Raw genomic sequence first — 72,089 nt, forward strand, 5'->3', positions numbered from 1 at the left:
CAGGAACCGGTCTGGACCCATATGGGTCCAGACTGGTTCTTTGGACCGGGTCCTCGGGTCCACATTTTGCCACCTCTAATAGAAACATATGCACAACACAGGCGAATGAGAGAGAAGCAAGAGAAGGGGAAAGAAAAGACAGGAGGAGGGGAAGAGAAGGAGATCATATTCGAAGCACATGGTAAACAGAACTAAGACAACCCTGTCCATAACAGCTCCGCCTGAACCTGTCACCAAAACGGGCCTATCAAGACCAACTCATGCACGCTTCTCATACACACAAGTCTTTTATCTCCCCAATCGCGGCACATCCAGCCGATCTTTTCATCCCATTGCAGCTTCAATAGGGCCCGCGTCAGCCGCAGACCGAGCCGACAAAAGAACTAATGACGTCGACACATGTCCCAGACACCCTGATTGGTCTCGTCAGCAGGCGGAGCGCGCTCAATGAGCTTCCGTCGCAGCTGACCAGACTAGGCAGCTGACTAGAGTAGGCATCCATTGACAGAGCGGCTTTCAACGGTCTGATGCAGCGGCGCTTTGCGTAGAAGGACGCTGATTGGTCAGCAGGTCTGGACTAATGACGTCAGCAGTAGGAATGAGCGTCGGTGATTGGTTTAGTCACTCTGAAAGCACGCCGATGCATCGTTATGGATGAGAGAGAGAGAGAGAGAGAGAGAGAGAGAGAGAGAGAGAGAGAGAGAGAGAGAGAGAGAGAGAGAGAGAGAGAGAGAGAGAGAGAGAGAGAGAGACAGAGAGGGATAGGGAGAGAGAGAGAGAGAGAGAGAGGGATAGGGAAAAAGGTAGAGAAAGAGAGAGAGAAAAAAAAATAGATAGAAAATCTGAAACCCAGAGACAGACAGAAATCTGAGACCTACGAAAGGGGTACTTGAGACCTACGATGTAGTTGTGTCTCGCCAAGTATGCCCAGAAGTGTTACTCTGCGATGAAGTCAACCACATTCCATAGATCTCCCCCTCACCCAAGCAGCACCCAGGTGCCCAATCGCCCCTCCCCAGTGAAATTCAAACAACGCTCCAACAGTGTCCCGGCGACGGCATGCAACTCCAGCAGCTAATTCCCCTAATGTGTCGGCGGGCCGGGATCAGCGCAGTTAAATTACTTTGCTCCAACTTCGTGTATGAGCCAGGCCTTTCTCCCGTCGAGGGAACCTTCTGGAATATACCGCACGGGAAATGCCAATACATTCTGACCAAACGGCTATGGCTTTCGGTAGAATTAGAAAACGAAACTACAGTCTGAACGAAGTCGGCTAATTCCAACAAAGTTTCCTTCGATGGCCTCGCTTGTCTCGTTCCTAGGTCCATGGATAAAATTCGGCGGCACAACTTTCCCATAGAGCACACGCAGTCGCACATCCCTGCCAAACGATCCCAGTTTGGAGTCGTGCTAAGACATACCCACCGACCGCTGGGTGGCTCGTGCTGTCTCCTGGGGCACCGTGAGTGCGAGCTTATTGAATTCCATCACCGGCAGACGCCAACAGAGGCGCGCTCCGGCATGTCAATATCCAGCATTTCGCAGCACTTGGGGGAGGGGACGGGAGAGGGAGCGGTGGGCTGAAGCTCATCGGTGTACGAGGTCTAGCTCAAGCTGGGTCAAAGTTTATTGTGTAGTATAAGCAAAGGATACATAGGCATAGAATACATACCTAAGCATGGGTACACACTAGGCGTACAACTGGATGCGCGCGTCAGGCGAACCAAACTCAACTCATCCGGATCCAATAACCAGTTCATCCTAGATCTACCCAGATCCATCGATCGATCTACCCCACATCCATCCGGGACCCACTCGAGCGTAATCACAGAGCACACCTTACTCATTCCATCTGAGAGATGTCTCCGGTGAGTCGGCAGGGTTCAGATCGATTCAGATAGCTCCTAGAGCGCGCTCCGATGGATTTAATCCTCCAGCTCGGACTCCAGCGCCGCTGATGGTCCGGACAGGCTATTCCTGAGCCCTCAGACGCCGGGATATATCGGATGAAAACGCCCCTATCGTGTAGACGATGTTTCAGTGTTGAGAACCAACAGCGATACAATTTTCTGGCTGGCGTGACATCGAAAAGAAGGCCGACGAAATGATCCGCGATACTCCATAAGAAAATAAGCGATAAAAACTTCCTAAAGTGATCCCATAAAGCGTAAAACATCGTTCTTGTTTCAAAACTTGAAATCCCTCCATCATCTACCCCAAAGATCCACAGCAACTGGCACACAACAAGTACCTCAAAATCACAACCCCTAGCCTCCCACCAACCACATCATCAACTTGACCATGCCCATCTCTCCCCAGCCCACCTCAGCCTAGCTTCGTGACACCACCACTTGTCGCCACAAGTGTGCAGACCCCTCGCCGGCCACAGGTGTGTTAAAAGAGGGCGAGGGCACAGATGGTCCCACTGAGCCTGGCGACGGCAGGCAGACAATAGTGCCGGAACAGACGGTCAAATGGGGTCAGACGGGGTCAGAGGAGGTCACCCGGTCATAGCTATGAAGGTCACAGTGGTAGCAGACTCGCAGCTGTATCACCAGCTGCGTGGACGAACAGACGGGCACCGCGTGGACAGGAGCAGCCCGGCTGATAAAGGCACCAGGAGGGGACGTGGTTGACGACAAGCTGCGCCGTGATAGGGGGATGTTTTATCATCTTTATCAGGATGAGTTTGACCAGTTACTCTGTGGTTTGTCTTCAAGCAACAAAAGACCCCCTAATTGATTCACCCTTTAAAAAACAGCGTAAACTCGCTACCGCATCAATTCCTAGTTCTACTGAAATAAATGCCGTTGACCAAGCCCTGGAATTTTGCAGAAATGACTGTCATAACATGCTTCAAAGGAAAAGAGTTGCTAAGGCAGCAGAAAAAAGTACGACGGATTTTTAAGCTACTTTGTGACACGACCTTTACGCATCCTAAGTAACGCACGCCTTAGCAGCTCTAAAACGAGTCAGCCCCACCCAAACCTCCCCCTTCTGCCACCTCCCGCCGCGACTCTCAGACATGTCGCGACCTCTGACTTTTACCAGCGTCCGCCTCAATAATGCAGGTCACCAGACTCGGGCGGAGGCCGGCGCCTGAGACGCACCATTTGCCTTTCCCAGAGGCGCGCCTCGGATACTAAAACTGCCCAGCCAATGTGCGACCGGGGAGAGATGTGGGCATTAGGGGACAGCATCGTCTCGGCCCCGAAATTTGGAACAATATGAATGTTATTAAATTTTATTTACGCCTAGCACGCCAGTGGGAACAACGTCTTGCAAGTTTGTCGATTTTTCTAACTAACACTGTTACAACTTGACAATAATTGCTTGGCGAGCTCACGTCATTTACCAGCCATTTTTTCGGTCCTGCCGTCTTTATTATCGTGTAGCGCCGTTCTTCGGCGTAAGTCTCACCCCTTCTTTACTCCGTCTCCTTCCTCCCAGCTCTCTCTTCTCCCTTACACACACTGGATCCCTATCCCTCCTCTGTAACACACTGGACAAACTAACATGCCTCCCCTGCAACACTCACCACAGGCCCAGATGTCCACAGGTTTGCCGTACGGCTCCTTCTTCAGTACCTCCGGGGATAGGTAGCCGGGAGTACCGGCGAAACCTGCAAACAGAACATACAGAGGTCACCAACAGATGGCGCGCGACGCGCGGTGACGCAGGACTCGAATTCGAGTAGATGGCGCCAGCGTCTATTGGCGACAGAACCAGTGTGAGGTATACCGCTAGAAACAATGATGGAAGCATCACCGCTTTGATCTTGTGTTTGGCACAAATGACAAGTATTGAAAACATGGGTCAACGAATTACAAGAATACCATCAACTAAAAAAAAATCAGCTGAGTGTGCGGTTCCAATGCGATGTAAAATACACGACTTATTCCTTCAGCCTTCATCTACAAAACAAAACCGAACCTGCTAGGATATAAACTCAATAATTATGCTCATGTGCGCATTCCCTGCACACTGCACGCGAATCAAGCGCCATTACACAAATTACTTCCGGTAACAGACATAAACCAAACTCCATTACAAAATACTCGTCATCCTTAGACCAACACATTAATCCTAGCATTAATGCCCCACTTCCCTCTTCTTCGGGTCCAGATACCAGTAATACCTTCCAATACCTTCCAGCTTCATTTCATCCCATCCGTGACTATTTCAAAGGCACACGACGCCGGCACCACACCTAACGACGACACCGGCCATAATTCCGGCCTACTACGAACTGGAACCGGTTCCGCATCGCGGCTGGGCCTCCGGGCACGGAAAGGTCACGCACGCTGACCTCGGCCTGACGAGAAGGGATGGGGAAGGCTCGGGGTACGCCAGAGGTGCAAGTGCAGGTTGAAAGGTGAAATTCCGGGGAATGCAGGAACGCTTGGAAGGGAGTGCGAGAAGTTCAGTTCAGGAAGCGAGGTGTAGCAGCTGGGGCATTCCACGTCAAATCGAACAAAAATCGGCTGTTTTGCACCTTACCATCAGCGATTTCATTATAAATTTGTGAGCGAGTTCCTGTGTGGCCCCGGACATTACATTGATGTTTTTTGCACATTCTGACCACAGGTCTTCTAAATATAGGGCATCAAATTTTTACAAAATGTTGCATCTTTATATTTTTGAACGACCATAACTTTGGTTGTACTTGTTTGATTTGAATGAAATAAACCTTACTGTTTAGGTAATTTCTTAAGCATTTGTTTAGAATTGCACCTACTTAAATATATGACCTTGAAATTTGCTTAACTCTGTTCTTAAGTACAAATATCGAAATAGCAAAAAACACGTCACCTTCGATTTGGCTCATTTTCATATATTTTATTGCCTACCATATTCTTAACAACCTGTGAAAAAATTAGAGTGGGCCATTCATAAGTTTTGAAGAAAATTGCACATATGCAAACGTATGTTCGCACGCGCAGTGGAGGAGGAAGAGCGAATTTCGCCCACCCCTCCTGTTTTTCGCCAATATCTCATAAGATTAATGCGAAATTAATTATGGCTACCTGTCAAGAATTGAATTGGACATCTCATCGTGCAAGCAATAAGAAAATCGGTTCACAACTGTTCTAGTAATAGCGGTGTAAACTGAACATCCTGTCGCCGCAGCGACGCGGCGACTCGGCAGCCGGCGCCGACCGCTACGCGCCGCCTGAATTGTAGACTGTGCCGGGACGGAACGGAACGGTTCCGTCTTTACATCGCGCTCCCTACCGCTGATTACGTTCGATTCGCGTCCAATTTTGTGAGAAGACTAAGAAATGTACAGGCAATCTTATGGTGAAAGAAGTTTGAAAATCGGTTGGTAAACAATTGAAACATGAACGTGTAAACACAAAATTGTGATTGCTGCGTTTCCCGCATCGGCCGAGCCCGCCTTGCAGCCGGCGACATGTTACTCTTAGCAGGCCTTTAACTGCCATATTTATTATTGGATTAACTAGAAATTCCCCATACATACTAAAAAATGTATGTTCTTTCGTATAGTGAAGATCAAAAGACGTGAAGATATCGTTACGTGATAATGTTTTCGTTGAATTTACTTCATGATGCATTTCCACACGGCTCAAAATTCACCGCAAAATACCATTTGCCTGAGACACTTTTACTTTGGAAGTGGAACTTGAATGCTTGACTACGATGACTATGCATTTCCATGCTCGCAGAGTTTGGGATATCACTAATCAGCAATCATTCATTTCAGAAAGTGTACACAAGCAAGCATGTCTTGACTCTGTCTTTCAAGGTCACGCGCGGTTGCGTGATGTTGATGCATGAAAACGGCGTTTGCCGCGAAAGTTATGAATGGCCCACTCCAATTTTTTCACAGATGGTTAGGAACATTGTGACGGACATAATATGTAAAAATTAGCCAAATCGAAGGTGACGTGTTTTTTGCTATTTAAATTTTTCTGTTTTAATTCAAGGTCAAAAGCATTTCAAGGTCACTTCAATTTAATTTTATAATTAAAAATCAAAGCCTTATCAATTGCCTATAAGACTCTGTTAATATCATTTTGATACCAGAAAAGGAACCAGAGTTATAGCCATTTAAAAAATTGATGTGTGGCATTTTTCGCTATATTCGATGACCTATATCTCAGCGATACGTTATCAAATTTCGAAAATATTATACGTAACTCAGTTTTGAACCATGCCCAGTCTGCCTACAAATTTTCAGAAAAATCGAATGGGATGACGGATTTCGGTGTTTGATTTGACGTGGAATGCCCCAGCTAGCAACTGATGCTGATGATAAACCCTGGGGTGTCCAATGTTCATTATGATAATGAACTACATATGTCGTCATGAAGAAGTCTAAGATACTTTTCCTTGAGGTTTTTTCCATGAAGAAGTCTACATATTAGGCATGTCTTTCAAGTACTCAACTTTGAACACCAAAATCACACGAATGGTGATCAAAGCAAAAGAGGTTCCCGGTAACTCCCCCCCCCCCCCCCGGAGTAGAGTTATACCTAGCTTCATTGGCGCCAAACTTCAATCAATCAATTTCAATTCCATCTCGATCGGCATCAACCCATCGCCCAGACCCACGCTTACCCTAAATTCCGCACACCCATCCGGAACGCGATCGATACAGCCAAGCCCCGGGGCAAAGTCCCATCGGAAACGAACATCGCGGCAACTGCGTTCGGCTCGGCAGCTCTATCGCGGCTGCTCTATTTTGGCAGACGTCATTAGATCGTCCCACACACCTCGCGGAGGTCGTCGGACCACGACAGATCGCCTTTAATCTACCGGCAAAGACGTGGGGAGCGCCCCATTGGTGTCCCAGCGAACGGCGCGAACGGCGAGTGAATAGTTGGAGACGCATTCCAAAACGTCTGCGTAAGGAATGTCATTAGGGGTGGCATCCCAAGGCAGGGGTAAGTCCGCTTCGTGATGAGAAAATGGCCTCCGAAGGATGGAGAGTTTGATGGATGATGGGTGGGTCAAGAGAAAGGCCCTGAGGCAATAAAGACGATAACGGGCTTAAATGGATGTGCGTGGAAAACGTGACGTCTCCTTTTAAAGGAAAGCTGCACTTATCATGTGCTCCTATCGAAAGCATCATTAATAAAAGTGCGTGAAACCGATAGCCATTGGAACGGCCATCGGCCATCACCAATGCATTGGTGGGCTCAAAGTGTCGTCGTAATCCAAATTGATATCTGCCGCGAAGCTCACTAAGCGGAGCATTGAACTTTCAAAGCAGCGCCTTCGATCACCAGTTGACTGCAAAGATCCCAAACTACTGGCAAAAGAAATACTTTCAAATGCATGTAAGTTATTGAAAACTCAGACTAAAAAAAGAAACGAGCAACTCTGAGCCCACAGGCATTTGTACTAGCTTACCCGTCTACCCATCATCTCAATTTGCAGATTTACGGTTTCATGACAGCAACGCCCAACAGCCTACCTTTTCGCAATCCATTCCATAGCCCAGCCCAGGCCCAGACCAAGGCCCAGACCCGTCAGCTTCCCCCGTAGATCAGTTAGTCTACGCAAGACTAGCTAGTCTACACCCTAGACTGTGAAGTCTAAACAAGACTATCCGTTCTATCCCAGGCTAGGCCCAGGCCAGACCCAGACCCGTCAGCTTCCCCGTAGATTGGTTAGTCTACGCGACTAGCTCTAGACTGTGAAGTCTAAACAAGACTATCCGTTCTATCCCAGGCTAGCCAGAACTCCCCTGAAACCAAACACCCCGCCGACCAGTCACCGAACAATCTGGTACCTTCATCATCCAGTACCCACGGGCCCATGCAGCAAGGGGTTGACGACCCCCCGGTGACAGGTGCCCAGTCATCCAATCTGACTCAGCCAGTGCCAGGTCAGGGCACGAGTCCCCTGGGAACTGATGACCCTGTCTGGTGTTCTGCGCTCGGTAGTTACTACCCTGTGGTGGGGGCAGCGCATGAGACATTCTCGGTACCTATCTATGTTAAACCGCATGTGCCATTTTCTGATTTACTTTATTGTTTGTGCCAGTCTACTGTTGGTGTCAGCTTTAGTATCTTTGAGGATTATACGCTGTTCTAGCAGCTATATCACGCTGATCATATTGCTCTACCTATGGGAGAGCAAATAAGGATACGACTTTGAAATAAATGAAAAAAGTTGAAATAAATATGAATCTCAAATCAGGAACAGAATACAGGAAGCAATAAAACAGCACAGAATATAGGAACAGAATCAGCTTGGGCTAGGAAAAGCGGGATTTGAATTACGAACGAAGCCCAAGTACAGACAGCACTTGGATGGGAAGTCGGGGCTTGAGTCACCTAGTCTGAGTTTGAGCCAAAGATAGAGTCGTAGCCGGATCATGAACCCGAGTCGCTACCAGAATCCACCCTCTGACGTGGATTCCACATCTGAGCCGTCCTGGCCGAGCCGCGGGCGATTTAGCTCGTATCAGTCCGGCCCGGAGCCGATTACACGTCCGGAAACGCTCAGAACACGTCCCACTAATGAATTGGTCTCTCCCTCCCCCCTCCCCGCCGCCTCAGCTCAGCGACAGTGGATACGGGTGTAGACTCTCCTAACCAGGCGGCTGAGAAATAGAGGACGTACTATTGTGTCACTACTGAGAGATGGTACTGTGCTGACAGGCTAAGTGAGAAATGGATCGGTCCTTTTGTGCTACTATCGAGGTGAAGTTTGCTCCATTGTCACGGCTGGAGTAGTTTTAAATTGTCGTGCTAACGGTTGTAGCTAAAGGTCAAACCATTCTGAGGGCTTGCTGATAAGTCTATTCTACATCTAGCTGAAATAAACTTATCAGACATTTCCTACAACACTACTGTATCTCGAAGTAGTTGACAAAAATCATTCATTACAAGGCTAGACGACTGCTTTACAGCCCAAAATAATTTCATCGTGGCCATGAAAAGAAGATTGCAATTTTTACAGATGACCATACCACAGGCGAACGACGCCATAACCCCAAAAACTGTGTCTGGCCTCTGATGGAGAAACGTAACACCACCGCCGTCGGCTTGGGTCGTTCAACGACACATATTTCACCAATCAGCCGCGGGCATCTTGGGGCGCGGCTCCAATCAGCTCCGCCCAAATCGGCCTCTCGTCCAATCAGCGGCCGCCACGTAAGCTGATCGTCTCATCAGCATTCCCGCCCTCCCGCGCTCTCCGAAACCGTCACTGGCGCGTTTTCTGGGCGCCAATCAGGCCCGAAAGGCGCGCGTATCTCACCGCTACGGTCCATCGATTTTGAACGGAGGCCGATGGTGAGGCGCCCCAGGTCGTATCGCCGCCACCAAACAAATTCCGAACACCGATAGAAGATGAATTGACAGGTTATGATACTGCAAGCCACGCTTGCTTTGGAATGCAGCGCCGCCATTTTTATCAGTTAGTGAGGATACTATAAAATAATGCGATAAACGTACTGAGCTGGTTGAACAACACTATTAGCTACGCATAAAAGTAACTGTGTATTCCCGAGCCTATATCACGAGAACAGCATGTACCGCGCGTGTCTAGCCTCTAACCCGACTGTACCGCTGGGTATCGCTGTGTACCACGCCTGTACTACTGCAACACCACACGTAACCCGCTTGTACCCCGACCCTTGTACTCACCAAACCAGGCCTGCTGGTCTCCCTGCACCTCGATGGCCAGACCAAAGTCCGCCAGCTTCACGGCGGCGCCCTTGGCTTTGCTGGCCAGCAGCAGGTTCTCCGGCTGAGAAAAAAAGACAAAGATGGTCGTAATACGAGGATAATACGGGGGTAATTCGAGGGTAGCAGGATAATTATAAGTAAATACGAGGGCTGCACAAGGGTATAACGAGAGTAACACAAGGGTAGCAGAAGTTGGAGAAGAGACAAAAACATGTGGGTAGTACAAGGGTGGCATCAGCATACTGAGACGACAATACGAGGGTATTACGAAGGGTGGGATATAAGGATGCAATGGATGAGGATAAGCACCCGATAAAACGAGGGTAACACTAGGATGGTATGAGGTTAAGACAACCCAAGAGGAAGCCAGGTGTTATAAATATAATCACAAGACAATACGAGCGTAATGCGAGGGTGGTATGCGGGTATGAAAAAAAAACTGAAAATGTCGATGGGATGCTAGAGGTGGAGCAGAATGATAAGGGTAAATTAAAACAAAACCGATCTGATCCCATCTAGTAAAATAATGCAAAATAAGACCCAACGAGATCCTCATCAAACTCCCATTCGTTGAACTCTTAAGCAATCCATTAGAAACACCAGTCAGATCTCTCCAACCCGTCCCTCCACTTGGCCTCCTCTCCTCCCAAACCCCTCCCCTTCAATGTCGATTCCGTCTGATCCGGGCCGCATTGATCCACTACCTGCCCCCCTCCACCCCCCCCCCGCCATCGGGGGGTCGGTGTCCACCCCCGTCGGCCGGCCAGGTCGCCTGTCTTCCGCGGCCAAATGGACGGTGGCCAAGGCGCTCCAATATTAAAATTGCCGCTCAGTCTGCCTAGCCACGGCTCGCCGCCATCGGAGAATATGTAGAGTCGTGAACGACTCGAGTCGTACGGGAGGAGCGACTAGAGTCACTCGGGAGAACCGATTCGAGCCGTAAGGAAGTAACATCTCGAGTCGTACAAGAGTTACGAGTCTAGGCACTCAAAATAGCGACTCGAGTCATTCGGAGCCGAGTCGCAAAGGTCAGGAAGCTCGGTACCCGCGAGATGGCGTGTGCCGTTCGACCTGCGAATCTTTCTCGTTCGACTCGCCGGCAGTGGGTCGGTCGTTTCGTACGAGTCGTAAGAGGATGAGTTCTGGGGTGGACCGTCGCCTTCTCGACGAGACGAGGGGTCCGTGCCCTGGCTCTCTCGCTCTCGCGCTAGCTCCAGCTTGGGTTAAAGTTGCATAGAGTGAGCGATGGAGATGGAAGTTGGCGCCGCAGGTAGAGGTTAAAGGAATATGGACTGAGGAGAGGAAGAGAGAGAGAGAGAGAGAGAGAGAGAGAGAGAGAGAGAGAGAGAGAGAGAGAGAGAGAGAGAGAGAGAGAGAGAGAGAGAGAGGGAGGGAAAGGAAAGGGAAGAGGAAGTATACTTTAGTCACTGAAAACCGATGGAAGTGCTTTAGTTACCACAAAAGAACCACCGTTTCTGAGGGATTTCAGAATATATGTATGAGTTTAATGTAAAACAGCTCCGGCATAGGCTATCAGTCGAGCTTGTCAAAACAGGCTAAAATTTATTGACGCGTCTTAACTAAAAACATATTTAGCAAAAGGTCAGGAAGCAAACAGTTCAGACAGGGTTCTGGAAAAATTCCAACAGTAGCACAAATTAAGCCATTACTTGCATGCCGTTTACTGCCAAGTAGGTACCCGAAGCACATTCAATACTGCGTCCAATTCACAAAATGTCGCCAGACCACAATTCATCCTTGCCACCTACAATCCTTACAATTCTCGGGCGCACCCCCCCCCCCCCCCGTCTCTCTGATGACCTCACGCGTAGGTGTGACGGATGACAGCTACTCCGACAGGTGACAGGTCAACAACACAGTCGTGACGGGCCGTCACTGGTCGTCCCAGTCACACGTCACACGGCAGCGCCTCGCGCATTTCAGCGTCCTACCGTGAGCAAACGCCCGTACACGTATCGTGATGGTCGTGACGGTCGTGGTCGTGACGGTTTGATGGTCGCGACTAGGCGAAACTCCATCAGACAAGAGATGATTGCTTAATTAGAAGGGTGTAAAAAAGTGGGCAGAGTCGGACGGTGGGGTTCTGGGAGTGGGAAATGTGGAGATAATTTCGCCTAGAGGAGTGAATTTCCCTCAGGTAATATCAAATGTCCAATTTGGCCATAGCGGTACCATTAGAGAGTATTTACAGAGTTTACAGTGACCGCTCCTTAAAGAAAACAAAACTAATAAATAGGTACACTCGGGGGCAGTTGATGTTCCACCACTCCCTACCCATCGGGCTCCCATGGTTCAGCACTGGCTGCTGCCAGTGGCAGCACTGGCACTGACAGGCAGTGCTGAGCAATGCTGAGGGCAGGCAACACTGGCAGCAGCCAGTGCTGAGCCATGGGATCGCCCGATGGGTAGGGTGTGGTGGAAAATCAATCTGCCCCCGAGTGTACATATGTAAACGAAACAAAACAAAACGCTAAAAAAATCAGCATCAAATTAGTTAAAAATTACGTGGTAATGTAATGAAAAACGTAAAAATTATAACCAGTATTGAGTCACTGGGGGTTTTTTGGGCGCCCGGACTACAGTGGTCATCGGCAAGACTGAATCACTAAGGGGGAGGGACCCAAAGGACCGATATATAGCGCTGGTGGTCCGACTACAGGCGTGGTGTAGCGCAGCCGATCCAGGAAAGCTCGTGACTCAGAGCAAGCAAGCGTGTTCGATGTTCAGTGGCGTGTGTGTTTCCAGGCTATGGCGGCACTAAACCCGAAGTTCGCGTGGATAACGGCACCGACGCGACGGATAAAGGTCCACGAAGACCAGGAAGGAAGTAATATTTGCACAGCGGACAAGTCGATATGAGGTGCACGTGTCCTGGGAAAATCGATGTGGGGAACCATCGGAGCACCAAATCGACGGGGCCCCAGGGGGAGGGGGAGCGGCAGGAGCAAGGCCATATATAGGGAGGAGCATGCCATAAAAATACAGGATTGGCGTTAGGGCAAAGGTGAAGACCAAACGAGTAAGTAATGCTGGTTTAGGGATGGTTGGATGTTTGATTAATACATATCCAATGTTATGTGTGGAAATGAATCTTAGCTTGTCACCAGACATGTGCTTGGATCCGGAAAAATGGATCTGAGATCCGATCCCATGGATCCCGATCCGAGATCCACTCAGATCATAGATCCAACCCCTCAATTTTGTCGAGAGATCTACTGGGATCATAGATCTGACCCTTCAATTTTGTCGCTAGATCCACTCGGATCATAGATCTGGCTCCCCAATTTTGTCGTGAGATCCATTGGGATCATAGCTCATAGGTGCTCAAAATGTTAACAACTTTCTTTCATAAGAAGTTATGAATACCAAAGTATGGTTAGAAACAAACAATCTTATACAAAGGACATATTAGTAAAGGCATCCAGTTACATTATACAGAATACAAAATAAAGGAGGCTCATGACGGTCACAACTTGAGAGAATTGAGTGACATGAAGATTGTTCACAGTTCACATAGGTACCTACCAACAGAAAAGTTTGCATTAAAAATTAACATAGAGGTAAGTCAAAGTAATGACTAATGAACAATACATAACTTGGTACCTACCACATCACAATTCATGTTAGAATCTACATAATGATATTGATAAGACAATCTTGCATTAGACAACCATGAGGCTTTCCAGTTTCCACTTTCCAGCTACCACAATTGATTGATAAACAATAAAAGATGATACTGACACATGTGGCTTGGTTAGGTAAAGGTATTTCAATCTATTGAAAGAAATATTTGATAAAATAAACTGAGATATAAACAAAAGTATAAAAACATTCAACAGCCTGCGGAAGCGATGGGAACCGAAATATCAATTGTAATGGCCTTGGATATTTACCGTAGAATGATTATTCAGTATCTAAATAGAACTCGTGACGTCATTTCAAATAACAAATGAGCTAGGCGTTCTACCTTCGAGTATAATGACAATAAATAAAAAATCAAACTGGAAATTCAAAAGCCTGGAGTTTTTTTAAAGAATGTTCATTTTTTCTGCCTCACATAATTTTACGATACGATTGTTTGTGAATATCATCTTTGTAGCGTTGAATTTAATGACGTAAACATCAGCTGAAACGGTATTATATGACCCAGAGCGGTGTGCGCCTTGCATCTTTGTTTTATTCATTTTTCAAAAGAATAACAATATCTTACGTCATTAGTTTAAAGGGCCTATTACGGGAATCTTTTGGAATCATTACGGTTTTGGTCAAATCAAGATTTTTCATTGGTCAAACGATAATGACGTAATAAAACCATATTACCAAAACATACCAAAACGTGAGCTGTGAATTTCGTTTGTCTTTTTTTGGGAGGCTCTCTCATAACAAAAGCACAGCATGGCACTACACGTGGCACGATGCCAAAAGTAGGTAATCTGAAGAAGTTGATGCCATTTTTGAACTTGTAATTTTATTAGGAAAGTATTAGAGATTGGTTGCTATTCTTACTAAATCGAAATTGTGTTGCACATACTAATAGCTCATACGAACATTCTGGATTGGGATTTCATACCTGGCAGAAGTGGATTGCTGGATTATTTTAACAAAACTGACCTATTTGGCTTCCAGGTTTGATTCCCTAACATCTGTCCATAGGCGGCAGAACAGGGGGGGGGGGGGGTGGCACCAGGGTACAGTGCCCCCCATAGATTTTGGCATTTTAACATTGGCCCTACTGGCGTTGCATGGAAAGAATGGGACCAAAATGAAAATCTGCAGTGCCCTGCTGCCACTGCATCTGTCTGTACTGCTTGTTCATTGAATTTAAGTGCATTTTATTCTTGTTGATAAGATTGTCATCAGTGCTGTCATGAAAAAGTTACAATTGGTGACAAAAAGTAGCAATATGCATGTTCTTGGTTTATTTTAAATGTAGTACAAATGTTGTTTATTTAAATTCAAATTTAATGATGATACCTAATGATTACAAGTGGTCTTAACCAATAACCATGTCCACAAGTGATAATTCTCAATTGTATTGCACTGTAAGGTGTACAATTATGTATGATAAGGGTTTCATTGGCTACATGTTGTCGTGAGATCCATACAGATCATAGGTCCTCCACAAATTTTTGCCCGCTGGATCCACAGAGATCATAGATCCGACCCCTAAATTTTGTCGAGAGATCCATTCGGATCATAGATCCAACCCCTGAATTTTGTCGAGAGATCCACCCGGATCATAGATCAAACCCCTCTATTTTGTCGAGAGATCCACTGAGATCATAGATCCAGCTCTCGGATCCAAGCACATGTCTGCTTGTCACACACCTTGAAAGGAGGTGTCAACGCCGTTTATGTGATAAGCCTGCTGAAAGTCTAATCGTCAGAACGCTTCCTGCCTACCTTGAAGTCCTGGTGCACGATATTGTTCATATGATAAGCAGTAAGCACTGAATACAGTCTAGTGTCAATCACCAGAATGTCGCCTACCTTGAGATCCCGGTGCACGATGCTGTTGAGGTGGCAATGGTTGACCGACTCGAGAATCTGCTGGATACAGTGAGACGCGTCCGCTTCACTGTAAAACTCCCGGGCGACGATATCTTCAAACAGTTCCCCGCCAGTCACGCTGCGAAACACGGGACAGAGGTCATCAATGGTTTTTTTAGGTCATCGGGGGCTTCCCATTAATAGCCAAAGACGGTCTTCGTCTATCAATGATGGCTGATGATCCGAGGGAGGGGCAGCAAGTCATCAGCACGCGCGCAACAGGGTTATTCGGGGTCCTCTTCCAACACCGATGGCTTTTCGTGAGATAGAGGAAAACTCGACAGGCATTCCTTCTCAGTAAGTAAGTGATTTAGGCGAAGAATGGGAGTGGTTATGGCATAAGAAGTCGTTGAATGGGCAGCTTGAATTAATTTTGATCATATAGTTGCTGAAAGGATTCGTCTGCGGACATGTTATGACAGGTAGGGATTATAGAACAGGAACGATCATCTCAAACCCTGAAATAGAATGAACTCCGGAGTCTTGAGTCGACAAAATGTTACATTTTTAGTCACGTTCGCGCAGTGAGCACGAGTGCAAAATGCCACGACCACCACAGGAGACTAGAAAAGAGCTTATCTTACGAAAATTGCAGTATCGTCTCTGTCTGAGGGTGATGAACGCCTTTGGAGGCATGGGACGAGTTAACGTCAGCGTGCGCACTTTGTCACTGACCCACGAAGGTCAACGGTCAGTGCAGGGAGTCAGTGGTCACTGTTCGTTCAGTATTAAAAGGCCAGTGAATAGGGTCTAGTCACTGCAGCACAGGACCAATACATAATGCGCGGGATCACAGGGACACCATGTATAGTCATGAGGTCACTGCGGAGGTTCGGTTCAAGTTTCAACAAACAACTAACAGGGTAATCGATTCGCAGTTCGCCCTATAGGTGCTAAAAGTACCAGGAAAGTCAACATCTGTCTGTGTTAATGTTTTCGTAACGTTCAGTCTTACACCCTATCACCAAGTCAGCAGATGAGGATAGCAACCACTTCAGCAAACAGCACAGTGCAGGTTTGTGTCAAGATTATCTCGCATACTTGTCTGATACCCATGCAATGCATTATAAAATAGAACGAACGCAACGTTCAAAGGAGGTCTCATCAGCGTACCACCTATGCTCTACCTTCCGGGCCTTCCACTAAGTAGCAGGAAAGTAATTTCGCCCTTTTCAAGATGCATTAGCCACTTCCACAGGTCTCCTCAAGCTTCTATTGACACTAAATCCCATCATCGTAATGTAAAGGCTCACGCAGAATGAGAGACTCCCATAAAAGAAAAATTCGTCGCCTCGTCGTGTGCTCCTTTGAACCTACTTGAAAGAGGCAATTTCTCAGCAGTGCGTTGGGCGTATAACACAGTCGCCAGTAGCGAAATCGAATTACCGTTGCAGAGCCCAGAGGGTACGATGTGGTCGGAAAGAAAACTATAGCAAAAATGGTGTTACTAGGTAGTTATTGCTGTTTGCGACTGAATATGGTGACACGTAGTAAATTATTTTAGTTTAATCTTACTGTCTTTCAACCTGACTTTGTGTTTGACAAGTGTCGCCCTCAAACAAAGTCTGGTTATACCTACTTGAGATATAGGATATCAATGCAAGTGCAATGTCGTGCATCAACCGTGACTGTAACTGAATGCATGTAATGTACGATTAAAAATATGAGGTGAATGTATATAGCGGCTATTTAGTCAACATGATCATGAATCTTTCAAATGAACACCAGAGACATACAAATCAGAGGATCACGGCACAAGGCAAGCAACTTTGCCCGATGACGAGATACTTACAGATCAAAGACCAGGTAATGAAAGCTCTCTTCTTGGATACTGTCGTGAAGTCGTACTGAAACACAGAAAAAAAAAATATCAGTCAGGCGACCCCACGGAAAGAAAGAGGCACGGAGAAACAATGCAGACATAGGCGACGTCTCTAAACAATAAGAGCTTCTAATCCATGATCAGAAAAAATGGACTTCCATCTTATTTTCTCGCCTCGTGCTTAACCGTTATCATTTTTTCAGCTATTTTGTCGATTGGGCAGATAAAAACAATTATCCGAAGAAAATAAAGGGCAAAACCCGTTCATTCTTTTTAAGTTGCATTAACTCTACCACTTCAAAGGTTGATGACATGAAAAATCTTATGGTCATCTTGTACATTGCAGCTGTCAAGATGTTGCCTATATGACAGCTCGCTATAGAAGGTGGCCCGAAATAAAATATGCCAGTCCAATGCCACCAGCCCTTTATTCGACTCCCCCCCCCCCCCCACACACACACACAGATAGCATAGCACAACACGCAGTCACCTGAAACATTCTCCGTTTCTAGATTCCCTACTCGCACTGCCAACTCAGTTTTCCGCTATTCGCCAGCTGATTCACAAACATCTGTCTGGAGTTCTCAAATAAGATTTTCTCAGATTGGCGGCTGAAGAGAATGTGCGGACGGGCGGACGGAAGGGAGGTGTGTGTGGGGGGAGGGGAAGGATGGAAGGGGAGGCTCGGAGTTAATCAAAGTTTGTGCAGTCACTGATTGTGTGTAGAGTTCGTTCTGTCAACAGGGCGAATTAACTTCGGGAAATATAGACGTGAGAAAGGTGGCAGTTCCAGTTTGCTTTGGTAAACTTAGCACGCAATAGGATGCCCGGCACCGCTGGCGCATCCATTGCAGTGAAAGAAAAAAAGATGAAGCTTCACGGTTACTATACCATCAAAGGATTTCTCAGACAACGAATATATAAATCAGTACAGCAGCTTTGTAACAGTACGCAGAAAAATGTAGCAAAACTTTCAATCATTTTCATTGAAACAGCATTTTATCTGTCAAGCAGCAGTGTGTGAATGATAAAAAAGGACTGTTTTTAGTAAGTGTTCACTGTTCATCATGCTTTCAAGTTTGAGGCTCACTCTGCAAAAATTGTTTTTAATTACGTCCGTAACAGCTCCGCCAGTGATTCTAATACTGAGGGATCATACGCGACACTCGAGGCACCTCATTACACCAAAAACTTGGCGTACACAGTGCTGAAAGCAGCGGCAGGCTATCAGCACGGCCCCAACTCACTCCAGCAATCGATTTACTAATTAAACGACCACCTGGACAAGTAAACAAGCAATAAATCAAAGCGAATGACCCACAGACCGACATAAAAACATCCAGACATCAACAGCTCTGACCGCGCCATCCAACAGCACTCTGGCAGGCGAGCTTGGACCCACAAAAATAACACATTCCATGATGAGGGAACATATCAACCGCCGGGTTAAGACATCAACAGAATGGACTGATCCTATTTTTAGTGCATATTTTTGACCAGCAGTGAGCTTGACTGAACCGAGAGCTAGCTAACGCAGTCCGTTCAGCTCACGCCCAGTTCTCACTTCGTCGTCCTGACTTCAACGGTGACGGAAATCAAAGGACCGTGGGCCCGGGCGTAGGGAATAGTGTTGACCGTAGAGAAGGGGAGGGGGGGCGGTGTGCGGCCAAACTACCTCGATATATAGCTCATACGGGCGGACATTAGAGGCGCCTATCACGGCCGGGCCGCCGTTTGGTGTGTAATGATTTCCGTTATAGGCTGGCTGACTCGTGCCAAGCGAGCTGAGCGTCCTCCGCTGCTGGTAAATGAGCCCGACTGAGGCTAGGTCGGTGTGAAGCAGCAACAAGCGACGAATGAGGCAGCGGACAATAGTCAAACTCAGGGGGCGTCGAAGTCTAGTTCCTACCAAACTGGCACTCCCATGCCTACGTCACCACGAGGACGCCCGAGGGCATTTACATGTTGAAGATAGGGAAATTGCCATAGTTTAGAGCCGCCTGGAGGGCAACCTTGAGACAGATGATAATGTAAATGTGTGCTAATATGATCATCAACATGTTATTTATCCAAATCCAGGGCCAATTAATCGATATCTTGTCACGTTTTCCAGTGGTGATGCGCTAACTTTCGTGGTTCTTGCAGCCAATAAGGGTGTTTCATAGTGCGATTCAGCCGCATTATCGACTTTAATGCCATAAACCGCCACGGAACATATGATTTGCAGCTCCCTGGCGTGATAGCTGCCAGTAGGGCTCCGGAGTCGGAGTCATGAAGTCGGTCGGAGTTGACAGTTCTGACCTGAGTCGTCGAGTCGGAGTCAGAGTCGATTTTAAAAGCTTGAGTCTGAGTCAGTCACCGAAATTCGATCCCCTGCGCAGACCTTTCAGGGTTCCGTAGTCGGAGTTGTAGTTGGTCCGAGTCGACAGTTCTGACCAGAGTCAGAGTCAGAGTCGATTTTGAAAGCCAGAGTCGGAGTCGGAGTCACCAAAAATCCATTGCCTCCGCAGACCTGCTAGGGCTGTGGAGTCGGAGTCGGTCAGAGCCGACATTTGAAATCAAAGTCAGAGTTGATTTTTGAAAGTCTGAGTCAGAGTCGGAGTCATCAAGAAACCCATGGACGATCCGCAGTGCCATGCAGTAAGGGCGCTGCCAATCGATGCCCTGAATTGCCTATGATTTATGAATTAAATGAATAGATGGCAATTAATTAGGTACCCTCTATTATTCATCCCTTGCCACTTGGAGTACTTACTTTCCGTAGAAAAAGACGCATTATTTGTTTGTTTATTTATTGACAAATATTTTTTGAACAGTTAGGGATACAGACACAAAACACAATGATAGCACCTCGCTGGTGCAAATCATTGCTAGATAGATGTTGAAATGTGTTGCCATTGAAGAAACTACTGATTTTCCAGGCGGCTCTCGTCTTCAAGTAACTACTGGTCTTGTAAGATCTCTTGACACTGCTCACCGTCTGGCGTCTAGTTCCAAGGTTTTCTGAAAGCTAATCAAACGTTACCATGGCTGCTCTTGATGGCATAGGTAGCGCTTGCTGGTTCTTGGTTCTTAATTGGTGGTTCTTGCGTCTGATCCTGTTACTTCATGTTCCATCACATCACATTAAATTTCTAATGGAACAGACATTTTATTTCACTATCAGTCGACTTGCATTTACCCATGTGGCCTGCTGGCCCTTCTATTTCCACGATAGAATCTACCAATTATTGAAAAAGCCTCTGAGTAAAAAAGCAAGAAAAGTATGTGAAGTTAAATAATTTGCGACGGTCCTAGAAAACCTGAAAAAAAAATATCAAAAAGCCTGTCTATCTCACTTCCCTCACTTCATAACAAAAAACACGCAGCAAAACATGCGAAAGAGTCCTTAGCAACGCCTTAGCAACGCACTTGTCTGAAGTGCGCAATATGTGTCACATCTGGAAAATTCAGTGGCTACTTGATTATTCAACTAGAGTTGGACTATAATAGCTAGGCTTTTATATAGAAAATAAGTGTTTGCTTATGGAATTTATAGCAACTGGTTACTTAACTTCGAAATAATGATTTATAACAGAAAAAGCTTGTTTGCGACATATTTGTAAAGAAACAACGGAAATAGCTTTGACTCGTACGCTATTCTAGTACATTTTTGGTAGAAAACTTCGTCCAACCTTATGTTTTAGGGCCTTGGTCAAACTGACAGCATCGTACCACGGATAATAAAAGTGATTCCGAAATTTGATAAGTGCATCTTCAACGTCCCTAGCTATCGATGATGAAACATTTACCACGCAAGGGGTGCTTAGAAATGACCCGTTTGAGATTGTGCCCGGGGACTCAGTCTACCGCCGGCTTTCAAATGTGTTTATCAAAGGTATTCTGGGGACAGTACCTAGATAGAGCATAATTGTCAAAATCAAGTGCTGCTCGAATGGAATTAATCGAATGAAATTAATAATAGCGTGACACGACAAGGCACTGTGACACACATAAAGGCATCCACCAAAAAGATATGGTGTCACTCACAAAGATATCGACCAAAAAAGGTCCAGTCCGGTATTCCCAAGCGAACAACACACGTCCGCAACAAGGCGGTTCTTACAGCACAAAAGTCATGTGGAAATAGTCCGTATAAATTTGAGGCGACGTTTTCGCCAGCCCGTAATAGCACTGTCGTAGACGGTAGGCCTAAATCATTTCGGGTGTCAGTGACAGCCGTTTCCTTATCACACCGCTGGGACTCACAGTGTCACCTCCAAGCGAATGTGTCAGGAAAATGGTGAAAATTGTTCGGCTATTTTACAGGAGCGAAAATGTATGGGTTCTTTGGGTAGATTGATAGCGTGCTACAACACGATACAATTTAAGAACAAATACAAGTTATAGCACACTAAATAAATTCGTCATTCTTCATTCATAAAAACGTAACAGTTATATGTAGCGACTGTTGCAAAAGTTTTTGCTTCGTAGATAAGGAGCACTCGCAAGCTCTACCCTCCATTCTACCCTAAGCTCTATTTCGACACCATATTTTGTATTTGCTCAACCCTACATCCCCCTGAGTTAACCCACTCACTATCCTTCCTTCTCCGCCCCCCCCCCCCCATCCATCCCCACCCAGTCCCCAATTCTCCCCTAGCTGGCACCTCACCCCTGACCGAGTATTGATCCCCGTCTACCGATCGACCTCCGTCCTACCACTCAGAGCACCACTACACATGGAGGGTTCCGAGAGAGAGAGAGAGAGAGAGAGAGAGAGAGAGAGAGAGAGAGAGAGAGAGAGAGAGAGAGAGAGAGAGAGAGAGAGAGAGAGAGAGAGAGAGAGAGAGAGAGAGAGAGAGAGAGAGCTGACTAGGGTGTGCCGTGGGGAAGGGCTGAGATCAATCCAGCCCCACTTCATCATGATTTGTCCAGTGAGGCTGAGTGGGTTGCTATCCTACAGTTCCGTGTCGTCCCCACATGGAGCGAGCAACAGACATCAGTCGATATTCCCGGGTATACAAAGCACCGAGCGGGGCTCATGCGGAGGGCGCAGGGCAAATAGACACGCACACACATACATCGATCGCACTATATACGGTGTAGATGATGACGTTTGGGCTTCTCCATTCAACGAAAAGACAAATGCATACAAATGCATTCGATGATTAGAAGTACCACGGTGAAAGCAAACGGCTCCGTGAAATAAAACTAATTTTGTTCGGAGCAGTAAGTCATATAATAAAACCGATCATGCTAAATAAATATAATTGACTCTCGTTGCCTTATGGGCGTGGCGTTTGTTTATTACTGCAACCAAGAGGGTATCACTCTTCTCTTACTGCCAATATAGTGCTGCTATATTCAATCCAACTCAAAGAAACCAGTCAAGTTTAAAACGCGGCATCCGCCCACAATATTTCGCGGCAAGCCTCTGTCAACGCTAGCTATCGACAACCACACAAATCACGCGAAATCAGGCCCAGGCAGCCTCTGTTATGGAGATGCAGACATTAACAATGGCCATAGATCGTCATATATCGTTCGTATATCCCCCGACACAACCACTACCAGCCGAGGACAACGCCCGAAACGGCAATTTCGCCACAGGATAATAGCTGGACGGCAGAGTCACAGGCGATTGGTGGCCTCCTAACACGCAGAAAATGCGCTGATCAATAGAATGAAGTCACCGAATAGGATTATGCCGTTCGTCTGGGACATATAGGTGAATTGAAATGTACATGAAGTCATATGAGAGGAGAAATCCAGCTCCACTTTGAGAAGCACGCACCATAATGACAGTATAATATAAAAAGACAAAACGTTGGTAAGAATGCAAGTGCATATGTGTGATAACAGGCACAAAAATGAGTTGAAAATTCAGCGAGCATCCTTGACTGTCAAACAAGCACTCGCGCTCTCATCCCCACAGCTGCCATCACCACTCCACCTCCCCCCCCCCCACCCCACCCCCGTCACAACCTGCCACCAGCGGCTGACCGTTGGCGCCAATACGGTGACGGATCGGCGTGTGATGTGGCTGTCGCGCCATTATTTCGTGTCGCGGCGTGCCAATACACCGCTCAAGGTCGGAGTGGCAGTAGCGGCACGGGCGGCCGGGGGGCAGTGTGTTGTCAGTATGGACTACGGATATTAAAAACTGAGGGCAACCTTATGACTAGCCGGGGCCAGTCAGTACGGAATAGGGATACTGAATATTGAGGTAGACGCAACATTGTGGCCAGTGTCACCGTCGCTGGCATCTACCGACAGTGTTACTTCACCAACCACGTCACTGTTAAAGTCACAAACATGTTCACAAACATTAAAGTCACAAACACTACAACCGTCACCTTTATCATCACATACCTAAAATCCACCAGATAATCATCGATCAGCCTCCTACGCACACCAATTCAAATGGTTAGGAAATGGACTTTCTTCACAAAGTTCGTCAGTTCGTGGGAGTTCTCGAATGTATTTACATATTTTCACCGTCAATCGTATCGTAGAATATATTCGGTCGTTTGAAGACAGGTTCGATTTCATAGAATCTAGCAAATCGTTCAGAGTTTGATTTGATACGACGGTTAATCGACGATTACTGACGAGGATATTCAAAAACACATAGAAAACTCCGTAAAACTAACAAACCTTGCAAAATTGATTTTCTAACCATTCTAAATTTCGAACACCGCAGTACGTCTTTGGCACACCAATTGCTCCAGCGTCACAACAGCACCGCTGCAAGTGTCACACCCCGCCCAATGTATCGCGCCGCCTCGGCTGCCGCCCTAAACGCAGCGCCGGTGTAGCAGCTCGGCCTTATTTTATGGAGCCGACAAAGGCAGCGGTAAGTAAGAGCCGGGTAATAAGGTTCGTCCAAAGGCCACATATGCCGACAAACAACATTTACGGCGACGGAATGGGTAATAGGTATGGGCCGGCTGTATCCTGAGTATGCTTGGTAGAATGTGTGTGTGTGTGTGCAGAATAAACCTATCTCGCATGCAAAGGAAGCAAGAACAACAGCTGGAAGGGTTAAAGGTTTGAGAATATCCAACAAAAACAGGAAAAGTGAAATACAGAGCGCCATAAACGCCACCCACACAGCACTGTCCCGCCGCGTCGCGTATGTAGACCGGCAGCTAGGCTGCGCCGCGCAGCGCGCAGGCACGGCGGTACAGTATAGATGCAGGCGCTACATACCCCGCCATCTGTCGGCGGAGTTTTCAACTAGCGCGGGCGGAAGGCCGTGGCGTGCGGTACTACGACCCTGGCAAGGAAACCAACATTCAAAAGAAAAAAGTGCATATGCATACGTATAGTAAGCATAAGAAAGTATCCGCCTGCCATATTCTTTCCCCAACGAGACATCCCATTTCACATATAATGGAATTTTCAGCATCACCACATTGTGGAGTCGCCACCAAGCACAGTTGCCTGATCAACAATCCTAAAAAGTGGTCATTTTTAAACTAGATGAAGTGATAATCATTTTCCCTCTATAGACCATCCACCATTCATCTTACATTCACGGTCTCTGAGCCCTCCTACCTCTCATTAAATCTCCATTGAAGTATGTTTTCCGGCACCAATTCATCCCTCCGCAGCATTAGTGCGTCGTTTTATTCTCGGCCTCGACAGCGCGGCTTTATTTTGACATTAGCGTCGCCGGGAGTGACTGGCAGCCTCCCCACCGGGACGGTAAAAGCCGTCGGGCACGTCATGCAAGCGTCGCAGGCGACGCGAGCGAAGGCGACGGCGACGGAGCGTCGCTGTATTATGGGAGTAAAAGAAGACAGAATAATGGGACGCATGTATGGAAAAAAGAACTAGTCTGGTAAGCAAAACAAGCCAATGCGTGGCGAGAGGAGGAAACAGAGGAAGTAGAGTGAATTAAAAAAGTCGCGAATACTGACATCAAACAACAACCTGTTTTAGGTTTAACGGATCGTTGCAGGGAACAGCAAAACTTTTTTTAACGAAATTGTTTTATTACACCCATTTTGACTATTCAGTGAGCTATCATAATACAAACATGAGCATGTCAGCAATCAAATACAAAAAGAAAAGAAAATAAGTAGGTACTGTACCATTTTCATTATCACTTAAGCTTATTCAATCAAAATTCTATGCAGATCGTCACAACTTTGACAATCCTGAGCTCCCTGTCACTCGATCCAGTAACTATTCCCGGCAAACAAAATAAAGCGAAACCACCCAAGCGAAACGAACTGCAATGTTCGAAAAAGACTGGACTTTGCGGCGCGCTGATGGCGTAAATCCATCCAATCAGCTGTTTTCCGAGCGGACACGGGAAAGTTGGCTGGTTGAATGGCTGTTTGCTGCGGTTTCAGGACGGGTCAATTCGTGAGTAGTACTGATGTACTTAGGTGGGATTTAGAGCGGAACTACTTTTTCGCTGTGCAAAGTGGGAATGCAAAATTGGAGACCAAGTATGGTTCGAACTTCAAAATACGGCGCAATTTGCAAAACGATGGCCAGAAAATGCAAGATTTATCAATAAGGGGAGTAAACAATGTAGTGCTAAAGCAGTTTTATCACATGAGCGAAGGAATCAAATGAGCCAATCCATCATAATTTAGCGTCCAAGTAAGTCAACCTGTACCACGACGGGCGCACAATCAGTCACCCCACGAGCCCGTGAACTCTGTGTAAGCGGTCCTCTTCCTATCCAAAACTGGCAGCTCTACAGGATACGCCTGCTGTCTCCCACTTCGGAAAGCCAGTCATGTGGCCATCTTAGCCACTCCTACCGAAGGTAAACAACGCAGTGTTTGTGGCCGCCCCGTAGTGTAAACCGCCAGCTCTAAGCAAAGTGCCGTCCCAAAATTGAAATAACAAAAACACGCTTCCCTCTGTGACAGCCTCTGCATCATAATGGCCGCGCATATTGCAAGTCAGGATGTACGGCTGCACAAGTGACACCAAAAAGAAGTTTGAGGACAAAACAGGGTCGAGGTTCGATCAATGAGAGAAGCCGACTAACCTTTATAGACAGCCAATCGAGTACCTAATGAACCTAATGAGTTCCTTATAAGTACCTACAAATAAGCCAAGCCTGTTTTTACCACAGCAGTGCTACAGGTGCCAGCCATTTTTCTACAGGTGCATTACGTATATCAGTAACCTTAGCTTATCCCTACTACTAAACCACGACTTTCACACCATCAATCGCCAGCATTGATATAGCTATGGCATACAGACACCTATTCAAAGTCCACTACAAGACTGAACCACTCCCTGGTCAGATTGTTTCCGGCATTATCACCCATTTACATTCCGTAGCGAGTCGTGAAGCGCCAACTATTCATTGACTTGGATTCAGTGGCCGCCTAAATCACGGCACACCCGCATACAGAACTAGCCACGAATTCGATTACGGGGTGGAGTTAAATTAAAACAGTAGTCATGTAGCAGAAGTTTAAAAGTTCTCAACGCATCACAGCGTTCAAAGCTGAACCAAAACTGGTTCAACTGGCTAAAGCTAGTCAAAACCGCTGTTATACCAGCTCAGCAAATAAACCATAAGGATAAGAGTGACAGTGCATCCCGTCCAGTTTTAACACACATGGATCGATATAAGCAACCATCAGTTAATGATTTTCTCAACATCCCACCAACCATCACAGTGTAGCTTCCTGACTCGCTTGTCAGTCTTGGTATAGACGGCGGACCCCATGCCGCACCTATCAGCGATATTGGCGGACATCGCCGTGTTATCGGAACATTACTTCCGTCATCGTCCTCTCCTCTCTCCCTGGAATCGTTATTATATAGAGGGTAATATGTAGATTAGGCAGCGGTATGTATTCAGGGTATATATTAGTGTCAGGAAGCGCGTACCCTAAGAGAAACCATGAGAACACCCTTCCAGTCAGATTGGTTTGTGATCCATGATATGTCCACTGTCAGAATAGCATGAAAAACTTGTAGAATCTCTAGTAGAAAACTGAAAACAAGCACAGCATGTCGCTACAAAATGATTCAATGACTTTTGATCTGCGAAATAAATAGGCAAACAGAAAGACAAAATAAAAGAAGATTTTCCTACACATTTTCGCGCACATTTTCGCATTCCTGTGCCGGTCTGCAGGGCCGCGTGTCGACGCATTGCCTCTTGATATACCGATCACTTCCGGCGGAAATACCGGTCACTTCCGGCGGAACCCCATCATTTCCGGTCCGACGGGTTGTTATTGTTTTCCGATGCGATTATCGGCGGGCGGGAGGGAGGAGACACCACCGATGTGACACGATCCTACACGTAGAGCGTGGATAATAATAATGAGGAGAAGACGGTCCAATAAAGGTCGGATGAAGCTAGTTGTCTGCCTCTAAGAAGGGACAAATCCGTGCTCTGGCGCACAAACGACCTATTGTCGAAGGGGACATACCCAGCAGAACACATCTAGCTGATGGAAGCAAGAGATGACATTATAATCATCCTTTTGTTCCCTATTAGGACAGTAGTTCCGCATAACATCATTAGAACATCTGTGCTCGACATTCTAAGAGATCCTAGTTTTAATAATAGCAAATCAATGAAGATTTTCTATCTGCGCCGAGCAGCTTGTAACCATAGCTGTAGCTTTGACACATTTATAGCACAACTGTGGTTATGGATGCAACACAGAAAACGCAGCGGAAAACGACCTGGGCCTCGTTTCATAAAGCGAGTCCGCAACTTACGCCGGTTTTTGGGCTTGTATTGCAAGCGCATGTGAAGCGACAAATTTATTCCCCCTTATCCCTTCTGTTCTTGCTTGCAAGATAAATAAATTCAACGATTCAAACCATCGCCATCGCTTCACATGGATTTACAATACAAGACCAAAAACCGGCGAAGTTACGGACTCGTTTTATGAAACGAGGCCCTGGCAGACACTGTCGTCGACACGCGAGACACTTTTCAACGAGAAGAGGATTCCATTCAAAAGTCCCCGAAACTCCGCCGGCCAACTTTGACAGCTGTCGTCGATCCTTCAGACACATCAAACACAGATGTTTCACCAGAACTGCTCCTGTTCAATAATCCTCCTTGTGTGACACGGACAGTCACCGGGGCGGGGTGATTTCAGTTGCAGAATGGGATACTTTTGAACACCTATAAAGTCCTCAGTTTAGCTTCCCGTATGAGGTCTGGGAACTAGACGGATGTGATTTTTAACTTTTCCACTGTTATGAAATATAATTGAGATAGAAGATTCCTTGCGGAAATCAGTCGCAAAGGTTCAAGTCACAGCACAATTCCCTGCTTTTAATACTGAGATGCAAAATGCTATCAATTCAATACCCAAGAGTTATTCTCCAAAATAGCTAGACTTCATCGCAAAAAGTTCAACATTGAGGACACCGCCGGACCCCCCCCCCCTCCCCCGGACGACAGCTGACAGCGTGGATACCTGTCATTGCTCCGGGTCATTCCGGGTGCAGAAACTTGGCAAAGTTGCCAGCTGAGGTCAGCTCTGAGGATACCTGTCCCGGCCAGACCCACCAGAAGCCAGACGAACCGCCTCAGACTGGCGAGGTGGAGAGTAGAGACACTTTATAGGCGGGATGGGGACCAGGGGCCAAAATACTTGCCAAAGTAAACTGCAATTTCCTTATATTCTCTTGCACCGTGAAAGCCCTAAAAAAATGTTGTGATCATTTACCTAGAATTTCACCTGGCAGTTATAGGGAGTATAGGTTGGCGTTAGGAGCTGGTGCAAGACCAGTTACCAGCGTAGGTCAATTAAGCCCAAAAATAGTTATCCAATTCTACCTAGATAGGTATTTTGTTGTCAGAGGCCTCAGCGGACAGGCGACCGCAGGTCGGGGGGGGGGGGGGGCAAGACTCCCGGGACATCGTACCTCGGGAGAGAGAGAGTACGGAATTTGGAGGAGGAATTTGGAGGAGGAATTTGGAGGAGGAATGTGTAGCGTCGTGTCTGCCGCGGTCATCTGATCCTGGCGACGGTCGTCGGCTGTCGCCCGCGACAAAAGCTGGTCGTTCAGAGGACAACGGTCAGCGCGGTAGCCCAGTGAAGTCCCAGTGAAGTCGGCTACATGTACCGACAAATGTCGCCGTTTGCAGGCCGACGAGCATGGGCTAGGACGTAATCGAGCAAAAAATATGCCTTCATGAAAGAGCAGAATTTTGTTGGACATTTTTGCTCTTTTACAGATGTCAGGACTCCCACTCTGGTCTCGCTGATGATATAAGCGGTTGGGCACACCGGTCGCCTAAACAAAAGCGCCACCAAGGGACAAACGGCACCATTTACATCAAAATGGCCCCGACACAGGACGTTGTTACGATCCAGCCGTGAAGCCGGCGCTAAGTCACGCCGTGGTGGTTTCATAAAGGTGTCTGCAAAGGCCGCATAATGCGCCAAAAGACCGGCGAAGGCAGTTTGTTTACAGCTAGAGCCGAGTTAAAGCCTTGCCGCGGCCGCTAAATTGGTTTTCAGTGCTGAGCGTGGATCCGGATACAGTTTACCGAGGTAGATGAGTAGGTATAAACAAATGCAGTGAAGGAGAAAACCGTAAGCTTTCTAGCAGCTGAAGACAAGCTGATCGTCCCTGAGCAAATGAAAACGTGCCAGCAGCTTATTGGCAACGTAAGCATCAATAACTGTGTTCAGGAGAGTTCAGGTTTCTAGTTCCTATGTTCGTGGTTAAAGATCCACGAAGTCAGCTCTTCTACGTAACAGTTGCAGCTCGTCATCAAACGCCCATCGAGTGATGCCCATCGAGTGATAACGAATACCTCCACTGGAATGACAAATCGGGATCAATAAAGGCAAAACACCAAGGAATAAGGAACGGGGAGCGATTGGGTATCACGTAAAATATCAGTTTTTCTCATGTGATGCAGTTTACTGGTCCGTGCTTTTATCTTATGAAATGTATCCTATCTTATGTAAGTAGCACCGTTCTGTTGGTACGCTGTATCAGTCAGTTCGTTACGGCCGCGCGTACTCACCAATATTGGGGTGTTGGAGCTTCCGGCATATCCTGCCCTCGCGCTCCAACTTTTGAAAGTCTGAAAACACAAACAACACGTGCAGTCAGCATCGATACGTCCCGTGACTTAAAAAATCGTGTGACAAGTTCGTGAAGCACGCCGCAATTCACGTACATCCGCTGCTAAGGAGACGTCCTAGCCCATCATAAAGGATATTTAAAACTGAGAAGCAAACAAGGGTGCAGAGTAGAAACTCAAAATTGCGGTGAAGTATTGTATGGATGATTATACTAACTTGAAGCAATACAAAGGTTGCAGTGATTCAATTGCTAGTGATTCGATTATAAAACAGGATTTGGAGTAGCAGGACTGATAAAAGAAATTGCATTTCCTGAATCAAACAGCACAGTTAATGTTGGAACAAATCCTAACTTGAACCAAGCAGCACACCGGCTTTTCCATCTCCCAGCACACGACTTCGAATGCCTGAAAAGTTCCGTAAATATAACCCACCAGACTTAAGAAGCTCAAAAGATTGCCCGCCTTCGCTTCCAACTATTTATACACCTTGGTCCCAAAGCTACTCAGCCTCCATCTCAAACTATATTTATAGAGCTGCGAAGGCGTTCCGAAGCCCTAGAAGCTAAACAGTTCTTGAAATAGATACGTAAGTTATATGTGGCTTAGCAACGCAAAGTGATATTTGTAGCAGAATATCAAATGCTGAACCTGCCAGAAAGCCTGGCACAAAAACGTGAGAGAGCGCAGCACGCTTCTCCCGGTAAGACTGGACCTCTCGCAATATACTACAACACTGCATTAACGTGAGACAGAGCGAAACCCAGATTACGAAAGGTTGCAAACCAAAATAAAAAGGATTGTTGCAGAGGAAAAGCTTCAAATGTTTAAACTGCATTCTACCTCAACAGTTAAATACGGACACAAATTGCAATGTTGAAAGCTAGATAGAGGTGCAGGGACGTCGCTTTGGGCAGGCTCATTAGGCCGACGGACTCACCTCGTGCCGTCAACTTCTTGGTGTTGATGATTTTGGCAGCGAACTCCAGACCAGTGGATTTCTGCACACATCGCCGCACAATTGAGAAAGCACCTCTGTGAAGGGATAGAAAAACAAGGTAAGTCTCTGCGAAAAGTCATTAGGCGGATGACGGTTCAGTGATACCCGCACTTCTGGCTGGAAAAGGGAAAAGCGAAAAGAGAAGAACACAGAAAACATATAAATGAAGATGGAAAAAGGAAAGGTGAAAGCAAGCAGACCGGAAAAGAAGAGATGAGACAACTTAAATGGCATACCAAAGTAGTAAATAAATCTAAGGATGTCTTTCAGCAGCACACAGGTGTAAGATGGTATTAGCAGTTCAAAAACCTACTAAAGGTGGCAGCTGATACTTCCACCACTTTGGGAACTTCACTTCTCCATTTCACATCGAAGCCATACGTAATCGTCTTTCTCACACCATTTTCCATCGTGCATTGCGTTCTTTACATAAACTGGCAGAGGTTGTGGCAGCTGGGCACGTTCCGCTGATTTCAGCCACAAACTCTAATAGCGCACGCCGCATACGCTACCGGCACTGCATAGTGGGAAGAAAATGCGTGTTTATTTTCACAGCCAACACGGAAGCCGCCAGCTGAGGGTGCATTTCTCACAGCTAAGGCCTAAGGGTAGGCCTAAGTGGTTACTGTGCACATGTGGTTTCGTTGGCTATGTAGCTTGTTTTAGTGTAGCATCATATCTTCCCCTGATTGGCGCATTGCGTGGGATTGTATGACATCCTACATTGTCGTATTCTTTTAGCATTATGAAGTGTCAAATTTAGACACCAATTTAGTGTCAATTTAGACAAATTTAGCAGTGTACGATCTAAATTCTACGATCGTAGAATGTCTTATCGTAACGCATGTCCTAAGCCATGTCAAATAACAAGGAATCCGCAAGTCGCGCCGAGATGGTCCGAAAGGAGCCCGGCCAGGTCGGTCACATGGGTCCCGTCCGGGCGCGTTGCCAGCGTGGCTAGGAGAGGGCCCGCCCGCCACCACCACCACCACCGCCACCGACTGCCTCGTCGCCGGCGGCAAAGGTCAAAGGTGACGCGTCTGAGGGCGGCGCCGTCCGTGGCGCAGTGCAGGCGAGGAGCGGCGCGGCCGGCCGTCCCGAGAGACCCGTGGCCCGAGCGCGGCTAGCCAGGGGGCGAGCGGAGCTGCTCGCACGGAGAAAGTGAACCAGGGTGGTGTGGGAGGGATGTGGGAAGGTGGGAAGGTGGGAGTATGGGCCGTGCCAAAAGCAGGGTCGGGCGATTGATACGAATAACGGTCAGGTCCAACGGGAGATCAGCTGATTGATGTTTGGTTTGGTTTGGTTTGAGTTAGGTATTGCAGGTGTGTTCAGGGTGGGGAGGTTTGCACGCTAACATTAGAGATTCGCCGCGACCCCAAAAGCTATTTCAGTCGCATCGTAAACGGAAGGATTGGTGAAAACACACACAAGCATGAAGGCTAACACAAGAGTAACACAAAATACCGTAGCTACGCCTGAAGGCACAGCCCAGAATAAAAACGTGACATAACCCAATACTCCTCAGCCCCCTCCCTTATTGGATGAGCGCCAACACATACCTACAAAACTGGCCAGCCACGTGAGCATAACTAAGTCAATTACGAAAAGGACGCCGTACAGCACAAACCTAGCACTTACTGTTGCGATGCGCGACACTGCTAATTGCAATTTGGGGATGGGTAATCGCATTTGGCCGACAATTGCATTTGCTGGGTGTAGGCCAGCGGGCAGCAGGCTGATACACAAACCAGACATAATTCAACAGATGGCAAACAGCGATAGGCAAAAACACAGCAAAGGGCAACTCGTGGACAACAGACAACAAACAGAACACAATAGTCGACAAACAGCACATATGAAGACAACATTTGCTAGACAGCAGGCATAACAAATTATCTAATAACCGATAAAAATGCATGACACTGTAAACAGCACACAATGGTGGATAAAGATGACACGAAGTGCACAGTTACACACTCCAAGACATCAGCAGTCGCAGGCAATGACCATCATACTCAGCCATCAGACAGTGGACAGCAGACACCAGACATCAACCTGCAGTCACCAGACAGACCCCACCAGACATCAGACAGACCCCACCAGACATCAGACAGCCGCCATCAGAAGCCATCATCACACATCCGCCACACCCCGCTGCGCAGAGCCCACTTGCACCGCGCTCATATCACTCTAACGAGCCTGTCCCGCGGCAAAAATACCACCCACCCCCGGGGCTAGTCGGTCAGGCGTGTCACCAGGCTCGCGACACGCATCCGGGGCAGCGGAGCAGACGACAGAAAAAACAGCGGCACTCGCCCCCAGGGCAGCCGGCTAGAGCCGCCTACCAGATCAATATCCAGTGTCATCTTTCGCAGAGCGCTCAATGATGGTCCCAGTGCAAGGTACAAGTGTGTGTTGCTATGGCAACGGTCGGTAGTGATCAATAAACAGACAGCTGATACTGTGCTGGTTCGAGATACAGAAACGCGGAGGAAAATAATCAAAGTATCTGAAGAGCATACGGATGAAAATGGCTCAATATAAAAGCGCCCGTTCCTGTGTTTCGGTGCGAATGCGTGCTAACAAATGCATAATGTACGTGTATTGGTGTCCTAATGTCTTCCGGCTCGGTATAGTGGAAATCAGGGATGCGGGGTCGTGGTAGCGATTTCCGACTCCGACTCCGGGCTCCTGGTCGGCTCCGACTCCGACTCCGGGTCTGATGCGAAATACGACGCAATCATTAGCATTACAAACCATTGCGAAACCGAAGCGTCCGGCGTCCGTTGCATTCAGCGTCGGCGGCGACCGGAAGTTTTCCAAGGTCTTCTGATTTTCCAAACGTAAACAAACTAGCAGACAGCTGATGGCCTTGAAAGTACGCGGCTATAAAATTATAATATAAAGGCTAGCAGTTGTTATTGTTGAAACAAAACAAAACATTTCCGAAATTAATTTCCAGAAAATTTATTTCTAGATATAAGTTTATTTCCAGCAAGCAACGCCACAAATTTTAATAAGCTTCCCGGAGTCGGAGTCAAGGCAGCCTGGTCGACTCCGACTCCGACTCCGACTCCGAGCTCGCTACCACAACTCCGGGCGACTCCGACTCCGACTCCGACTCCGACTCCGCATCCCTGGTGGAAATAATAGTACCAGTAAAATGCAAAATGGTGAACTAAAAGCACATGTATCGAGTGAAGATCGGTCAATTCTGCTGATGATGGTCGTATCAGTCCAAATTGCCTTAAATACCTGATGCCTTAAACTGCCTGATGAGAAGAACGCAATAGTTTTTTTTTTAATCTAAAGAAACTTATTAGGGCAAGACCCCCCTTACAATTGATGTTTCAAACTTGCTAAGGGCTTACAATTGATGTTTCAAACTTGCTAAGGCCGCCATTCAGGGGTAATGATAATTGGCATTGTGGTAACTTTTATAAAGTCTGTAGAAAGAGGTTGGGAGATTGTGAGTGTACTGCAAAAGTTATTATTAGGGAGAAAATGGGTGGCCTGGCCATGCGTCTCAAGCAATTAGCAAATGGGCACCAGAATCTCATGTGGTTCAAAACTGCCGCAGACGGCTACTGAAGCACATATCATTCTCTACCATCGCTAGGCTCTGCTGTTATTTACAGTGCCACTATTGGCAATACTGGCAAAGAACAATGTTTGCTATTGGCTAGTTGTCATGCCACTTTTCACCCTTCGCCAGCAGCACATCATGTTTCACGATAGTCGCCTGGTCATCACATAAACACCAAACACCTTATCACCATGACCGCTCCAAGGTCCCGGGTTCAAATCCCAGCCACTCCCCAGCCGCCCTCCACCCACCACTCCCATGCTTCCTTCCTCTCTATCATCCAAAACACCGCAAATTAACCACCCATCATACTCGATCAAATACCAATTCAATATGAACTTCAAAGCAGCCGACGGTGCACATTGCAAAAGCTATTGCATTGGCGGCTGCCTCGTAACAAGCTCGTACCAATAACTCCTCTCAGTCGGTTTCACCTAGTAAATTAACTAGCCGTGATCGTTCGCCAGCAAACAGCCTCGTACATCAGTGGTATCAAGGCAAGCAGGCAGCGGTCTGGGTCGTGATGGTTTGCGCCATAGGTTTGCACCGCAAATGGGGACCATGCTCAAGAATGATGGTTTCGATGGGAAAGGTGATGTGAGTTTAATGTGACTCTGGCTGGAGTCTGGAAAGAGTTTGGTGGTAGCTTGGTTGAGTTTGTTCAGAAATCGGTCGCAAATTGGGTCATTTTGATGGAAACTCGGTGTGCGTTCATTGGGAATTTAGAGGGGATTATGTAGATTCGACAATAATTCGGTTGGAACTTAGGTATCAGCTTGACAGAGCATCGTTGTGAGTTTACTGAGAGTTTGGTGGATGTGACATGGAAACTCGCATAATTAATAAGCTCGAGAATGTCGATAACACCCAAGAGATTCACCGCGAGGGTTCGGACCCCACAACATCCATTGACACTTCCGAAATTTGAATAGAAATCCGGACCCGGTGCATTTGACAGCCGTCACGAGATAGGGTCACGATCTGACAGTTCGTGACCGTTAGACGTCTCTCCGTGACCGTTCACGAGGCGCTGCATCGTTCAACTGCCATCTGACACCGTGCAGAATACAATGGAGGGGATATGTGCGCGCGGCATGAGCTAGTTGCTCAAGTGCCGCTTTAGGTCGTGGCGACCCCCACCAAACACGATTTGGCAGCACTGTAATGGCGCCTGCTGGGCGTGAAGTTTTCCCTTCACCATAGGGTTTACACACAAATTGGTCAAAGTTTGAGCCAGGATATACTAGTCTAAAAATGCAAAAAACGAACAAATTTTGGCATCAATAGATTCAGCATTTCATCGTGTGCCTCAAACCGTCCATCATTTGGCCTCAAAGGAGGTAAAAATTGTTCAAAATCGAAGTTGAAAAGATGCTTTCTGAGCACATAATCTGGTAGCAATCACGTGACCTGCTATAAGCAGCTTATCGATAATTTACAAACATAATTATTAATATCTGCTTTAAACAACATTAATCATACATTTTGAGCTTTCAGTACTTTAAATAAGGTCAAAACATCGCAAAACACAAAAGTTAATACAATAGTCACGTGGGTGTCAGGAAATGTCACAGGTGCGTCAAATTTGTGACTGGGGCTTTACTTTCAAACATCGGATCTACCTGTTTCTTATAGGTATCTTGGGTCGTGGCGCACGCAAATGTCATGAAGCTTAATCAACTTCTCTACGCAGGTACAGGCCGTTGTCATAAAGATGAATCGATTGTTCTACGCAAGTAGGAGGTGAATAGTGTGAGTTCTGCATAGCATGCAATAAAAATAACGTTTACTCCAGTCTGAATGGCACAGCTAAAACAGTGTGCACCATGTGCGTTGTACTTCTACGCAATTAACAACCACCAGGATGTTGCTACTTCGTTGATAATGGCGAAAGAAGTACTCCTAGCGTGACCTAGCAACTAACCCACAGACGTCAAAGGAAGCGAAAGCGAGAGTGAGCGCCCACGGCCAGGGAATGGCACATCCCACAGTTGCAACACCTTCCATCACGACATAGCTAACCCCCGTACTCCGTGCAGGTTGCGTTCCCAGCGCTTCAGCAGCGAGCCGCACGCTGCTTCAGGGTGGTGGCGGCAGTTCGTTCAACGTTCACAAAGGGGAAATGCCACAAAGCATCTTGCTAGGATCAATGTTTGCGCGATGTTTTTCTAAGCCGAAAGACCGTATGTGAGAACTACAAATACTCCAATTTGCAGCCACCACGGAAATAGCATCTTCGAGTCACTACGGTGATTCCCCGATTTGCAATTCATACCCTGATATGCAAAAACGGTCCCGGGTACGAAGAACACAATGCAAGAAGTATCATCTCAGACACTGGACCGGTTTATCGCCTGTCTGCAAACCGGCCCTTTGGCCTTGGCTGACGTAATGGTTTTGTTCGCCCCGTACTGTTTGGTCTGAGGCGACAGAGGCGTGCCGCCTGCTTTGATACGGGTGGGGAAGGGCTAGGTACGGTTTGGTCGAGTTGGGTTGGGTTGGGCTGGCTGTGGCATGGGATGGTTTAGAATGGATCAAACTGCCAGGAGCTGCGTTGGGCTGAGCTGGGCTGACAAAATACGGCCAAGTGTACGCGGAAGGTTGTCCTTTCTGTGGAAAACGTAAGTCAATCCCGGTTTATCCACAAAACACGGCAGCGCGTCGTCGCGTGACTGAATGTAGCCACTCCATGGGCCTATGGCGTGCGTTGAGACCGCGTCGCCGAGTCGCGCCCATAAGCCGTTGATAAGCTGAGTGTGGACGTCACCCGTTACACTGCTACTGCAGCCAGACGGCGTCTTCCAGGTACTGGCACGGACAGCGCAGGGCGCCGGCATATAAATCAACTGCAAACTGGTCTATCATATTATAGCAAATAAGGTAGGACGTAACGAGCTGGTCATGAAAACCATGAGGTCCATAGGCTGCACAAGCACTAAATTAACCAGTTTTCAGCTCAAACGCAGCGGACACAAGGCATCCTAGCACGATATTTGACAGCATTGTCTAGGAGTTCAATTATGTTCCGATCGAGCTCCGAAGACCACAGTCGCAGTTCCGATTGCAAAACTAATAACCGGAAGTCAACAGTGTCGCCACCTCGCCAATCAACCCCGCCAAGGATGCCCGCCGCGTTGCCGTTTCTCTAAACAGATTTCGCCCCGAGCGCCGTGAATGGGTTATGTTTACTCCGCCACCAAACACGTACGGGAGAGGTTAGCACAGCTGCACCAGCGGAGATCCAATGCTCCCGATGGTCCCAACAAGATATCGCAAATCACGGGAGGAGAAAGGCAGTGCAAAGAAGCCCCACAGCGGTGGCATACGAGTCACTGCAAGGCGTGGCTACGTTTACTGACCGTAAAAGCGATTGACGGGAGGCAACTGCAAACATGTGGGCGTCTGAGGGTCAATAGATAACAGACGTGGCCATGTCTGAGTGACTGCAATCAACTGCACCCTCACGGCGATACATTTGTCGTGTGGGGTGATGTCATGGCCAGAAAATCACAGACTAGGTTTGTAAATCACAGACACGAAAAACCGAGAGCATTTCAGACCAGCCCAGCGAGTCACTCGCATGCGATGGCAATGTAGCCGCGAGCATGCCTCCTGGAGTTACGTCATACTATAAACAATGCCATTACGCCGATGCTATCAATTTACACCAACGGGAATGTAGTGAGTAGCGACTAGCGTGACGGGAGTGTAGCGACTTAAATTTCAAAGCTAGATATTTTGCTTTCTTGTTATTCGTCCTGCAATTGAAAGCAATTGAAAGCATTGAATGCAAAATTTCGCTAAGTTTTCTTTCTCTGCGAATAAAACGTCGATATTGCACTAGTTCGGACGATGCGGAAGGGAAAATGGCGCGTGAACCCCCCCCCCCCCCGCCCGGCCACAAGTGAACACAGATACACGTGTAGCGCCATGAGCTTATGTCATCACTGATCTGATGCACCTTGAGGACGGAATGTGTCGTCGCGATGTGTCTCAAGTATGTGTGCTATCGGGTATCCGCCAGCCCCTTATCGGGACACGACTAAAGCGCGCTGAAAGCCTCCGCTGCGAGGCACATTACCATGGATAGGGATCACAGAAATGGCCATCTTGCTCAATGGTGGCGGCGCATGGAGAAGATTCATTACTAGATTCAAAAGACGGGCTCTAGGATGCCAGATGCCCCTATGTAACTATCATAACCCTGGATAATCAGTCATTAAAAAGCCCATACAGCATTATTTTCGGTTCAGTTCGGAATGCATCACCAATCCACGTAGCTTGCCGCCTTCTTCAATATTTCCGAGAAATCAGTGAACCACATCAAGTAAACAATATACGTCGCAAGTGAATAGCATACTCATGGGTCAAGAAGTGCCATGCATGCGGAATTCGTACACATCGACATGCAAAACTAGCATCTGTTCCAACTCAAGTGGGTTTGCTTTGCTTGTGACCCGTAACTTGTTTGCTCGGACGCCAAGCAACGCAATGTTGTCACTTTTGGTGGATGAAGCAGTTGGGGAGAAAAAAAAGACAAAGGACATTTGACACTGAAACATTACCACAAAAAAAAAATAAGAGATAAAGATGGAGATCTTTCATATCTACAGCATATGATGATCGACGTCTGCTTTCATATTCACACCATACCCATAACATTTTCAAAAAAATTACGGAGTACATCTCGTGTGTGATACCACAGCATTTCATATACGATCTACCATCTTCGTGAGGCGTGACTGCTGATCCTACTCACTGCCGGACAAAACCGGTTCACGCCAAGAAGCCGAAATAAGCTGGAGCGCCGCAAAACAGACACAAAAATAGCCAAGAGGCTCCTCCGCGTGTCAAAATAGTCCGCCAGAGTTGTAAGAAAACTTACATAGCCTCCGACAAAGTGCGTGTGTCTTAGATAATAAAGGTAGGTAACGATGCCTCCTAGCTCAACGTTAGCCAAGTCCCAAGACTAATTTTCCAGTAACAACGTGACTCGATCAGACCAAGCCGCGACGTCACGTGGCTGATCACGTGGTCCACCGCTGAACGGTTGAGCTAGGTCACGTGCTGGCAGCAGTGATGGATGCACTTGTCACGTGGTTGGAAACTAGACCTAGTGAAAAACAACCACCAGTGACGGTAGGTACAATAGAAAAAAGGCGACGTAACGGTTCATTCACGCGACGAGAATGCTTAGTTGTGGCCATAGCATTTCACTACCGATGAATACGATAGCTTGGACTGAAAGTGTTTCATGTCCATAGGTGCAGACAAGTTTTACCAACTTTTCATCGTAAAACAAGCGCAGCTGATTTAACCACCAATTTTCAGAGACGAGCTCATAACTTAAGCCCCCGACCAAAGCATCCACCTTATTATGTAGCCAGTGAAACAGATCTGTAAAATGCACATTCCATGACCAAACACCCAAAAATAAACAAAGCAGGGACCGATACTAGGGACCTGATGCGAGACAGCCAGGTGTCCTGTTGTTTGTCACATTGACAGCTACCAGATGTGCTACAGAAGGGGCTGGGTTCAAAGTTCAAACATAGTTAGATAAGCCTTAGAGGGGCAAAAGCTCTGCAATAGCCAGATGTGCTAGAAGGGGCTGGGTTCAACATAGTCAGATGTGCTACATAACAGGCAATAATCACATGTGTCAGAAGAGGCTGATTTCAAACATAGTCATATGTGCTACAGAGGAAGCTAGACTCTGCAATAGCCAGATAAGCTAGAAGGGAACGGGTTCAAACATAGTCAGATGTGCTATGGAGGCCTGGATCTGCAACAGTCACAAAAAAATCCCGAAAAAGTCAAAACGCCCACAGGCTCTGAGCTGAATTTAGAGCTTCACTATAACTTCCGCGACCTCATCGACCTCATCATGCCAGCTAACAAAAAAATGGACATATCTGTCATTTTGACAATGATAAAACAGGGCGTCTATTCTTTAGTATCCTCTCATCAATCGTATCAATCCTCCTCTTGTCAATCGAACAGTGCGTATTACAATAGCCCACAGTGCTAGAAAAGCAAATGGGATATCAAACGCATTTAAATGAGACAAAGTGCCGGACTAATCGAACAATTAACAATCCACAGGAAACCCGGGCGGTAGCGGAGCTGGGAACCAAAACAGCGCGGAAATGGAGGCGATATGATCTAGTGGAAGAGGGGACCGCTAGGGGTAGGGGTTCACATGTGGCACAGGTGTTCGGACCGGGTGGCACAGTTGTTCGGGCCGGGTGGTACAGGCTGATGGGAGCGTATAGAAGAGGACCTCACCGGTGCGCTGAAATTTTGACAGGTGAACCGCTCACCGCTGCCTGTAAAATGCATCTGGCATATAATTTATGATGGAGAATTGAAATTAAGTGAGCGTGTATGAGGGTGTAAACTAATCGCTGTGCTTAGATGAAGAAGGCAAAGATACAAAACATTAAGCTTTCATATCATTCATTCGCTCATTTCGGGCTGCGGAGATTCCTCAAAGGAAGTCCAGCAGTGAATCACTGCATCATCTACACAAATCATCCCTACGAACAAACTCTCCGGCGCCAAGTGAACACCATCCGGGAGTTCTCCATCGCGCCACTTCACGTCGCTCCCACACAGCGCTGCGCCGGATATGTCGTCACAGAGTTTGACAGCGGTCTCGGGATTCCAGGAGCGAGAAGGTTTGAGAGTGGCAGGCACATGGCGATAGGAGGGCTTCAGCACGTTTATCATACCAAACAGCGCACAGGATGCTGAGAAATTGTTCCAAGAAACGCAGAACTTGTGTTTCGTAATTTGGTCAAACTAGAACAGTTTATATAACAGATTCCAATAAAGATATACGGGAGTGGCTGTCTCTCTTGAAAAAGCTTGCATTCTTCTATGGACAGAAATGGGTGCATTCGTGTATCAAGCCATCAACTGATCACACTAGCATACTAAATCATACGAAAGAAACCGTAACAGCCGCCACATGCCCGCTCGGTACCCACATAAATCACCAGTGACGTCACTAAACCGTGCAGTGACGTCACTGGCGACCTGAGGCAGCCGTGGAGTGGAAGGGGGACCGGGGAGGCTCGGGCGGCCCGCAATTATATCACCCCCGCCACCATAATTATCTCTAGCGTTTCCACAGTATGGCGTTGCTCGTGTGCAAGGCTCGGCCGACAAGAGGTGCCGGACACGTGCTGTTGCAGTACCTAGAGTGGGGAAGATGGAGTACGTGGCTCCGGTTGTAAACTTGATGCACTAGCCGACTTAAAATGCATGCCTGAGCATAAATGTGTGTTCACTCATTAACTAGGGAAGTTTTTAGTTAGGCTAGATACATATTTCTTCAGAATTGCGTGTGATATAGCTCTCATTTATGATTTAATACAACTAAATCATCACAAAAAGTCATGCAACGAATAATTGTATGAAGTATGGTGATAGTATCAGCTAAATGAATTGTTCAGTACATTTATTTATGATTTAATGAATTCATTTACAAAATAGTTTGTCATACTTAATTTGAGACAAACACAAAAGCCTTTTTGCGGTGTTTCAGTTATCAGGTTGCAGCGATGCTTACTTTCCGATGACGGCTCCGACGTCGTAGCGCGCTGCAAACTCTCCGCTCGGATTATAGTTGGGCGCCTCCTTTGGCGATGGTTGCTTGGGCGATACCGGCGATTTTGGCGCCAAATCTGCCGCCGCCGAGGCCACGTGTGCGAACATGGCGCCACCTATGTCAGGGTCGCACGCGCTGCTGGTCAAGGTCGCGCCAAGACGTATGCTGATTGGCTAGAGATGTGAGGCAGGATGATATTGGTCGGTTGCTTGTCGATGGCGTTTTCTTCAGGCTGGACGCAACGCGAGAGGCAATCAGGCAGATGCCGAAACGTAAATATATATGCCTTTTTCAACAGTTCAGCAGAAAAGATTACAAAAAAAGACAGCTGTAGATTACGGCCACTGGCTTTGAAAGACAGAAACCGTAAAAACGATGGAAAATTTCGATGGCAGGATCAGAGAGCTTTGGAAAAATTCTTATAAACTGCGGAAGCCATATAAGCATTAAAGAATATGTCGATTGTCAAAAGGATTCCTTTGTATCGAACTAGGGTTAGCTCTGTAGATGAATGGTGTTTGACTGAATGAAATGATTGACCACAGCAATACACTATGAGTTCTCCGTGCCTGTCGATATGGATATTGGACGTGAATGTGGCACTGATATGTAGACAAATTTTGGAGTGGAGGGAAAAATACATGCTCAGTAGCGTTTGTTGAACGCAAAAAAAGTCAAATATAACAACCCTTGAATGTCAAACTGACGACAGTGGCGTAGCATTGAAAATGTAACGACAGCTGATAAGGGAACAAAAATACTAAAACGCTCATTCAACCAGAATATGCAGTGGCAGAACAGAAAACTGTCACTGCATGTGTTAATGTCAATTGTTTTCTTATAGAGCAGAATACACGGCACCGTCCACTTATCAAACGTCTACGTCAAAAGACGCCAGACAGTACACTTGCAATGAGGACACATCGTGTGCGGTCTGACCGTGTCGCTCCGCAGACTTCGGGAAATTTTCGCCACAGTGTCTAGAAACATTCCAACATGCAGCACGACCGTGCACGATATGACTGCAGCAGAGTTGGAAAATGTCGCACCCAATACCCGCAGCTAGACTTATACAAATGGTGTCGCGTGATCCGGACACTGTTCGATGGTGCAGACAATTTATAGCTGGCAGACAGTCAGTCTCGTCGCAATGTCGAACTCTATTTACCCTCAGGCAAAAATCTTCATAGAGAAAAATCAAAGGACTTCAAGATACAGCATTCTTACACGAAACGGCTGGTACCGGTATGCAATATGCATCATTTGGCGATCCTATTATGGAAATGATCAGTATTCCTGCCATAGCCACTTTTTGCCGTAACTTGCAGTCTAAGCAACTACACGGTGTAGAGGGTCTGGCCAGGTTGCGAGCAGCTAGACAACCGAGAAGCCTACAATGGACCCGCGCTTGACCAGTCACCTCGATATGAATCATGAACTCCCACGCGCTGATCTAAGCCGGATAGGGTGTTCGAAGGGTGGAGCATAAGTGAGTCACCAGAGCACGTTGGCTTCGTCAGGAGGTACGGGGAGTGTCCATGAGGAGAGCCTGCATATCCTTGGTTCAACTCACTTGCCATAGTTTTATGACAACTTGAAAGGACTTCACAGTGATTGATTCGCTTTGCCCAATCGTAAATCAAAGAGCACGCTAAGCATACCCGTCCATGTCTCGTTCCGGCGATGACGTCAGCACCACTGCCGCCGCCATGGATGACGTCATCGATCGATGATGCACCGTGCACTCTGCATGTGCATTGTGCAGCGTGCAACATCCATGAACTGTGCAGAGTTGACGGGCGGCAGGACGCCAAAGTCAAGGTCACTCACCAACCCGCTGGAGAAAGAGAAAAATGGAGCTAGTAAGCATCCCTGAAGACATCCTCATTGGCAAGACATGTGCACTGGAACAATACAGCTGGAGCGACCATCTGTACAAGAACAACGCCATGCGTTTAATGTGACCGTGACTAGTCCGAAGCCCGGATATATATGGAAATTGAAACACCTTATCGGCCTCACATGTGGTTCCTCTCTTACCAATATGGACCGGTGCCAAGAACAGGGATACGATGACCTTCGCGGAATGGAGATCTCTATCGAAAATGATTGGGCGAACGCTGACAGGGAACGCAACGCCGAGAGAAGTTGATGGAGAAAGGCGAGATGGATGGCACTGCTCAGCTGAAAATGACCAGACCAGACGGCAGACTGGGTCCAATGATCAATTTCCTCCCAATGTATAGGCCATTTATAATGCTGCAGGCACCGACAGTCAATTGAGGGACCTTCCTGAGAATGACGGCAGATAGGTAGGTCGCCCTAAGAAAAATAAATGATTATCCCAGTCGCATGAAACGCGACTGGAAATTAAACATCTCGTCACCACCCACCACATTGAAAAGTTTGCTTCATGCTGGAGCGGCAGCTACGCTTCCATACCTGAATGAGGTCTTATAGCATCACAAACACTGTAACCATCCTCAATTCTGTAAGTGACAAGTTACATGTCAACCACGTCATATATGTTCAGTCAGTGAGGCTTGAAACAGCTTAGAATTCAAAAACAAAAACAGATGAATGATGGCAATTTGTCAAAGAGGAAGAGCCAGTTAATATTCAAAATCATATGATAATCATAATCATATAATATAATCACATAATCGAATGGAAAGGACCACAGGGAAAAATGTAGTGGACCATTTGAATAACTTCCGTCTATTCTTAATCATTCTGGATGCATTGGGAATGCTATATCAAAATGTCCAATAAATATAGACAATCACCACAGACAAAACTACGTGAATGAATCAGAAGCTAATGTAACACAGACATGTGTAAACACATAAACCGATGCATAACTTCGTCAATGCATACGTAGGCCTAGCCGTATCAGAATCGAGAAAATCGGAAAGATGAATCAAAATCCAACTGCGCTGCCGATCCTGCTATTAATGCCACTGCCACTGCCGCCGTCTTGCCATTATCGCTACCATCGACTCGAGGATGACGCAGCAATGCCCTGATTACAGTTCAGTGTTCTAACAACATTGAACAGGAATCCTAACTGTGTGAGGGCACAAGCAGGAATGGTTTAGGGGAGCAATGCTAGCCACGGACAGAGCCTGGGCTCGGTTCACTGAAGTGGAAAAAGTTAAGATCAGATCGCACAGGTCTCACAACTCGCCAGACTCGCTTCCACACTTGCTCGATGCGGCGCCGCCCACTACACGCTGCAAAAGTTCTTCCAATGCGAGCTCACGGACGATGCACGAATCACGATCACTTTTGGATATCAGCTCATACCCAGCAGATTACGCTATGCGTCGATCTCAAGCGCTTCACAATCCTTTGCATAAGCAAAGAGCCATCCGTTCTGTGACCAGCTAGAACCGCACACGAACACGCAAGACTCGCATCACTCACTCCTCATCGTATCAAGGCACCTAACACACACACACCCTTATTCGCACAAAGTGTCTGATAACCGCAACACCACCAAAAGACACCACAGCAATACCGTCGTCCACGAGAGCGATGCAGTACTACTGCAACCACAGGTCGGACTGCTCAGTGCTCGCTGTTTACGTCTGACTCGAGTCTCCATAAGCGGAGTGCGGCGGCCGCAGAGGCGATTCCAGGCCCGGGTCCGACGTCGTACTGGACACGAGCGCGCGATAGACCAGCGCCCGGAAGGACGCTTGACAGACGGCAGAAGCGGTAGAGACGAGGGTAGCGACACACAGGCGCGCATGGCGACGCATGTTATGATGGGTTGTGCGGAGTCGAGACTTTATCAGACGTCGTGGAAGCATGGAGGGATAGTGGCGGAGAGAAGCATGTTGGACACGTAGCATCAGCCGAAAATCAAAGGTCGAAGAGAATGCAGCACATAGCAAATATGGTCGCGGCTTGCCCTAACTGTGATCGGGAGATATCGGGGAGCCGCCACTGCCCGGAACAAATGCCAAGGTTAGATAGCTAAGGGCGATGAATGGGCTGAGGGTTTTTCAGCAGACAACTGAGACGATGCAAACGGTCCAAGGCTAGTGCATGATGCCAGGCTAAAGCAAGGCCACTTCAGTGGCAATAAATGACGAACTGGAATTTCATCCTTTCAATACTTAGGTACGTGACTTGGGCTCGCGAGCACAATTTCTGCTATCCATAAAAACACACCAGCTGTAGTTATCTCCCCACAGGAGTATGTATGCTATTGTACCATGTATGCTATTAGCCAAATAGCATTGGTACATACTTACATGCATGTTGAAATTGGGAAATGAAAGACATGTAACTTTCCTGTTACCTGTCCAATACAACTGTTTTCCATTTACCCTGGAGAGGCATACCTACCTAAAATACACCGAATTCAACATATATGAGGGCTGAGGCAATCTATTTGCTTCCAGAATTGATAATGCCACCACTGTGTTTCATTATCACATAAAATTGATATACCTATTACCTACTGAATATTTTGGTTATAAATGGCCTTAGTTCTCTGAAGTAATATGAGGTGGCTGTACTCTTCACAATCCACAGCAGCATAATGTAGTTGCATTAATATTTGTCCCTTCACAAAGTAAGAGAACTAAGACATAATGCCATGAGCATTTAGCATCATATTTAGTTAGCACACAGTCCTAATATTTCCTCTCTACCAAACAAAAATAAAAAGAGCCAATGATCAGTATGTTGGAAAAAAGGATAAAAATAAAAATAAACACACATAAAACATGTCTTCGACAAAACTAGGCATTCAGCTTTAGCACAAGAAAGTAAAATGGCAGCAGTGAAACAAGCTGCATATTGTTAGTGAACTTGAAGGCGCAATTTTAGTCAATTACTAGTGAGTAAAAAAGCTAGGTAGTGATGGGAACTGATGACAATACTTGCCAATTTCTACTCTGTTTTACCTTTTAACGATGTGTCAATGGCAAGTCAGGTTAGTTCAACCGTGAACAATCAGCAGGTTCTGCAAACCCATGGTCTCTAAGGCTAGGTTTCATTGCCATAATACCCCATCATAACCAAACATATTCAAGATCTTCCTTGAGCACTCTTGAGAGTGCTCGGGAAGGTTTCCTCTCCAGTTTGAGCTAGCTTATCAAGAAACTTATATCCATTTGATCTTGCTCCTGCTGGTTTGATAGCACGTGCCTTGGCATACAATGCTGTTAATAACATTGAATTAATTGAGCTGAGAAGAGAAGCATATATTGTGGTGCCTGAGATAATAAACACCTAAACTAACAAGTTTGACACATCAAAATACAACCAGGTTGCCACCCTGCCCCCATCCTTTCGCTTTTTCTCTTGCCTACATCATGCAGGCTTTGCTGCCCAATGTCAAGTGCACTAGCACTGAGTTTGATATTGCCTTGACCAAAATGGTACTTGTATAAACATATCAATCATAGACATATAATTTTACACTGTTATTCAGCTTACAAAACATTGTGCAACCACCACACAGCTTCTCGGAAGTCATTCTGTGGAAGGGCATTTCGCTTCTCGAGTGTTCTCGTGGAGGGCCAACTGGGTCTACAGCATTCATGCAATCATATTACAATTTTGATGTTACACATGCTGTAAGGAATGTGCAGCCTGAGCATGCGGTCAGGGTCTGATGGCATACAGACCTCTGGCAGAGTGACAGCATTGCAACCTGGCAATGTAAAAGCTACCAACTCTGCCCATACACTGACACTATTCCCAAATCCCTCGGGTTCATCAAAACTGGAGCAAGTGGACCAGTTCACTTACTTGCCAAGCTCCTCCTTAAGGTCGTAGTTATCGCTAAATTTCGTCGTAGTGCCGCTCGCCATCGTGACCACCACCCTCAAGACTGATCCGTGTCCAACTGAGCGACAGCGCCGGATTGACAGCAACAGCAGCACATTCGCCTCATCCACCGGATGAAAAAGTTTTCTACTGCCACTTATAAGATAGACGAAAGCGCTGTTTGATTTTCACGAATCCCTAATAAAACAACAACACCTACACCAAGGACAGCCTAGACTGCGGCTTCTGTAAAGGTCTAACTTGGGCGTACATGAAAGTATTGATTTCATTTATACCATTTTGTAGCTAAAGTTCTTGTCCTTTTTCAAGTCCAATACATTTTTCGTCAATTTTCAAGCACTCATATAGCAACAAACGATTCTTAAAAATAATTTATTCATATTTTTGAAAGGACATAGCAGAGACGCTTGCAAATAATTTTAATTCAAAATAATTTTACATACAAAAAGGTGTAAGAGACATGTCTGCTAGCACTTACCACTAAAATGCTGCTATATTTTCACTGCTGCATTAGCAATGCTTTGGATGCGAATAGCAACGTAAAGAGAGGATATCTATTTTTGCAGATCAATAACAATAAGACATTCAAAATGTCAATATATGCCTGGTATCCATCCTCAATTATCTTAGCATAATTCTATTTCATAGGTATCTACTGTTATATATCATACGGGGTACGGCCTTGCATACGGCCAGGCAACAACAGACAGGTCACAGGGGCGGAGCTTCCTATACAGTTGTTGATGGGATTTTGCCCCACCAACTTTAGCTGATCTCTAAGACTTTGTTGCTTTGAAAATTAATCTTTTTCGTATTGAAGAGCTTTGGAATGTCTGTTTATTGCAAAATATTATATCGGTAATGAATATGATAGGAATTGATTTAGTGTGCCAGGCCAGTGGCATTTTATTCAACTTCATGATTGGACATTGTAGGTTTGACGACTTTTTGCCCCGCCAACTTCCCTGGAAAAGCTCCACCAGGCACCAATGACAACAGATTCTGTGAGGCAAACATAAGAACAGCCGCAGGACACTTAACCCGCGAGTTGCTGGGGGGGGCGTTAAACGCCCCCACTTTTTTCGCCGGGCCATAGCATAAAAACGGCGCGCCGCAGGCGCGCCAAATTTTGAGTACCTGTAGGGAATTGATTGAAGATTATTGTGACAAAGTTTCAAAAAAATCGGTCGGAAAATTTTTGAGATATCGAGGTTTTAGTGACGTCATGATTTCTGAGTTTTCGACCAAAAACGGCATATGTTCAAAAAATCATATAAAATCACAGAATAGACATACAGACATGCCGTAAACGCCATTAGACTGCCAATGCCATGAACAATCAAATGGCTATCTTCGATTATTGATTATCGTTCCGCATTTTCCAAAATCTTGAACTGAATCTTGGCAATTTCTCGTGACTACTTCACGACCATGATACATGAATTTCTTAAATTGAACTTTTTGGACCAAACACGTACACATATGATAAAATGAATGTCACCATCGTGTTCTACGCCCCAAATTACCCATAAAACATGTGTCACAGGCTGCGAATGTCAGTTTTGATTTTCGGGGATATGTGCCTTCCCGGTTGACCTGACCTTGACCCTGACCTATGCTTGACTGACCCCTACATGGAGCTGACACTCTTGTAGGCCTTATATGATGGATTGTGCACCGTTTTGACAGAGTTTATGACGAGAGGCGCCCATTGCGAAGTCCTGAAGTCAATGCCACTGAAATCCCGATTTCAGGCATTTGACCTGACCTTGAACTGACCTGTGACCTCAAAATTCAACTTTAAAGTACTCATCTGAAGCGTCTCGTCGCGTTCTTTCGTTTGCCGCCTCGTGCGTTTCGCTGCGCCTATTGGTTCTCGAGTTATCGGCTGGGGGCGTTAAACGCCCCCCCCCCCCCCAGCAAACGGTGGGTGGCGAAATACCCCAGCAACTGCCGGGTTAAAAGGACCCATTAAGCCAACATATGGTCCTCTGAGGTCAAACAAAGTCCTTCTGACCAATTCAGCATGCATCAAATTTGACGTTTTTGTGGAAGACTTATGCTGAATAGGTTACTTTTGACAACAAGCTTTTATGACATTGCTTTTATCGGCATCGCGTTTCTCTCGTCGAGATGCGCCGAAAGGACTATAACTTGACATGAAAAGGTCAACTTATAGTTACTCTCATCTTATATAGTTATACTTCTAGTTATACCTATTTATTTTTAGCTCGGGTCAAGGACCAAGGTCACGGAAAAGTTCACGTTGCATCAGTCAATTTGTGTCGTTGAGCTAAGCGCACCAAACGTGTTTTGATCCTTCTAGCATGTCTCAATCTAAAGTTATTGTAAAAAACTGACCGTTGATGACCCGAGTCCTGAGATGGCATCATGAGCATAAAGATGGGCCACGAGTGCAATTTTTCGATTCAGCGTGTCATGTTTACCTGTATTCTGATCAGTGTTAAGCATGACTTTCGTCCAAAAGAAATGCCGTTGATTTGTTCCCCTTGACTTATAGGTACCTAATGGAATTGGAGAAGTTCCCAAATGGATATGACCTTGGGTCACCGCTATTAAAATTCCGACACATGTAATCAAATTGTTGGTACTGACTGCTGATTCCTTCCCGCAATAGCCTGAGTTTCAAACTTCTAGGGTACCTATAAACTGCAGGAATGACAAATTACGATTTGTTTAGATGCGTAATCACTTATCTTGACCTGGTGACCTGGTGTTAAGTGACCTAGGGTCGCTTTTCACACACGATGCGAAATTGATGGGCATCATAAGCTACCAAGGCTCGCCGCGCTACGCGACGCAGCTATCTTCATGCAGGCAAAAAAAAAACTGGCAAGTGTGGCCAAAGGCGCCTCCCAACACGCCATCAAGGCGAACATTAACTCAAGGCAGTGGATGCCGCTATGCTACCCATCACGTCTTGCTGGGAAGGGGGGGGGGGCTTTAACCCTCGCCGGAACAGGCCATTTTGCGTTCTTCGACGGCACAGCCACCCCCCCCCCCTCGCGTTTGGCCCATGATCGAGCTAGGCAGGGGTTGGCAAATGGTGGGGCATGCCCCCTTTGGGGGTAATGAAACCGCTCGGCGGGGGGTAATGAGGGCCTCTGAGAAAGCCTCATCTTAGAACCAATGGCTCCCTTGATGGGACAGACATCACGACTGTTTGGTCCCAGGGTTCAAAGATAAAATCACTGGCCGAACGTCAACCGACGACCGTCTATTGGCGTTTTCACAGCAGCTAACGTAAAGGGGGAGAACTAGGAGTCGATCGGCCCCTGCAGCCTCTCGGCCTCTGAACTGGAGCTTTTCGGTAAAAAAAAAAAAAACGAGCGTACTACCCGTGACGATAGGAAGCCGCTGCTACCCAATTTGAAGTTCCTTGGCCATGGGGTGACTTTCAGGAGGTCAATGACGATTTTCGAGATGATTGAGACCCGCTGTAACTTCTTGAATTGATATGTTATGGCCTAACATGATCTCAAGGAAGAACTAACAAGTCAACGGTTATTTGTGTCAAAGCCATGAAATGTTTTAGGGTAAAAAATGATCGGCTCGAGAATACAATTCTGCTGTCATTTTGACACATCTAAGTACACTTTCAGCTAGATCCTGACCAGTGATCGGCCCTATATATTCAGATTTCAGTCTTATATGTCGGATATATCGTGAGGAAACCCAGGGACGTAAATCTATAATTGGGTTTCTGACGTCACTGTGACGTCATTTCAAGTGAGATCGACACCAAATTTTAACACAACCTCGGCTAGGTATTTAGGGAAATGTGTGCAAAGTTTCGTTTCTCTATCTCTTCGCGTTGCGACGATATCGTCGGAAAAGTAAGGGGGCAACTATGTGCCCCCCCCCCCCCCCCCCCAGCGGCTGGCGGGTGGCGCGGAGGCCCAGCGGCCGCAGGGTTATGATACAAATAGTTTGCATTTATGGCCTTTTGGGTAACGGGTCCAACTGGTTCCGAATTCAATTTACACCGGGTCTGACTGGTTCTAAAAATGTCCAGTCGAGTCTGGTTCGAGTCTAATTCCAAGCATTTTCACCTTTTGCCACCTCTATTTACGAGTGTCTGATTCATGCAGGGGTAAGAAAAAAATTGAAAAACCCAGAGTTCCTAAACCTAATTAAACGAATAAATGCAAGCGGTTAAGTAAAAGCGGTAAAAGCTGGCCAGTGCAACATCGCCGATCAAGTTGCGGTGCGATCGATCCATAAAATGAACTTGTGGGAAAAATAATTCAGGAGCAGGTAGGCATCTGTTTAATTGGCTTCCTGGCCGCTGTTCTATCAAAAGCGTATAATTTGTTTCAGAATTTAGAAGTACCAACACCTTGTTTGTCTCGTGTAAGCCACGAGCGCCATCAATAGTTTAAAAATCCAAAGAAAAATCGATGCTGTGAATTTCTCGATACCTGCTTTTTGTATTAAGCTCTAGTTCGAGCTGTAATCCATTATAAAATTCAAGTTTTTTCACAAAATAATTCCAATAACAACATGAAGCTGGTGTATTTAATTTTCATATCGAGCGTTATTGCAGCGAGTAATGCATACACGAATCATTATAGAAATGCCAATACAAATACAATGGCATCAAGTCGCATGACACTCGGCAATGAAAATGAATTGAGTAGAGAAGACGAGAAGCTAGTGGAGGCTATTTCTGGTGAGGTTTACCACATGCTTTCAAAATTGTTGCATGAACTAGACTACCGAGTTCGAAAACACCTGAGAGATGATCGGGAAAAAGAAGAGAAAAATGAAGAAAAGCTTCTTTCCTGGATGGAAACACACGAAGAAACACTCCGTCAAGTTGGTAAGGAGTGCAGTGGGAGGAGCAGCGAGGATCCAGTGTCAACGGACGATTGCAAGGACTGTGATAAGGAAGACGACGACAACACTAATACCCAATCACACCGAAGGCGTGTTTTATACTGGACCTAAGTGCTACAACCAAATCAACATAGTAAATAATAAGAACCAATGTTTCATTTTCAGAAGTGATTTATTTTCTGGTTTTTCATTTTCTTAAGTCTCTGGGGTCCTGCCTTTTATCTGACAAGTTATTAATACATGCCTATATTTACAGTCGAGCACGCGTCGTTTAATCCAGCACCGCTTGGGCTGTTTCCTAGGCCGCAACCGCCTTGAAAGGGGTCGGGTCTGAGACCTTCCTGCTATCTCGAGAACCAATGGTGGTATCGAGCTCCGTGAGGGGACGTTTAACAGCTCTCTACGAGATCTTCCCAAAGCACTCAAGATTTAGGTCAACTTTCGGGTCATTATCAGATCAACGCTTAAATTCTGGGGTACAGCTGCATGATCAGCATTAGAAACGGCGGAATCAGTAGTTTTTGCCCGAAATTCAGCCAAAATGACATCAAAGCCCTTACATCAAAGCCTTTACTTTATGCATCTCTCAAATACATTTTGATCAAATTACATAAAGTTGCGCAAAGCACGTCAAATGTAGGAGAAGGTATACAAAGTTTCACATTAACAGATCGAATGCTTCCTGAGTTATTCAAGAACAGAATGGGACGTTCCGTACCCGGCTCGGTCGTGGTTTTGTGCGTCGCAATCTGAGAAAGAAAACAAGGCTCACAAAAATGACTCGTTTTAACCCGCGCCTTGCTGGAGGGGGGACGCCCCCTCAGGTTTTGAATATCCGTTTTAAGCCACGCCCCGTAGAGAATTCCATGACAAAATATCGAAACGCAAAATATCGAATCGCAAAATATCGAATGCAAATTATCGAAAGCAAAACATCGAAGTTGCAAAATATCGAAACCGCAAAATATCGAAATCGCACAATATCGAAATCGCACAATATCGAGTCGCATAATATCGAAATTGCAAAATATGGAAATAGCATAATACTGTGCATAATATCAAATAGCAAAATATCGCAATGGCAAAATATCGAAAGACAAAATATCGAACGCCAAATATCGGAGAGACAAAATATCGAAAGCAAAGTATCGAAAAGACAAAAGATCAAGTGCAAAATATCGAAAGACAAAATGTCGAAAAGAGATAATATCGAAAGCGGAATATCGAAAAGGCAAAATATCGATTGCATAATATCGAAAAGACAAAATATCAATAGCAGAATATCGAAAAGACAAAATATCCGAAAGCATAATATCGAAAAGACAAAGTATCGAGTGCAAAATATCGAACAGTCAAAATATTGAAAAAGCAAAATATCAAAAAGACGAAGGCATATGCAGCACCAGGGTGTGATAATTGACGAGGCACTAAAACTTGATTCCATGACAACTGAAGCAGTGACAACTGAACCAGTCACAGCTAAACCGATGACAATTTAACCAGTGAACAGCTGAACCAGTGGACAGCTAAACCAGTGGACAGTTGAACCAGTGGACAACTGAACCATTAGTTGATTAAACCCATCCCCTTATTGGCGTTTCAATAGAGGGAAACAGTTACATTGGGTCTACAATACTCGTAATAATCAAACCTTATCAAACCTAATCAAACCTAACCCAACGTAACCAAACCTAACCCAACTTGGCCTAACCCATCCCAACCCAACCAAACCTAACCTAACCCAACTTAACCCAACCCAACCTAACCTAACCTAACTTAACCTAATTTAACCCAACCCAACCCAGCCTAACACAGCCTGTGATGTTTTTTGCATTTCAAAGCAAAAAGTGTCGGAAATGTCAATGCATCAGCGATTCTTTTCAATATCCTGCTTTCGATATTTTGTCTTTTCAATATTCTCTGAACCGATAAGTTGTCTTTCCGATATTCTGCATTCGATATTTTGTCTTTTCTATATTCTGCCTTCGATTATTCGTCTTTTGGATGTTCTGCTTTCGATATTTTGTCTTTTCGATATTCTGCATTCGATATTTTGTCTTTTCAAAATTTTGTCTTTCGATATTTTGCCTGTACGATAGGTATCCTGTCTTTTCGATATTTTGTCTTTCGATATTTTGCAACTTCAATATTATGCTAACTATTCGATATTTTGCGATTTCGATATTTTGCGATTCGATATTTTGCCATTTCGATATTCTGCTTTTCGATATTTCGCAACTTCGATATTTTCCATTTCGATATTTTGCTTTCGATATTTTACCTTCTATATTTTGCAATGCGATATTTTGCATTTCGATATTTTGTCCGGAACCCTCTGGAGCTATCGGCGGACCACCCGTGGGGGGTTGGGGTGGGGGGCGTTTCGGCCACTTCCCCCCCACCCACTAAGATCTCGAAGAGCTACCGGCCGATTTTAAAAATCCAAACGGCATTCGATAGCCCCACCGGAGAACTACCGCGTGACCCAATTTCAATGACCTCGGTCAAACTGATGACGTCACAGGTTACGTCGAATGTCGCATTTTCAGCTTTTATAGGCATTCCAGGAAATGCGTTGTAAAATCGAGTAAAAGGCATAGTAACCAAAAATAATCTATGAAGAACTGTTCGTGAAACACATAGTCGTATTCCTATTTGATGTCACTAATATAAGGTCAGGCCACAGAGGTCAGGTCACCGAGGGTCACAATATGAAAGTGTCGTGCGACGCATGTTCTATGGTGCATTTTACATGATCAACGCGAGTATGAGGGTAAGGCGACCTTTGGGGCCAGCTTAGGTTATGTTCTGGTGAAGGCCACGTCAAGATCAGGTCAAATAAGGTCAAATTTGAAAGTTGATATTTCTGCATAAAATGGGTATTAATTCAATGCAACGAGGAGTCTAATGGTGGTCTTCGTTTTGCGCTAAGTGGTCTAGGATTGGAGAAACAAATTGAATTTGAACTAATTGACGTCTTCAATTTTGAACAGTTTTTATTCGCTATAACTGGGCCAGAAAAAGAGAGATCGATCAAATTTGGTGTGTGGATAGAAGACGGTAGGGACTAAAATATTTATTCAGTTTTTTTATTTCGAAAACTTAAAGGGTTTTTGGCTATTATATATAAAATTGTTTTTTTAGCTCAAAATCCAAAAATCTAAAAAGTCCGAAATCGCCTCCCTAGAGCCCTGTTAATTCTACACCTTTTATGTTTTTAACATTTTTCTGCAGTTTCAAAGATGTGGGCCTGACAGCTCTTCCCGCGAAACTTTTTTTTGGGTCGAAAATGGCAGAAGATGACGTCATTCTGACGTCATCTGTAATTAACCTATCATAGCCACCGGAAAATTTTTGAGCACAATGTGTAAAATTGATGCTCAGAGGGTTTATAAGTTTCGTAGCGATATCTGCCGTCGTTTCGGATATATCTACGGAAAAAGACAGGGGGGGGTCCGTTTGCCCCCCCCCCCTCACTACATGGCGCGGCTTGACCCTCGCCCGCACTGGTGTTTTGCCAGCCGCGAACGTATAAAGGGGGGGAGGGGGTCCGTAATCCGTTGGACCCCTCCTTGCCATTTTGCCCCTGATCGAGCTGCTTGAGCGTCGTGAAAAAAAGAGCGTGTTGCTCGTGACGAGAGCAAGCCGATGATACCCAATTTTAAGGTCCTAGGTCATTGGTTGACCTTCCAGGTCAGGTCAATGACCCAAAAGTCGGGAAAATCGGGACCTATTAGAACGTCGTAAAGTGTGGCTGCCATGGGGTTTTCGGGGTGCTGATCACGAATATTATGTTAGTTTTGATCACAGATGATGTCTTCATGCATTTAGGCCAGGTCGGGTCAAGTCAGGTCAGGTCAACCAATAGGATTGTTGCCGGGTATTTGTAGTAGGTGTCAACCGCCTCTGACAGCTTCGTAACATGTTACGAAGGCACCAAAACTACTTCGTGAATGTTCAAATGATTGCTAAATTCATAGATAACATGAACTACCATGTAGTAGTTCATGTTATCTATGCTAAATTCAAACTCAGCTCCAAAAACTAGCCTAAAATCATGTAAAACTCGAAAAAGTGGACCAAGGTCATCAAGGTCAATGACTTGACCTGACCTTCGGGTGACCTGAAGGTCACATCCACCCTAATGCATGGGAGAAACATCATATCCCATGTTTGAACGCTTGAAACCACGAAAAGACTGCAAACGAGTGGCTAATGCGAGCCGACACTTGCGCCGAACCACGATTCCATTCAAATTTGGTCTCGAAAAGTAGGTCTATGGTCAAGAGTCATTTGGTTCAGGGTCATTAAATTTTTAGGGGAGGTGTAAAATTGATTAATGCGAGGGTACTGAAAGTTTCGTCGCGATCGGGCGCTTTTTACGCGAGCTATTTGCGAAAAACCAAAGAGGGGGGGGGGGTCCGTTCGACCCCCACGATGCTTGGCCTCTCTTCCTTGGCTCTCCACTCTCTGGCTGGCACGCGATGGCAGCGTCATCTATACATTCTAAAGTCAACCATACAGAGCCCCCAAGCGGATGATACCGTCAACAGCAAATTGCCAATCTGGTGAACGGTCCGATTGCCATAAGGACTTTTTTGTTAGGCACTGCAGAGTGCAGTATTGATATAAATGGGAAAGGCAATGGGAACGTGTTGTTTTATATATTAAAAATGGTTGCACATGTGTGTCGGGAACAATCTTTTAATCACCCCATATAAAAATAACTACATTCAAATACAATCGAGGTTGAACCTTGATCGTTCGACCTCGCCTGTATTTGAATTTTGAATGCAAATATTTCTATATCGTGTGATCAAGGGATTATTCCAGAAGCACATGTGTAACCAATTTTAATATGAAAACATCACGTTCCCATTGCCTTTCCAATTTGTATCATATCCTATATCTATGAAATTACAATAAAGTTCAGTATGCTTAATGAAAGAGTACCTACCTATTAAAGGGCAAACATTGTGTCTTTTATTTGGCCCTTTTTTAGCCTACGAATATATTCAAGAATCAATTTTATATAAATAAGCGGACCGGTTTCGTCAGTCAAAGGTCACCTCAGCGCCTTTTCAAAAACTGTTTTTGTCTTTACTACATACCTGTCCAATATATTTACCTATTCAAATACATTTGAATTCTTCCGCTTCAATCGCATGCGCGAGGTTCAGGTGCGTGCAATGCGAGCGTGCTTCCATACATTTGAATAGGTTCTCGCATGCGATTTCCTGACTGCGAAAAGAGTCTGTTTCAGGCTTTACATGTGTTTAGCTCCACGAAACGGATCGACTGATCTGCAACATGACCTAAACCGGTCGACCCGACCTATGCCCAAATTTTTCAAGTTGACCTTTTAGTGTCAAATTGTCGTTCATTCGATGCGTCTCGACAAGAGGAACACGATGCCGGTATAATTAAGCTCGTGCAAGTTTTATGTCAAGATGTTTTGCATAAGAACTTACTAGGTATCCGCTACTGAGCTATGCGTCGGTTTGTTGAAAATTGTTCAAGTCTGACCTGGAAAATGGCGAAATTTTACCGTTGATGACCTCTGGTTACCTGACCTTTGACCTGAACTAAAAATAGACGGTAGTAATTTAGTTATAACTTTTAGTCTCATTCAAACACTACTTACTGCGTGTCGCTCCGTGGCCCAGGAGCCCAGTAGAAGGGGGTAAAAACGCCCCCCCCCCCCAGCAGGGCGTGGAAATCCAGGAGCCCCAGCGGGGCGCGGGTTAAGTGAGAAGTGCCTGGAAATAAAGTGGGCCAAATCCAGACTGAATAAAATCGGTACATGTAGGTAGCATGGGGACTTGGGAGTCTAACTTGAGTATAGCTTAGATGTCATAGATATCGTCTTGTCATGGGAACAGGGAAGCATGCTCGGCTGCCTAGAAAATCTATCTCGATGAGGGGCGGGCTGAGGGGGTATTCGGCCGACCCCCAAACTCCAGCCGTTGTAAAAAGGCGAATGCGTTCCAGTGGTACTACTACATGTTTGCTTTGTTCGATGCTCATGTATCTGTGATGAGTGCGTGTCAGATTTGCCTGAATGTTCGGTCTGCGCTCTGCAGTTACATCCTTGGTGAACTGTGAGGATGCTTCATGCTGCATTCAAAAGGTAAGAGCCATCCGCCAACATTGTTGCATCGACATGAAAGCTGGACCTATCAACAAATCTACGTAAGCAGTCACGAGTATATAAGCCTGCAGTGCAGCGGTCCGCACAGCTTTGGCCAGTGTTGTGCATGCGGCCCTCCATGTATTAAGTGGTTGGTTGCCAACATCACAATAATCGATCTGCATTGATGAATCGTCTAATGGCGATTGAGAACTACTACCGAAATGTGTGCACGAACCCTCTTCTCATTTCTATTGAGTCATTTTACAGGAGCGTCTCTGTCGTTCAAAGTTATTTCACCAAAAGCACATAGGCTAACCATAAACCAACCACTCTTTTGCTGGAGGGCCGTACGTATGTACATCATGCGGCCGATGTGCCACGGCTACATATACGTCTTGCATGGACGGACGTCCACGTCGGGCATTCATAAACATTGCCCGAAGTCCCGGGGAGTCCCTGGGGAGTCCCGGGGAGTCCCTGGGGAGTCCCCATGAGTCTGTGTACGTGTTTGGTCTGTGCAGAGCCCCGCCACTCGCTCACTCCGCGTCTAACTTGCTGGACGTGCCTCCGAGGCAGTGAGGCAGGATTCAGGACGATTGGGAGGTGGCCCGCCTGTCTCCGAGACAACGAGGCAGGAGGCGCGCTGTCTCAGCAACAGACAGGCGGGCTGTCTCACTGTGGCAGCAAGGCTGGGTGTCTCATCGAGGCAGCGAGTCGCGGTACGTCCCTGATCTCACGGAGTCCACAAGAGCACCGCCGGTGTCCTTTCTGCGCCGGTCCTGAGATTGAAGAGATGGAGGACCGCAACGGATTCTCACATCGGCTCGATGGCAAAGGATTTCGCTTTCCCAAGCCACCCTGTGAACGGCATGATGAGAAACGCGAAGACTCGCGAGATGGAGATAAGACAGCATCTTTCAAAAGATCCAACTCGACCAGTGGAGGTGCATCGATACCAGTGTCGCAAGCTTCGTCTCCAGCTAGGCGAGATAACAGCGAGTCAGGTAACGACTCGCCTTCGAGACGGCCAAGAGTTGGCTCGGGATCGCCTCCAAAAAGTCCTTTGAGAGTGTTTGGATCGCCTCCGAGAAGTCCGTCGAAATCGTTGGGATCATCTCCAGGACGTACATTCAAATAGGTCGGAACACCAGCGAAGGCAAAAAGAGTGATGTGACGTACCGAAATTTGAAAGTTAAGCAGTGCAAGCACCATCTTAAAGCTGTGAATCCGGCAGTGATGCGGGAATTAAAAACGCCGGCATGTGGTAGTGTGTGCAGTGGCGAAGAACGTCTTCGACAAACTAATAAGGATAAGTGCCCGCAAAACGTAAAAAACACATTTATCCCGGGAGAACGCTTTGTAGTGAATGCATTACTTTAACAGTTTGCTGTAATCTTTATAATACTCGTACAAGCGTGCTTATTTTAGTGACTAGCGGGCTATAGCTATCAGGTATTATAGAGCGTGGTTAGAGTTACCACTGTTTGCGCTGTTCTCTTCTCTGCTGATATATTTTTTGCGTACTAGCTCTTAGTCGTACTTTTGCGCAGTAAGCTGTTAGCTTCACGCTATGCAAGCATTTCCACTAATAACATCTTTGAACCGTGACCACAGCGCCTGGCATCTGGACTCTGAACAGCTCTCTGCATAAGTTATCAGTGAACCGTGAGGCCTGACCGGCGCGGGGTTAAACCGTGGTTCGAGACTGGAGAGTGTGATGGCATTATATGACGTTTTCAGAGCAGCACCGTGTTGCCAGTAGAATCTGTCACGGTGTCGTTTTGAGCCGCTTGTGTGTGTGTAAAATAGGACAAACAGCGACTGTAAACTACTTCTGAAAACAAACTGGGAATGCTGCTCTGGATGCGTGTCAATGTATTCCTGCCCGGGGCCGGGATGATTCAATGTAACCGAGGTTTTTAGTGAAAACTCGGAAGGCCGTTAGTCCCGAGCCCCAAGGTGCTTTTGCTAAAAAAGCGAAGTGACATCTATTGAATTCCCGGCCTCAGGGCTGGATGGTGTTTCCCATACCTGCCAAAAAGCTCACTAGTACCTATATGATAGTGACATCCATAGGGTGACATCAGCAGCCGTGTGGTTCAACGTGTTAAATCACGCCCCTTGAACCAAGATTACTACAACATAAGGTTGGACAAATCGTGACGTCACGGGTGCTTGGAATATTTGTTTAGTATCCAACTAGACAGTCATAGTGATAGTTTAAACTAAATTGATGGCATAAATCCTATATAATACAATTTCTTAAAAGCTGCGCCTACAAATTACTGAGAGAAAGCTCGTCAGACCCTTCTTTTTTTGCTTGCTAACATTTTATAGGGAGAACGATTTTTTAGTATGAGCATAAAACAGCTAAGCTGGAATAAACTATACTTTGCCAGATAGCAGTGAATTGACGCTGCGGCGACATACAACGGTTGATTGATAAACAACTTGTGGTTGCTAAGGGCGCTTCCGTGTCGTTTATACGATCCTCTCTAAGATTCTGTTTAAGATTGGCTGTGTAATGTAATGTAATTTGTGGAATATATTTGATGATTTAATTTCTTTATACCTTGGGGACATTGTAAAATTGAAATCCGTGAAGTGCACGAAGCAGGTAGGTAGGTATGCGTTGCCTGGTACCCGGGTGCCGTAATGGCACTGGCTCTGGTGATTTACATCCCCCTGGATTAATAATGCATAGAGTACCGAAGGATCCAGGGAATGTGGCTTCCTGGATGAAGGCTGTGCGGCTACAAGCTAACCAAACTCCTAGCAATGCGTGTTTCTGCTCCATCCACTTTAAACCAGAAGACTACGATCGAGATTTGAGATTTGAACTCAACCCGGGGAAGTGTGTCGCGGACAACCCAAGACGTCGCCTGACTAAAACAGCAGTGCCCTCTCTCAACATTCCTGAAAGTGAACACAATGAAAGGTAATTTACCATTTGCTCTTATTTTCATCATTTTTTTTTTCACGAGTTCTGTTTATGTAGCCTACACGGCGGCGCCTGTTTCTGGTACCACACCTGTCCAGTGTCCATACATCTTTTCCGCACATGTTGTGAAAATTTCAGACTCCGGTCGTTCAAGGTCAGGTCACCAGGTAACGTCAAGTGAACTTACTTCAGAAAAGTTCAAAGGCTCGCTGTAGCTACTAGCTACATCGACCAAACGATCATTTTGAAACTTTCAACGAGTGATAAGAGTAGCAGTACCTATATAAATTGTATATCTCATATTTTTTATATCTGTGACCTAAGATCAGGTCGATTTCGCGACCTTTCCATTATAAGTCAATGGGAGAAAATTGAAATGCGTCTCTTTTAACCCACGCCCCGCTGGGGGTCCTGGATTTCCTCGCCCTGCTGGGGGGGGGGGGGGGGGGGGTTGAACGCTTCCATGACAAAATATCGAAACGCAAAAGTTGAACACGCCCCTTCTAACTCGGCCCCTGGGCTACGTAGCGATACGCGGAAGGCGGCGTTCAAAAGAGCGCCAAAAATAATGACGAAATCACTTCAGTCACTTTTTTGGTCAGGTCAAACGTCAGGTCACCAGAGGTCATTGAAGGCAAAATTTCGCCGATTTTTAGGTCAAATGTCGACAGTTTTCAATAAGCCAAGGCATAACTCAGGAACCAATAGAGCTACAGCACCGCGGAAAAGCGCATTCGATAGCACTATCGACGCCCTTTCTGAATAATTATCTCAGATTTGATCTACCTACCGTCAACGGTTTTGCCTGCAGGGGCCAAAAACTGCCATAATAGCCGATTTCTTTGGAAACAGTTTTTCTGCCATAACATTTGACTCCAGCCTTGCACGAGGTTACCTTTACCGGCATCGTGTTCCTCTCGTCAAGACGCATCGAACGAATTTTAATTTGACCTTGAAAGGTCAACTTGAAAATTTGACCTCAGGTCAAGGTCATGACCTGACCGGAAAGGGTCATGCTGCATATCAGTCGATCCGTGTCATCGGAACACATCCAAGGCGTTTTCATCGCTCTAGCATGCCTCCATCAAAAGTTATTCTCGAAAAACTGTTAGATACCATTCGTGACCTGAGATGACCTCAGGGGCATAAATTGGGGTCACGGATACCATTTTCATGCTCATTGTGTCTTAGTTACTTGTAATTCAGTGTTTGGGAGTGTCTATAATAGTTTTTGTCCAAAAGAGGCGCATTTCAATTTTCCCCCATTGACTTATAATGAAGAGTTCGCAAAATTGACCTGACCTTAGGTCATCGATATCAAAATTATGATACACATTTTGTACATACTATTGCTCTTAGCAATCGCTGGAAGTTTCAAAGGGATCGGGCACTCGGTGTAGCTATGGCAGACATTGAAACTTCTTATGAGGTGAGGTTACTTCAAGTGACCTGGTGACCTGACCTTGAATGACCTTGGCCTGAAATTTTTACAACATGTGCCTGAAATTAAGGTGTGCCAAAAACGGCGGCGTGGACCTAACCTAACCTAACCTAACCTATGAGAAATATCTCGTGAAAAACCACAGGGTGTTCAAACACCCCGAAGCAGGGCGCGGGGCCATACTTCCTGGATTGGAAGTATCGCGGTTTAATACTTCCTGGATTGGATGCTATTTCAGTACTCAACCTGGCTCGCTCTCGCCGAATCTTCACCTCACTGATGAAAGAAACGCCCTTTCGAGCAACCCTGAGCCTGAAAACGACCAATCAGCATTCGGCACACAACAGGAGATATCTGACCTTAAAGCCCAAATTCGATCATTGAAAGAAGACCTACAGCTGAAGGCTGAAGAGATGGACAAGTGGAAAACTCGTCTTGGCTGCTTGTTCACAGAACAACAGGTCAGGTCAAAAGACTAAATATCAGTCCAAGGTCAATATCAAACAGTGCAGGGCAGAACCTTTCTAACTCACTATGTCACCCAAAACGACCTTAAACCTACTGGTAGCTTTAAAAGTAAATAAGAAAAAATTAAAAGACCTTAAAAGGGTTTGTCGTAGCTTTTCCACTGTGTTTTATCCGCCCGATCTCGTTTACATAAAAGTGATTTGTCTAAACGTAACCTGCAGTCAACGACCATAGGAATGTACAAAATACTTTAATTCGGGGCTGCGGAGTCGACGAATCTTCGGCAACTCCGACACTTTCATTTCATTTCTTTTTTCCAGACCCAGTGCCTCCTGTCTGCCAAACGTCCTTATCCTTGGGATCAGGATACTATAATCAAGGCACTGGAGCTGCGTGTGCGTCTCTCACGACAACAGTATGAGTACCTCAGATCCACTGGCTACCCTCTCCCATCACTCGCCACAATACAGACGTGGCTGAAAAAGTTCACCGTGCGGCCCGGAGATGCCAGGTCCTGTGTGGACGTGCTCGCTGGTTTCGTAGCCAGCCTTCCGGAGCGAGACAGGGAATGCGTCATAATGTTTGACGAGATGAAGCTGAACGACTCAGCGACATACGACGCCTCTAATGATTGCATGCTGGGGCCAAACGGTCAGCTCCAGCAGGTCATGATCCGCTCGCTGTTCGGTACCTGGAAATACCCAGTGTACTTCCAGTTCGATGAGGCGGTCACGGCCGCATCCTTTCTCCAACTGGTAAAGGACATCGAGTCGTCGGGGGTGAGAATCGTGGCCGCAGTATGCGACATGGGCCCCAAGAACCGCTCCCTGTGGACCCAGCTTGGCATCACATACAAAGGCGACACTTACATCACACATCCATCTGACGACTCCAGGTAAATGCATTACATAGGCGTTATTGACTTTAAATTTTAAAAAAAGTAATTCGGCTTCGTTAAAAAACGACGCCGCATGGGAAGGGTGTTTAATTTTATTGTTCAAACATTCTCCCCGCTCCGGCGTAGTTTAATTTTAAGGTCAGGTCAACGTCAGATCAAATATAAAAGCATTTGTTTGCACAAAATAGTACGAATTCAAGGCAAATCGTCACGAGAAATCCGTTGTTGGTCTTAGTTTAGTGTCCCAAAATTTGTCGATTTCGGATGCCATACCCTCCCCGCCCCATTCCACGGGAGCGCATGTTGAAACGTAATTTTCACTGGCATTATCGGACTTCATTTGTATTGGCGATTTTATTCCCCAGGCGCATTTGGATGTTTGCGGATGCGCCTCATCTCCTCAAACTGCTGAGGAACTACGTCCTCGACGAGGGAGTCCGCCTCCCAGGAGGAGGTCTCGTCAATAAGGACCTAATGACTGACGTCCTGGGCATCGACGGAGACAAGGAGTTTAAGATGCTCCCCAAGCTTGGCGTCAAGTCGCACATCGAGGTAAAAGGTCAAGCGCGGCAAAAGGTGCGACCGGCTGCACAGCTGCTCAGTTCCTCGGTGGCGACGGCTTTGGAGATGTTCCATCCGGAGAAGAAGGAGGAGGCTGACTTCATCCGGCTGTGCGACAGTGTCTTCGATGTACTCAACGGGCACTCACCAGGCGACGCAAAGCCACTGAAGCGTGGTTTAGGGCATGCTGATTCTCCGCAGCTTCAGGTGCTAGCTGACTTCGAGCAGCTCATCCAGACCATGCAGATCGGCACCCGAACGACGCTGCTGCCATTTCAGCAAGGTTTTTTGATGTCGATCAAGTCAGTTCGTGGCCTCATGGAAGACTCCAAGTCTCGCTATGGTCCCGGGACGTACATCCTTCCCGGCAAGGTCAACCAGGACATATTAGAGTCGTTTTTTAGCCTGGTGCGAGGAAAGGGTGGGGCCAATTTCAACCCCACACCAGTGGAGGCCAAGTGCCGCGTGCGGAATCTCACGCTCATGTATGCGCTCCGTCTGGGCATAAATCCCCTATCTGGCTCGGCCGAGCCATCGCATGCCCCGTCGGACGACGAGATCCCGGAGACCGATTTTTTCTCAGATCAGGAGAAGGAGGCCACAGAGAGCGCAACTGATGTAGCAGAGATGGCAGAGCTGTTGAGGACCGCCAACTGTGCGGCGTCCTCACGCTCACGGATGCCCGAGTCGCGACCGGCGTCGAAGGAGTCACGTCTGAGCAGTATGCTATGGCACACGCAGCCGGATACATATCGGCCAAATGCCGTAAGGTTGACCCATGCCTTGGTACCCCATCCGCCTTCGCGGACGAGAGAGCGCCTGTCCAAACCCTATGGACTAGACTTATGAGTCGGGGCGGTCTCAGTGTACCCACCCAGAGCTGGCTGGATACATTCGGTGAAATGGACGCAATTTTCTGCGCGTATCATCACATGGAACCTGACGGTCTTTCAAGAAAGCCAGGCGTCATAGCCGACATGGTCTGTCTCCTCGGCTCACGCTTCCCATCCGTGGACATCCGAGTAGTAAAAAGGTATGCGCGTCTCCGTACTTTTATCAGACTCGGGGCTGTGAACAGACGCATGAAAAAAGTCAACGACTCTGATGGGATGCGTGAGACGAGGAAGCGGAAGCAGTTTGGCGGACATCGCTTTTAAGCTATTCGTACTAAAGTACGCGGCATTGTGACGGATCTTGAATGGATTTGAACATTAGTTGGCACTTGGCAGCAAGATTACTTAACTACCTTGGCAGCGCTGACAGTCCCACTGCCGCTCTCATGCTTTGTCACTAAATGACATGAATATCAGCAGCAGCAAGTAGAGCTTGTCACTTTATAAGACTTGAAAGACCGTCAGGTGTCATAGGATAAGCACAAAACACAACATTATGTCTCCTTCACTCCTTCATTATTTCATTTCATTTCATTTTTTTTTTTTCAGTGAACCCGCGGCCGCGCACCAGCGCCGCAAAATTTGGCATGGCTATTCCCTCATTATCAAAAGGGGGATTTATTCAGTTAATTTATTCTTAATTAAGTTAAAAGTTTACGAGACGCTGGGGGACGCACTCCCATCCCCGCCCCCGCAGGCGCGCGGGCTCAAGGCCACATAACCCGCGGGTTAATAGCCTTTCATTCATTATTATGACTAAATATGTCCATGTCAAGGATAGCCAAACTTGTGTCAATGCCCTGATTTTAAGTGTTTTGCGTGATGTCCTACAAATGGCTGTGTGATGTTTTTTTGTAGTTTTTAATGAGTTTTTAGGTAGGTATAGCTATGTGGTTATCGTATTTAAAGGTATTTCTTGAAGTACCGATATACAATGCGGCGGTGTCATCAAGTTCGATCGAGGGACTCTCGAGTCAGCAGTGGCGCGTGTCGGGTGCGCGTGATTGTGCGGCGTGTCCTGCTGGGTGGGCGGCATGGCACCCACGCCGGGGAGCGGTGCAGCTGCTCAAGTTGATACTTTTATTAAAGAAAACAAAGTTGCCGTGTTCAGCAAGTCATGGTGTCCCTTTTGTGACAAGGTGAAGCAGTTATTTAAAACAAATGGAATCGCCTACGGAGCACTGGAGCTCGACCAAGTTGAGGACGGACCGGCACTCCAGGATGCCCTGAAGGAGCGCACAGGCCAGAGCACCGTGCCCAACGTGTTCGTCAACGGAGAGCACGTGGGCGGCTGCGACGACACCCTGCAGGCCCACTCCAGTTGTTACGTCAATAACATTTTAACGATTGTTCTTGCCGGGTATCGTAAAAGGGACCAGTTACTTTAAATGACTGTATTCGAAATTCGTAAAACTATTAGCCAAGTGTCGATACAAATTCACCTCTTTTCACATCGTTTCACATCATCCATCATTCACCCAGACTGTTCTACATTTTCATAATTTTCCATCATTGTTGGATTTCATGTGAAATCTGCACGGATCCTCCTCATAGGGATAATTAATTGACACTTTAAGAAATAACACCCTCCCCCCGCCAACGGAGCGGACCAGGCGCACACGAGCTCATGATCCGAGCGCCTCCTCCAGCAGGCAGAGCCGCCGGGCGGGGCGGTGCACTTCTCCTCCACGGACCAGTACGCGCGCCGACCGGACGCGGCCATCAGGCCCAGGAACTGTCTCGGTCACGCGTCCCAGGGGCCACTGGCCGCGCGGGCTGCCGTTCTCCACGATGAGGACGAGATCCCCCACTGCCAGGCTGCGACTTTCCGATCTCCACTTCGGTCGGCATGCCAGTCCTGGTAGATACTCTCGAAGCCATCTCCGCCAGAACTGGTCTGTTAGCGCCTGGCTCTGCCGCCAAACTCGTGTAGAGCAGCTCTCTTCGTCTCGGAACAATCCTGGAGGCAGACGCCTGACCGGACGCCCCAACAGCAGATGATTGGGCGTCAGTGCCTCCAAACTGTTCGGGTCTGTCGACACGTGCGTGAGTGGGCGGCTGTTGACGACTGCTTCCACTTCAGTCAGAACAGTGTGCAGTACTTCCTCGGAGACAAGCAGCCGCCCGAGGACAGCTCTCAGCGCGCGTTTGACAGTCCCCACCATCCGTTCCCAGGCGCCGCCCATATCACAGGCAGCCGGTGGGTTAAAATGCCACCGGATATCGCGTTGAGTGAGCTCATCGCTGATAGTGTGCTGGTTCCATTGTCGCAGCAGCTGGCGTAGCTCTTTCTCTCCAGCCCGCAGACACGATCCGTTGTCACAGAAGACGTCTGATGGCGGTCCACGTCGTGCGATATACCTGCGGAAGGCCATCAGGAAGCTCTCGGTGCTCAGGGAGGACGTCAGCTCCAGATGGACCCCGCGCGTGGAGAGGCACGTGACCAGCATACACCACTTCTTCTCGAATCGTCCTCCATGCACCTTGATCTTTAGAGGACCGAAGAAGTCGAGCCCAATTGAACTGAAGGCGTACTTCGTGTCGAAACGTGCGGTCGGCAAGTCGGCCATGCGGGGCTGACACGGCTTAGCTCGGCGTCGTCGGCAAAAAGAGCAGTCAGCCACTACCTTCTTGACTTCTTGCCGGGCGCGCGGCACCCAGTAGGCCTGACGGAGCTCATTTAGGACATGTTCGGTTCCCGCGTGCATCAGTCGTCGATGAACTGCGTCGATGATGACCCTCGAGATGCAGCTACTTCTCGGGAGGATCACAGGGTGGCGGGTCTCTTCTGGCACAGGAGCATTAGATAGTCGTCCGCCGACTCGTAACAGCCCCTCTGAGTCTAGCATTGGAGTCAGCTGCAGAAGACTGCTTGACGAAGGGAGCTCCTTGCCTTCGTTCAGTGCCTCAATCTCTTGGGCGAATGCCTGCCGTTGGGCAAATCGCACCGCCATGTTTTCTGCTTCATGTAGCTCCTCGGCAGATAGTGGCTCCCGCTCGAGGGCGTTTGGCTGTGCGACCTGAGACTTCAGCACTCTCAACATGTTCCTCGTGAATCGCAGAATCCAGGCGACAGTTCTTTGGTAGCGGACCCATTTAGAGAACCGTTGTGGGTCAGGCAGAGTAAGGAGGGTGGCCAGCCGGGTGCTGTGTTGTGTGACCATCACGGTCTTAAGCTCTGGATCCTCATCTTTCAGTGACAGCTGCTGGTCTGGTGGCCAGGCATCTTCTGACTGCCACAAGAAGTCGGGTCCCCTTATCCATCGGCTGTCTCTCTTCAGGTCGGAGGCTTTCGATCCCCGCGAGCAGTCGTCTGCTGGGTTGAGCTCGGTCGGCACATGACGCCACTGTCTGGGCTCAGACACGTCACGGATCTCGGCCACACGATTAGCAACGAACGTGTGGAAGCGCCTGCTGTTGTTCTCGATGTAGCTGAGGACGACTTTGCTGTCGCTCCAAAAGACCGTGTCACTTTGATTCAAGTTCAGCTCCTGAGCTACTTGGGCCGCCAAGCGCACAGCCAGCACCGCCGCCTGCATCTCTAGACGGACGATCGTCAACCTTTTTAGCGGCGCCACCCTACATCGGCTCATAATCAAGGAGCAGTGGATAGCACCGTCTGCATATTCGTGCCTGAGGTAAGCGACTGCCCCAAAGGCTCGCTCAGAGGCGTCACAGAAGACGTGTAACGTCTTCGTGACTGTTTTCTTGGTGTGTTGCTGATACGCGTAGCATCTTGGGACTCGAATCTTCTCTATTGACTGCAACTCTGAGATCCAAGCTGCCACTTCGCTGCACTCCTCGTCAGAGAGAGGGCTGTCCCAGGTGTGTTCAGTCGACCAGAGTGTCTGCAGTATCATCTTCCCCATGACCAGGAAAGGGCTCGCCAGCCCCAGTGGGTCAAAAATACCAGCGATAACCCGTAGGATCTCGCGCCTTGTAGTTGGTGTTGTCGGCCCGACATTCGTGACTGACGGAGCACTGGGACTCAGCTCATCTAGCTCTGCATCCCACTGCACACCCAGGACCTTCTGTGCCGGGAGTGACGCGCTTAGGTCTACGGCACCAACTGCTCTGTCTTCCATCGGAATTCTCGCAAGCACCTCCCTGGAGTTGCTGTTCCATTTGCAGAGTCTGAAGCCTCCCCTGGAGAGCAGTGCCGTCACCTCTGCCGCCGTCTCTTGTGCTGTATCTTTGTCTGGTTCAGAGGTGGCCAAATCGTCCATATAGAAGTCTCTTTCGACAATTTCACGTGCTCTGCGTCCAGCTACAGTGTCATCACTCTTCTCCTGGGCTGTTCGGCGTAGTACATAGCTGGCTGATGCTGGAGAGCTCCGAGCGCCGAATATTACCCTGTACATTTGGTATATATCTGGCGGACGGGTGCTATCCAGATCACGCCAAAGATAGCGGAGTGAGGCCTGGTCCTCAGCTCTCACAGCCACCTGCATGAACATCTTCTCTATGTCGGCGCAGAGACCAACAGACCCTAGACGGAAACGTAGCAGCACCCCTGGGAGTGATCTTAGGAGGTCCGGTCCAGACAGCAGATGCCCGTTAAGGGAGGTACCTCCATAGCTGCTCGCTGCGTCGAAGACCACGCGGAATTTGCCTGGCTTGCTGGTGACTGCGTGATGAGGCAAATACCAGGTGCGGTCATGTTGTACGAGCAGTTCCTCATCATCAAGCTTCCGCGCATATCCTTTCTTCACATTTTCCTCCATGCTCTGTTGGTACGCTGTCGCCTTCTCAGGAGCTCGGCGCAGAGCCCTCTCTGTGTTTTCCAGCCGGCGCATGGCCATGGGGTAGTTGTCAGGCAGCTTGACATTTTCATCACACCACAGCAGCCCTGTCTCGTAGCGATCGCCGCGCCACGTGGTAGTCCTTGCCATGATGTCTTCAGCTTGCCGGTCTTCCTGAGATGTCGGCTCTTTCATGTTGTACGCAGTACCAAATGCCTCCGTTGACCACCAGTCCTTCAGCATAGTCACCAGCTCGTCATCAGCTGAGCGGTGCTTGGAAATGTGCATCACCTCTCGCTGGCCATGGGTCACCAGCTGAGCCACATTTCCGGTCAGACACCAGCCGAAGTGGGTTCGTACTGCCACTGGTTGTCCTGGCTTGCCGACTCTGACCTCCTGCTGCAGCATGGCCTCCAGAACATTGGCCCCCAGCAGCAGTTCAACGGCCTTTCCATTGTTGTCTGGAATCACTATGTCATCCAGATGCTTCCAGGCCTTCCTTTGCTTCCAGTCCACGCTTTGAGGACGCACATTCAGTCGGGCGACGGAGAACACCTCTGGTACTGTGACCGTGTTGGCGTTACTTCCTGGGGACAAGGAGGACACTTGTAGACTCGTTCTGATCGCGAGTCTGTTGCCTCCGCTTCCTTCAACATTGGCCAGTTGTAGCTCCCTCCTGTCTCCGTCAATCCCCAGCTCCTTAAGCACGTGCTCCTCGCACAGACTCGTATCGGCACCGGAGTCCAACAGTGCGAGGGTATCCTTGTAGCGTCCTTCAGTTCCATGAATCCGGATTGGAACAATTTGTAGCAAGGTGCGCTGACTTGTATGCGTCTCCGTCTGCGTCATTGCCATTACGTCACGGGCGTCTGTCGTCGCCGTCGGTCTTGTTTGTGCGGGATGAGGAGATTGCGCTGACGGTATGTGGAGAAGGCGATGGTGTCTCCCCTTGCAGCCCCGCTCTCCACAGACTGTCCTGCTCGAACATTTGCTCAGCCAGTGGCCAGTACTGAGACATCGGAAACAGCGGCGGCCACTGCGCACGA

General features: G+C 47.0%; 2 protein-coding genes across 2 annotated transcripts in view; one reads left to right on the forward strand and one right to left on the reverse strand.

Moving 5' to 3' along the window:
* Positions 1 to 3,464: 3,464 nt before the first annotated feature.
* On the reverse strand, positions 3,465 to 42,719 carry LOC122373834 (calcium/calmodulin-dependent protein kinase type II alpha chain-like). Its single transcript, XM_043352210.1, has 7 exons — positions 42,260 to 42,719; positions 31,038 to 31,132; positions 30,038 to 30,097; positions 17,029 to 17,083; positions 15,177 to 15,315; positions 9,624 to 9,726; positions 3,465 to 3,622 (listed from the first exon to the last, which is right to left on the reverse strand). The coding sequence occupies exons 1-7, from the start codon at positions 42,403 to 42,405 to the stop codon at positions 3,465 to 3,467; spliced, it is 756 nt and encodes a 251-aa protein (XP_043208145.1). The 5' UTR covers positions 42,406 to 42,719.
* A 24,530-nt stretch (positions 42,720 to 67,249) lies between these two features.
* Positions 67,250 to 72,089, forward strand: part of LOC122373835 (thioredoxin reductase 1, cytoplasmic-like) — an 8,960-nt gene continuing 4,120 nt past the window's right edge. The window contains exon 1 of the mRNA XM_043352211.1: positions 67,250 to 67,622. Within this exon, the coding sequence (XP_043208146.1) occupies positions 67,336 to 67,622 (287 nt within the window). The 5' untranslated portion in view covers positions 67,250 to 67,335. The remainder of the gene's footprint in view (positions 67,623 to 72,089) is intronic.

The sequence above is a fragment of the Amphibalanus amphitrite genome, unplaced genomic scaffold, assembly GCF_019059575.1.
Source record: "Amphibalanus amphitrite isolate SeventyFive unplaced genomic scaffold, NRLGWU_Aamphi_draft 001559F_arrow, whole genome shotgun sequence".
NCBI lineage: Eukaryota > Metazoa > Arthropoda > Thecostraca > Balanomorpha > Balanidae > Amphibalanus > Amphibalanus amphitrite.

Coding starts and splice junctions, on each gene's coding strand:
- LOC122373834 (XM_043352210.1), bottom strand. CDS start 42,405: ATGTTCGCACACGTGGCCTCGGCGGCGGCAGATTTGGCGCCAAAATCG. Junction 31,133..42,259: donor GTCGGAGCCGTCATCGGAAA/GTAAGCATCGCT, acceptor ATCCCTTCACAG/AGGTGCTTTCTCAATTGTGC. Junction 15,316..17,028: donor CATTACCTGGTCTTTGATCT/GTAAGTATCTCG, acceptor CGTGTTTCGCAG/CGTGACTGGCGGGGAACTGT.